The sequence below is a fragment of the Melospiza georgiana genome, chromosome 5 (assembly GCF_028018845.1).
Source record: "Melospiza georgiana isolate bMelGeo1 chromosome 5, bMelGeo1.pri, whole genome shotgun sequence".
Classification (NCBI taxonomy): Eukaryota; Metazoa; Chordata; class Aves; order Passeriformes; family Passerellidae; genus Melospiza; species Melospiza georgiana.
The window spans coordinates 30948971-31019566 of record NC_080434.1 but is presented as its reverse complement, the minus strand read 5'-3'; the positions used below and the strand labels follow the sequence as shown (position 1 = coordinate 31019566).

At 46.5% G+C, this 70596-nt stretch overlaps 2 protein-coding genes across 2 annotated transcripts; one reads left to right on the top strand and one right to left on the bottom strand.

The window, feature by feature from the left end:
• Window positions 1-9748: 9748 nt before the first annotated feature.
• Window positions 9749-12427, bottom strand: NKX6-1 (NK6 homeobox 1). Its single transcript, XM_058024794.1, has 3 exons — window positions 11818-12427; window positions 11006-11178; window positions 9749-10090 (listed from the first exon to the last, which is right to left on the bottom strand). The coding sequence occupies exons 1-3, from the start codon at window positions 12425-12427 to the stop codon at window positions 9839-9841; spliced, it is 1035 nt and encodes a 344-aa protein (XP_057880777.1). The 3' UTR covers window positions 9749-9838.
• A 15501-nt stretch (window positions 12428-27928) lies between these two features.
• CDS1 (CDP-diacylglycerol synthase 1) lies at window positions 27929-57017 on the top strand. Its single transcript, XM_058024986.1, has 13 exons — window positions 27929-28009; window positions 36040-36167; window positions 39155-39251; window positions 42424-42521; window positions 42803-42942; window positions 44491-44549; window positions 46845-46927; window positions 48384-48471; window positions 49441-49509; window positions 50432-50584; window positions 51112-51231; window positions 53011-53114; window positions 54260-57017. The coding sequence occupies exons 1-13, from the start codon at window positions 27929-27931 to the stop codon at window positions 54387-54389; spliced, it is 1350 nt and encodes a 449-aa protein (XP_057880969.1). The 3' UTR covers window positions 54390-57017.
• The last annotated feature ends 13579 nt before the right edge of the window (window positions 57018-70596 follow it).

Sequence of the window (70596 nt, the reverse complement as noted above, 5' to 3'; positions counted from 1 at the left end):
TTTTTTTCAATGGAAGATAATTCTACCAAAATAGAAAGGTATTGTTGGAGTATCTGGTCAGGAACTTGTCAGCTAGTCAGGAAAAAGACAATTGCCAAGGTCCTCAGGCCAGAGCAGGTGACCTGACTAAAAAAGGATAGTTTTTCCTAGCAGAGAATCAGATTCATGACTGCTTGGCCTATTTGTTTATTTATTGCACAGTTGTCCATTGCAAGTATAATTTTTTTTTCTTTTTTTTTAATTGTAGGAGGTAGATCTTGGAAAACTTTGTGAAAAAAAAAATGCCTAAACTCCAGAAAGAAACCAAGCAACAGTGTTCTTTAAATATTTCCTTGTCGAGAAGATGGATCATACAGCTCCTCTTCCAGTGGGATATTGACTGAGAGTACCATGTCACTTAAATAAGAAAGAAACAAACTCCCAAAAAACTGAAGTGAGCTTCTTTATAAGCTTATTGATAAGCTAAGATGACTGGAAAGTCAAAGTCCAGTGAAGGAGCAATCCATGGCTTGTGTCTGAATCACCTGCACTACAGGGAAAACAGAAGTGGGGCAAGTGCTCATTTGGATTAATGCTGATGGAAATATTGGGGAAGAATTTGGCTGACCCAGTCAGCAGCTAACTCTGGTCTGCAAAGGGTCTCAGGGCAAGATGAGAGCCTCAGGGTAGTTCTGGGGAGAGAGCATGAGGAAACAGTGACGTAGCATGCAGGGATAGTAGGACACCAGCAGCATGTACCAATCATACTACTTTAATAAAGCAATACATGTAACATAAAATGCTGTTTTAATAAAGCAATACAGTTAAAATACAGGGCAAACCCCAAATGCTGCAAGAGCAAGTCTCTCTCCTACTGATGTTTTATGCTGTAGTTGGAAGCTGTGAGTTGGAAACCACTGTATCAAGACAGAAAAATATATACATAAAATAGCTTGGAATTTGATGATTGTGTCGTAGCTTAAGTAACAGAACAACCAGATTTAGGAATTGAAGGCTCTCTGAAAAATATGTAGTGATACAGCCTTGCTGCCTCTCAAGTGAGCAGCCCAAGGGAATGAAACTCTTCCATATAAAACTGGTTGAATTATTCATTATAAATAAATTATCCAATAAATGTAGCCCTTTCAGTGATCATAAATAACTAACAACCCAGTCCTGATTTGGGTAGATGTTTTTGGCACCCATAGGTATGTGAAGAAGGGCTATTTCCAGGCAGTTTCTTTTGAGGGTACCTCACTAGGTATTGTGCCATTCACACTCTCTTCTTTTAGATGAAAATAACATTAGTGACCAGGTGCTGCAAACTGATAATTCGGGGTTTTCATTGTTTTGTCTGGCACATAAGCTCCCCAGCTTTCTCCTCTTCACTTCTTCCCCCGGGTGACTTGCCTGGTGCTCCAGCTGGCCTGTGTCACAGTATCTCCCAGCCCTCAGATGGCTTCCTTTCCTGGTGACCCCAGTCACACTTCCATGGAGAGTCAGACTGGGGGCTTTAGAGTATGTCCTAGTGGTCTTGGGCAATTGTTTTGGTGAAATGATCATATTGGAAGCATAAGCCACGCCATTATCCCTGGGCATCAGTGATTCATCCAATACCTGTAGTTTAATAATCAATACAGACCTTACTTCTGGCTTGATGTTCTGGATTGATTTTATGTGTTGAACTGATTAGGAATTTTCACTCCAGTGCAAGATTTTGCTGGAAAAAATATCTGCCAAGCCATATTTTTCTCCTAGGAACCATAATTTGGGTTAAGTTCTCCCATAGAAAGTGTCTATGAAGGAGATTGGAATTATGCATCCAGTTTGGGAAGACATGAGGGATAAGAATCTTGATCAGTTAGAGGCCCATCAGTGAGGGCATTTTGCTAAAAAGAGGATATCTAGCCTCTCTGCCCAGCTCTGGTGTAGTTGCTGACTCAAAGCTGAACAGCTCCATCCAGAGAGAAGTGCACACCAGAGTACCCTGCAGCCACGGCATTGCATGGGGGAAAGGAGACACAGGCAGAGGCCTTTGCTTTCCCTCACAAGGGATAATGAGGTTCAAACCAAGGTCTCCCATTTCCGTGGTCTCTTCTATCTGGATTTCTTTTGGGGAAAAAAAAAAAAAATCTGGATTTTTGAAGTGCAGGATACAAAGTATTATGAAAGCTCACAAACACTGCCAGATCAGAAGCTGCCTTTCCATTTGGCTCAGCACTCCCAAGCAAAGTATGGTGGAGTTTTCCAAATGAGGCTTGTTTTCTCTGTGAGCTGGCAATATCAGCCCAGGGAAAGTGCCTCACCATCCATGAGTCCTGCTGCCTTCAGTGATCACACATCCAGCACGCACATTTGGACATTGGGGCTGGTGTTCCTCAGGGCAGAGCAGTGCAACCCTGGGCTCCCTGTGAGGGGACAGAGGAAAGAGTAGCAGGAAACCCAGATGCCCCATCCTGCAAATAAAAAAAAGAGTTCAAACAAACCAAGACCTGTATTTATGCCTTGCCAGTGTAACTCCTGTAACTTGATTTGTGGAACTGACAGCAAGATTTCGTCTCTGATACATACCCTATATCCTTATCATAAAGGGAGCAGTTAAGAGGTGTGTAAAAAACCTGTCTGTCCTCATTAAAGTTGAATATAGTCTATTTTTGCTTTAATGCAGTGATCTAATTAACCTTTCGCCAGAATTAAAATGACCTTGAATTGGCCTTGTGACCTCCAATGCTTAATGTTGTTAACTTGAAACAAGCTTTTTGGGGTGGTCAGAAGCAGCATCTGTTAAAATGGCCAAAAGGTCGAATCCATTTACTTAAATACACCTCCTGCACACATTGCTGGTGGCTGTGCTGCCTGCATTTATAAAGGGCACAGAACACCTACCTTTGAGGGAAAAGGGTAGTTTATCTATGAGAAACCATGTGAGGAGGGTGAAAAACGGCTCTGAAGGTGTGTTTTCACCATCTCGTTTTATTTTCTTGAGCAGTAAGCTGCTTCGTGTTTCCCTTTAAAGTTCTGCTAGGTGCAGATGATTACAGTGTGGGAAATGCTGCAGCTCGGTGGGCTCTGCAGCTGAGATTTCTGTTTGCAGAGGAACGTGTGAGGCCGGTGGACACTCATCTGGGGCAGGTGCAGCAGCAGTGTGACGTTTTGGGCTGAGGTTTAGGTCCCACTGGAGTCCAAGAAATACGCGTTCATGTTTAAAAAGAAGGAGATGCTCAGTGTCTAAGAAGAAGTAGATGCCCAGCAGACTTCCTGGACCCCAAGGTCACTGGTGGGAATTACTTTAAAAAAAAAAAAAAAAAAACAGAACCAAGCCACACTGTCAGGGCGAGGAATTTCAAAGGCAGCAAGTAAGGGTTTAGATGAGAACAATCGGTTCAGGCGCCTCCTCTGGCGGATGCTGAGGCCCTGGGACGTTCTGTACAGGAGTTGTTTCAGCTCCTGGCAGTGCCACGGCCGGGCGGGGTCCGGGCTGGGGGTGATGCCCAGCGAGGCAGCGGGGTCATCCCTCCCGCCACCGCGACAGCGACACTGCTGAGGGTAACGCTGTCGGTGTCGCTGTCGCCGTCCCGATTCCCGGAGCGCTTCCCGAGGCTGTTCCCTCCTTCCCTGCCGGCTGCTCGCGGCGCATTACCATAGTACATTAACATTTGTAATGCGGCCATTATTTTACATAATCGATATCATCAAGTTCCTTTTCTTGGGAGCCCTCGTGTTTATTTACACTTATTCCACACACGTCAGTTCCCATCAGGAGCAAAACCGATTTTCTTGTCCTACATCTGCTCTCGGGATAGCCTTAACTCACCGTAAATCCATGGGCGCCCCCGTTGCCGTGAGCCCGGTGCGGTGCAAGGGCGTGGGAGCGCCCCGGCTCCTCCGGTCCGACCCTGGAACTGGGAACGGGGCGGCCGCGGTATTAGTTGTTGTTATTATTGTTTATTGTTATTTATTTTGCGGCAGTTTCTGTTTATGGCGTGATGCATTTGAGCCCAAACACATTAGGTGCATTATTCATTGGGTACATTTGTCAGAACATGCATGTGTATAAAGAACTAATGATCCATATTAAATTAATGACGCTATAAAAAAGAAAAATACCCCATACATGCAGTTTATGACGGCAACTCCCGACTTTGATAAACCATCGAAAAGACTTAATCAGATGAAGCATTGGACTGTTCCGTCTCCAAAATTACATTTCTCGAAATGTGCTTGTACACAATGTTGGTTTTATTAAAACAAATTAATTCAGTCATTAAGGAATCATACGGCAAGTGTCTCATAAGTCAGGACCTCCAGTGTAACAAATTGATTAAATGACTGTGTAATAGTCTCTTTAAACAAATCTAGTGTAACAAGTTAATAGATCTGCTCAATTACCATGCTGGGGTGATGAGGATGTGGGCAACTCTCTCATTAAATCCGGGATAGCCTTAGGGGGTGCGGAAGGGGCGGTGCGGAGCTGCGTGTCTGTGGGGCAGCGCTGCGCTCCCGCAGTCCCGGCCAGGAGGGACCGGGCAAGGAACCGGAGCCGGAGCAGGGCGGGGATGGCTGCGGGCTCCGGGCAGGGCCGCCCCACCGTCGAGCCGGGGGGCTCCTCCTGACACCCCAGAGCCGGGGGCGCGGGCGGAAAATCTATTACCCCGCTGCCATTTTGTTAAGTGTTTGCTCCCCGTTGTGACCCCGCCACTTTATCTGTTGATTTTTATTTTCTGAGTGCATGTTGCCCATATGTTACTCTAATAGTTGCTATAATTCTTGAGCAATAGGGCTCATATTTTACTGAGCTGAATTAAAAAGAATGCACTTTAATAAAAAACCCGAGCAATACACTAATGGCTTGACATTGATGTATTTGCATAAAGATGAATTATATGGGCTCGCTTGACACGACTTTTAATAAATGATCGAGGACGTTATTACAGGGATGCACTTGCGTGTGCGGAAGCGGGTTATTGCCGCGGGGCCGGTGCCAGGCGCTCCCCGCAGCCCCGCGGCCCCGGAGGGCAGCGCGGGCACTGACCGGCCCTGCCGAGCGCCTCCCGCCAGCCCCGGGCCTCCGGGCAAGGCCTGAACCCCCGGGGGATGCGGGGAGGCGCGGTGCTGCCTGCTCGGCCCTTGTATCGATAACTTTGTTCTTATCAACCGCGCTCGCTGGGGCGCGGAGCCGCTGCCGGGCTCGGTGCGGTGCGGGGTGCTCGGTGCGGGTGCCGTCCATCTCCCACCTAGGCTGAACAACAATCATTATCATCTACAACCCTAAACTCACCCTCCTGAACTTCTGCCTATACGCTGTAATAACTGCAACCGTTTTCCTCACCCTAAATCAAAGTCCTAAAGCTTTCTACCCTAATTCCTGCATGGACCAAAACTCCGTCTCTGAACGCAATACTACTCCTAACGCCACTCTCTCTCGCAGGACCCCTCCCCTGACAGGATTCCTGCCCAAATCCTGGATTTGGGGAAGCCAGGATTCCTGCGGGGTGCTCGGTGCGGGTGCAGTATGGGGTGCTCGGTGCGGTTTGGGGTGCTCGGTGCAGTGTGGGGTGCTCGGTGCGGGTACGGTGCGGGGTGCCCGCTGCTCCCCGCGGCAGCGCCGCCTCCTCCTGCCCGGCAGATGTTTGCATCCCTCACGGAGACTCGCAACCGCTGTTGGAGACAGCTGGCAAACGCCGCCAGAAACGCGTGTCTGGGAAATACCTATCGGTGCAGAAGGTAAAGGCGGAGCTGCAATTAGGAGGGAGCAGTTCATCTCACTTTTTAATTTGCGGCTGGCGACGCCGGCTCTGAGCGGCGGATCCTGCACAAGCGCCTCTCCCAGCGGTCCCTCTGCCCGCGGCCGCGATGCTGGAAAGGACTCGGGGTGTCCGGGCCGGGGTGAAAGCCCATCGCCCTCATTTTAGCGCCCGGGTTCTCTGGCCTGAGGGACGACTCATGTCCCGAGGCAAGGAGTGCCTAAAGCAAAGCTTCGGGACGGCTGGCAGGGAAACAACGAAACTCTTGCACGAAATAACATCACGGCAGCAAACGGAGGGAGAGCGGAGGGGAGACAGCGAGCGTGTTATATGGGAAGCGTTAAAAATTAACCGAGAGGTGATGGGAGATAACGGGATTTCAGGAGCTCATCACAGGGGACCACACGTGAGGGAAAGAGCGGGAGAAGCCATCACTCGCTGAAATGGTCTCTCTGTCCCGCGTGGCTGCCGGTTTGGGCATCCCCCTGGCAGGGTGTAGGCATTTCCCTCCTCGCTGCCTGCGCCGGGAGCTCTGGCTGGGAGTTGCTGTCGGGATGAGAGAGCCCGCAGGCCTCGGGGCTGTGACAGCGCTGCTGTAGGGCCTTGTCCGGGACCGGGTGACAGCGGCCTAAGTCCTGGGCTTTCCCCCAGCGCACACGCCCCGGGTAGAGCGACCCCTTCGTTACCCCGCGGAGAGTTCTTCCTTTTCCCCCTCCCTGCCAGCGGCCACTCCGGCCGTGGGCTTCCCCTTGGAACCTGTGTCCCCCTGTGGCACCGCGGTGCGGATCCTGCCCACGTCCATATGTCCACATCCATATGCATGCGTCCCGCGGGCAGCAGCTGCCGGCCGGCAGTGGGGTGCGGGCGGTGGGGTGGCCCCGGCCCCTCCTTTGCTTCCCGTACCTCCCTTGCCTTCCTTCTTCCCTCCCTCCCCGCAGTCTCGCGGTGCCCACGGCGACTGCAGGGCGCGGAGTGGGGCCGGCGCCTGGGGGGCTTCTACGGGGAAGGAAATTTTTTCCCCTGTCCGTGGTGACGCTCGCTTGGGCTGGAGACGGACCAGGCGTTGGAAAAGTAGGGAGGATGCTTCGGGCACTCTGGGATTGCACGGCCGGGAACTTCTCCCGCGATATCTTCTGCACCCCAGAGAAGGCACATGACAGGGACCGAGGCAGGGTAAACCCAGCCGCCTCTATTTCCCCCGAGCCGGGAAATCCCAGAAACAGCTGCTTTTATTTCCGCTGAGCCTGGAAGTCCCGCGTACGGAAGGGAGTGGGGTTTAGAACCAAGAGCCCTGTGACGGAAGGGAAGGAAAGCCAAAAGCTGTGTGCGAAGGGAGCTGTCGGGAGCGGCCCGCGGTGCTCGCTCACGGCTCGGGCAGGGCCCTCCCGCCCCGCTCCGCGCCCGCCTCTCCCCACGCGTGTGCGCAGCTGCTCTCTGCCCGCGGGGGTTCGGCCCGGGCCCGAGCGAGGGGCGGCTGCCGGGGAGAGGCTCCCATTCCCCATGGACGCGGCTCTGCAGCACTTTTAAAATGTCGTTTTCGCGGAGTTTTTACAGTTCCGTCACAAATTCCTGCCTGCACGAAGGACTGAGCCGAAAGTGCGGCGGATCTCGGCCAGGCCCCCGCGCACGGGGGGAACCTCCCGCCCCGTGAAGCCAGCTGACATTTGTCTTTTAATTGTTCACCGTGCTGTCCGTGGCAGCGATCCAGGGGTTAGCTATTGAATCTCTTCCTAAAAAGTCCTTTCCTGGAGGAGAAGGAGCCCAGCCGGCTTTGGCTTCCAAAACATGTCCCGAAAAGGGGGGGCCGCGAGCTCGTGTGAATCCCCTGCTCTTTCTTCCAGCGCCCCAGACAAAACCAGCCCAACCAAGCGGACAGCGCTGGGCTCTTTTCCCCGCGATTCCACTTTGACGGTGCCAACTGCAACTGGTGGCCAGCTGGGTCTCTGTGCAGGAGTAAATTAACTGGAAAGCCTCAGTCGGTGCTGCGGTGAACTGGAAAAGGGGCCGGGGGAGCGCAGGCGGCAGCCCGGGACGCACGGGAGGGCGCGGGCGGGGCCGGGCCGGGCTGCGGGGAGCGGGACCGGCCGGGGAACGGGAACGGGCCCGAGGGTGCGCGGGCAGAGAGCCCCGGCCGGGCCCCGCCCCGGCGATCCGGACCCCGCCGTGTTCTGAGTTCGCTCCCGCCGCCCCGCAAAACACGCGGGGATATCGCAACCGGGCCGAGGCAGCTCCCTGGCGAACGAGCGGCCCTTCCCTTCCTGCCTGCACAACCCGTCGGGAAGGATGGGCTGGGGGCAGTGGCGGTGGGCCATGGGCAGCCCCGGTACCCGGGCAGGGAGAGCCGGGGCAGCCGCAGAGCGCCGCGCTCGCTCCCGCCTCCCGGCCCCGGCATTGTGTGAGCCGAAAGATATAAATAAAACCCTGTTCTACCTTTTTTTTCTTCTTCTTTTTTATCCTGTTTAGAAAATTATCCCCAAATAGAATCATTCATTTATTTATTTATTTCCTCCAGAATAGCTGGCCCTTTTTCTCTCTCATATCTGATATGATATGAGACCGATATCTGATATGATATGAAACCGTTTCTGTTTGCTCTGCTGGTCCTTGGGAAGAAAAAAAAAAAGAAAAAAAAAGAAAAAAAAAAAAGAAAGCGATGTTTCTGGACTGTTTAGATATGGAAATGATCGCGTCCGATAATGAGTTTCAATTTAAATCAGTTCTGGTATTGGGTCTGTTTGTTCTAGACACTTAGCCGGGCTTTTATTTTATCCACTGTTTGCTTCTTGGAAAGCGGTTTATTTCCCATAATAATGGTAACACTCTGCCGTTAATAAAGCCCTGCATCGCCCGCCTCCGAGAAAGTTGAAACAGCCTAATTTAGGCTAAGTGGCCGGGTGGAAGCTACCTGCCCGCTCACGTCCCCAAACAACCACGGCTTATTTTATTTGTATCCGTCTTGAGTTCCCACAGCAAAATAGTCAACTTCCAATTAACAAAAAAAAAAAAAAAAATTTAAAAAAGCGCTCAAACAACAAAAGTCTTCAAACAAACCAAAAAACCAAACAACAACAAAAACCTTACTACTGAGAATCAACAAAAATTATCTCTTCTCTTCTTTTCCTCCCCTTTTCCGTGGTTTCATTATTTAATCTCTGATAAAATGAGATTATCTGTACCCTTTAGTGAAGGCAGCAGACGTCTTTAAACTGGTTTAATTGATTTATCGTTTTGTTGTTTTGTTTGTTTTTTTTTAAACAGAAAGTGCATTACATTTAACTGGTCTTGCAAAGGGCTTTTCTTCTCTTTACAAACCGAATTATTTTTAATATAAATTAATAAATGTTAAGATGCTATATCACGATATATCATCGTTATTAGCTTAAAAAAAAGAAAAAACAATTTACATTCTCTAGTATTCCGTATGATACAAAAGAAAACACACTTTAAATTCAAATACAGCAACTAAATGAATTTTATACTTTGACTGACAGTGGTTGTGACAATTCCCACCAGCTACTTTTTCAACGCGCGGTTGATTGGGAACGGTGTAAATGAAAGCAAACTCTGTCCCTCCGCCCTCTCCCCCCCCACCCCTCCCTCCCCTTGCACGACGACCGCAACAGAAAGTGTTTCAAAAATACTAATAAATAGCACGCGGGGCCGCCGCAGTTTCGGCCCGAGGGAGGCACCGGCGGCGCCCACGGCGGCGTTTCCTCGGCGGTGCCCCCGGTGCTGCCGGAGAGCGCGGGGCGGGCGGGACGCTGCGCCCTCGGCCCCCGCTGTACAAAAAACCACAACAAAAAAAAGAATGTATATTACATTTTAAATATTCACAGTAAGGAACGCCTACGGTCGCGGTGACTCACGGTTTATTTACAAAGAGCCGGCAAAGCCGCCCGGCCGGAGCGGGGCCGGGCTCGGGCCAGCCCCGCCGCTCCGCTCCGCCCGCCGCCCCACGGCAACAACGCGCGGCGCGGGGAGCGGGCGCGCCCGCCGGGCCCGCCGGGGCCCGCAGTCCTCTCTGCGCTCCCTCCGGCGTCTGCTCCTCCTCCGGGCGCGTAGAGTCTAGAAAAATAGATCTGTACATCTCCGAACGCGGCGGAGGGCGAAGCAGGCTAGACGGAGGCCTCCCCCTCCGAGGGATGCAGCAGCAGCCCGCCGCCCCCCGGCTTGTGTTTCTTCAGGAGCTGCGTGATCTTCTCATCGTCCGAATTGGGGTCCAGGGGCTTGTTGTAGTCATCATCCTCCTCCTCGTTCTCCGAGGCGCCCTTCAGCCGCTCCGTCTCCGAGTCCTGCTTCTTCTTTGCCGTCGCCATCTCCGCCGCGTGCTTCTTCCGCCACTTGGTCCGTCGGTTCTGGAACCAGACCTGCCCCGCCGCCACCGTCAGCATCAGGGCACGGCCACCCGCGGCGGCGGCACCGGGCCGCCCCCACCCCCGCCGCCCGGCCCGTGCCCATCTCCCCATCCCCGGCGTGCGCAGCGATGCCCGCTCCGCCGCCCTTGGGGCGATTTCCCCACAACGAAAGCGGCCGATCCCCGCCGCACCGCGCTCCCGGCCGCCGCCCACACCCGGCCCGAAGCGGGCCGACAGCCGCCCCCAGCTCCCCCGAGGCTCCCTGCCATCCTGCCTGGGCCGGGGATACCCACATTTGGGGCCGATGCCTTCCCCAGCCCCCCTGCCCCGCCAGATGTATTTGCTCTCCGGCAGGGCGCTGCCAGAGCAGAGGGGCATTTTCATTGTAGGAGCTGCAATAATTTATTCGCAGCCATCGGGACGTATTTGCCGCGACAAAGGAGGCACTGCAGATCAGACTGAAAGCGTGAGCACCGCCGAGGGGCCCCTGTGGCCCAGTCCACCAAGCAAACGCCTCTGCCTGTTCTCGGGGGGCTCAGCCCGCTCTCCCAACCCGTCACACCTCCGCTTTGCCCAAAACACAGAGTTTTAAACCAAAACGTAAGAGTGCAGGCGCGGCAGCGCGACGCCCTAACATCCCCCTTTCCCGGCTTTCCCAGAATGCTGGCCACCCCCACGGTGTTCAGAGCTCCTCAGTCTCGCTTGGGTTTGTTTGGTTCAATTTGATTGGTTTTTAAAATGCTTTAAAACTACTTTCTCGGCCCCGTAGTGAGGCGATAAGGGGAGAAATGCCGGTGGTTGCCGGGGAAGCCCTCGCCAGCCCGCAGCATCTCCGGCTGCTTCAGACGGGACCCCGTTTCCGCGGCGGGGCCCTTTTGTTCCCCGCTCCTCCAGCCCCGCACCGCTCGGTGCTCTCGGTGCTCTCACCTTTACTTGGCTCTCCGTCATCCCCAGGGAATACGCCAGCCGGGCTCGCTCCGGGCCCGCCAGGTATTTCGTCTGTTCAAAAGTCTTTTCCAGAGCGAAAATCTGCTGGCCAGAAAAAGTGGGTCTTGTATGTTTTCTCTTCCCGTCCTTATCCAGCAATATTGAGCCTTGATCTGGCGAAGGGAGGGGGGGGGGGGAGAGAAAGGGAAGGCAGGGACAGACAAGTTAATCTACGGATTTGGGAAAGCGTTTCACTCCCAAGCGGCCCCAGGGGACGGAGGGGTCTCTACGCGGGGGGTAAGAAAACTACTGCCTAAGCTAAACGACTGTTCTGGCCTCTCGGCTCGCCTTGGTTATTTTTCCTTTCAGATCAAAAATCTGAGCGGGCAAATGATTTGGTTTTTTTTAAAAAAAAAAAAAAGCCGCGGCCGGTGCGAGAGGGTAGTAGCGCAAAGTCCTGCTCGGGGAAAGTTTGTGCGCGCCCCTAAAGCCAACCCCGGCCCCGAGAGTGCCCAGCAGCGACGGTGGCAGTGCGGATAATTTCCCCTCGGAGGGTTTCGCTTTTCGCCGGCGATAATTGGCGATATATTACAGAGTTTTGCGCTGACCGAGGGGACGGAGAAAGAAAAATCAACTTAAGAAACGAAAACAAAAGAAATCGAGGCAAAGCCAGCCCGCTCGGCTGCGGCCGGGCCCTGGGCCCAAGGGTCTCAGAGCGATGCCAGGGCGCGGGGGCTCCCTGGCACGGGGAGCGGATCCCACCGGGGCTCCCGCGCCCTCTCCCCCCCTGCCCCGCCGCGCCGGGTACTCACGGGGGGCGCAGGCGAGGCGGGCGTCCCTCCACGGCGGGCTCTGCATCACCCCCGGCCAGAAGATGGGCGTCCGGCCGGGCAGCTCGGCCAGCGGCTTGGGGTAGCGCCCGGCGGCCACGGCGGCCGCGGCGGCGGCGGCGCCAGGGCTGAAGTAGAGGGCGGGCGGCGGCGGCGGCGGAGGGCTGAGGCTGCCGAAGCGGGGCAGCCCGGCCAGCAGCCCGGCGGGCGCCGCCGAGGAAGCGGAGGGCGAGGCGGAGGCGAGCGCGGCGCCCGGCAGGGGCATGGAGGGCCGGCTGAGGATGTCGTTGATGCCGTGCGGGGTGGCGGCCGAGAGCTGCGGCGGGGCCGTGCCCAGCGCCGAGAGCCCGCCCGCGGCGGCGGCGGAGGCGGCGGGCGCCTTGAGGCCCGGGGAGCCGAGCGGCGGCGAGGGCGAGGCGGAGGCGGGCGAGGCGGAGGCGGAGGAGGAGGAGGCGGGCCCGGCGGGCAGGGGGTACGCGGGGTACAGCGGTGCCTTCATCTCGGCCATGCTGTGCAGGGCGGCCAGCGGCGGGCTGCCCAGCAGGAAGGCGCCCTGCCGGGGCGCGCCGTCCATCTGCCCCAGCGCCAGCATCCCCGTGCCGCCGCCGCCGCCGGCCGGGGGCGGGGGGCCCGGACGGCCCCTAGAGCCGCGGGGCCCCGGCGGCCGGCCCGGGGGTGCCGCCCGCACCGGCGACGCGCATCCAGCCCGCGGGGGCCGCCGCCTCTAACGGGGAGCTACGCGCCCGAGCGGCGGCCCCGCCGTCCCGCCGGGCATCGGGGCTGCGCCTCGGCGGACGCTGCCTGCCGGGGCGGAACGCGGAGCGGCGGTGCTGTCGGACACGGCGGCTGTATACGCGTGTGTGTGCGCAGCGGCCGTGCCCGCTCCGATGGACCGCCGGCGGCTCACAGCGGCGCGGGGGCTGCGCTCGCCGGCCCTGCCTCCTCCGCGGCGCCCCGCATCGCTCCCGGCGCGGTTCCGGCGGCTCTGTCGGGGCTGCGGGCGCGGCTCGGGGCGCACTGCCGCGCCGCCCCGCTCCTGCCTCCTTTAGCGGGGGCACGGCCGGCAGCGGGCGCGGCGGCGGCGGCGGCGCGGGGCGGGGGCGGGGCGGCTGCCGGCCCTGCCCACCCGTGCCCGCCCGCCCTGAGCCAACTTCGGGCTCCCCGGCTCCCCTCGCCTCTTCTCCTGGCTTTTCTTTTATTTTCCTCTCTTCTCCCTTTCCCCTCTCTTTTTCCTTTCCATTTTTCTTTTCCCTCTTTCCTCTTCTTTATCTTTTCCCTTTTCCTCTCCTTTTCCTCTCTTTCCTTTCTCTTTTCCTTTCCTTGTACTTTTCCCTTTTGTTTACCCTTTTTCCTCTCCTGTTTCTTCTCCCTCTTTTTCTCCCTTTTGCTTTCCTTTTTTGCCTCTCATTTTTCTCTTCTTTTTTCCCTTTCTTTCTTGCTGTCCTTTTTCCTTTGTTTTTTCCTTTCTCTTTTACGATTTTTTTAATTGTAATTTTTCTGTATTTGATTTCTTTTTCCTTTACTTTCTCGTTTCCTTTCCTTTTTCATTTTCTCTCTCCTTCTCTTTTCCTTTGCTCTCTCTCATTTAATTTCTCTGTTTCCCCCGTCATTTTATCTATCTTTCTTTCTTTCTTTCTTTCTTTCTTTCTTTCTTTCTTTCTTTCTTTCTTTCTTTCTTTCTTTCTTTCTTTCTTTCTTTCTTTCTTTCTTTCTTTCTTTCTTTCTTTCTTTCTTTCTTTCTTCCTTTCTTCCTTTCTTCCTTTCTTTCCTTTCTTTCCTTTCTTTCCTTTCTTTCCTTTCTTTCCTTTCTTTCCTTTCTTTCCTTTCTTTTCTTTCTTTTCTTTCTTTTCTTTCTTTCTCTCTCTCTCTCTTTCTCTCTCTCTTTCTCTCTTTCTCTCTTTCTTTCTCTCTCTGTCTCGGGAGCGACTCCAGAGCGCAGAGCCGCCCGAGTCCCGGTGGGGCCGGGCCTGTCCCGGTGTTTCCTTGGGATGCGGGCGGTGTGAACAGCCTCGGCCCTTCCCGCACTCTCTGGCCCCTGTGGATGCTCTCTGTCCCCGCTGGGTCCGGGTGTTGGTGCCGCCGGGCCCGGGCCCTGCCCGGTGCTGTGCCCTCGCAGCCCTGGTACCAGCGAGCCCCTGGGCACCTGTGCCCGGCACCCCGGCTGCTCACGGCAATTCCCGTAGCCTAAGGGAAAAAAAAAAAAAAAACATTTGTCCTGTAAAGAGCATTCCACGGAAGAGTGATGCAAAATCACCCTGAGCAATTTTTACCCTGTGCTGACTGTGCCCGCGTGTTGTACCTGTGGGGAACTCTATTTTCCTCGAGCGTGGAAAAACGGGATGATGCGAAAATTAATTTTATTTTAATTACGAATCTTAGCTAAAGCGGAGGCACGTTAGTCCTCTACCTGCAACGATGTTTCCTTCTATTTCTAATTAATCCCTTGTTGCTCTGAATTGTTTTAGTTTGAATTATAAATCTGCTGCATACACTTGGAGAAAGGGCGCGTAGGGTCTTGCCTCGCCTTAACTTTGGCGCAGCCACACGAAGGGCACCGCCGGGAAGCTCGAGTTAAACCTCCGAGTCTGAATTTCTTTTTTTCTTTGTCCTCTTGTCACTTCGCAAATATTCTAAAAGAAACCCCAAAAGAAGTGTTTTCCTGCTGGTTGCGGAGGAGCCGGGGGCGCTCGGCCGCCTCAGCCCCGCACGGCCCCGCAGCCCCGGCTCAGCCCCGGCTCAGCTCCGGCAGCGGCAATGGAGAGGGGGAGCCGCCTCTCAAAGGGAACGATTTGCATCTGAATTCGGGGGGAGAGAAATGCTAAACCGCTTTTGTAAGTGCTGAGGCAGGCGCGGAACGGCCCCGCTGCGTGTCCAGCACCCAAGGGACCCTCTTTTCCTCCCTCCTGCCGAGGACACGGCGCAGGGGCAGGGGCTCTCCCCGGCCCGGACCCGCTGCCTCCCTCCCTGCTCCAGGGAGCTCTGCCAGCGCCGGGCAGCGGCGGCAGCTCCGGCCGCGGGTCCGCGCTGGGGCGGGGGCAGCGGGCCCTGAGCCCGCAGCGGGTCCTGCCGGGCCGGCCGAGCTGCGGCACCGCCCGGGGCTCTGCGGGCCGCGCCAGCCCCGTGCTCGGCCCGGCGGTACCGGCGGTACCGGCCCGCTCCCCTCGCTCCGCGCCCCTTTCCCGGGAGTTCGCCGCCCGGCACCTCCCGGCTTGTTTTCCAGCGGAAGCAAAACAAAACAACCCCTCCAGCACAAGAGCTTTTCCTCCTTTTCTACTGCAAGAAACTGATGGCGTATTGAAAAAAGAGTGTTTATTTGGGGGTCTCCTCGTGCAACTTCTTCCCTAAAGAGAGTATCGCAGGTGGGATGGTGCCCATGGGCTGCCCCTGCGTGAGAAATGGATTCAAAGGCAGACACAAGAATTACCTTCTCTCTGTCTTTAACGACCGAAATATTCGAAAATATTAATATTTGGTTCATTTTCCATGCTCAGCTTCTGTTTTCCCTAAGCTAGGGCAGTCAGCTGAAGTAGTGAGGCAAAGTAACTCGGGAGGCGGCCGGGGCTGAGCAGAGTGTGGGACACACCGTGAGCACCCAGGGAGCGGCGGGGCTGAAAACCACCCCAGCAACAAACTTCACTAAAGGGCGAGCAAGCCGCAGCCTGCAAACACCGCAGCCGAAGCGCTCCTTGAGCAATGGGGCTGCTGACCGGACCCGCTGCAGCCTTTGGGGCTGCTCACCAATGTCCGGCTGCGTTTCACCCCTTCCACGGGGTCTCATCGCAAGCGCTTCGCCGCCTCAAACAGAGCAACCACCAAGGAGAGCGGGGCCGAGCGGCGAGCCGGATGGTGCAAAGCGAGAGGAGAGCAGCTCCCTCAGAACCCCTCAGAATCCCATCGGGGCCCCGGGAAGCCCGCGGAGCCCGGGGACGGAGGGCGGCAGGGACAGAGGGGTCCCGGCTGCCAGGGGCGGGGGCTGCGGGCAGGGAGGGGCTGAGCTGCCATGGCCAGCCCGGCCTCCCCGGGAAGCAGTAAGGAAGACGTGAGAATGGATTCACAGGTACGCAGGAGAAGCGTTGTCAAGAAAAAGAGAAAAAAAAAAAAAAGGGAAAAAAAAAGAAAGAAAAAAAAAAGCTGGTTTGCTCGTTCGAGGCTGGAGCAGCTATGGCTCCAAAATTCACTCAAAATTCACTTCCACCAGAATGGTCCCAGTGTATCTGAAAGGGAAAGAATACCCCAACCAAACCATAAGGACACCTAAAATTAAAAGGTCGAACGTGCTTTGGCATTGCAGGGTCAGATGTTCCTCAAGCTGCCGAGACAGAGCCCGCACTGCAGCATCGTGAGGGGTGCTGCCCTCGAGGGAAGGGCTGCTCTGCCCCACAGAGCTCTTCCAGCCCCCAACAGCAGAGACAGCGAACCCCACCTTGCCCAGCTTGTTCCCTAATAAGTCATCGTGGCTGTGAGAGGAGCCTGTCTGAACTAAATGAAGCAGTCACTTTATTTAGCAAATAAAATATTTTGCCACTACCATATGTTCCTCATTGCAAGCAGGCAGCCCGTTACTTTCCCAAAGTGGTGGATGGGTACATAGACACCTTTTTGTTGTAGCAGCACTGTAAAGCCTTTGAATCATTTGTCGTCTGCCCTACATCGTGGGAAGGAGCTGAGCCAGGAAAGCATAATGTTCTTCTGGGCGCTAATTCGAACTCTTAATCAAGATCTGATTACCAAAAAGGAAGACAGAGCATAAAAACGCTATAAAGATTGAATTTTTTTTCTATCTTGGCCATAACTCACCCCACAAATGTGTCCATTATGACATTCGCTCTAGAGGAAAATTGTGATGTTGTTGCAAGATTCCCTACAGCAGAGCTGCTGCCAATGATGATGAATAATCTCGGTCCATATGCTAGCTCTATACATCTCTACAGCACCAGCCTGCTCTCATCCTCTTCCTGCTTCCTCAAAAACACGGAATATTTGAAGAACAGTAAAAGTTAATTAAAAATAGTTAATAGGTTAATCAGACTTGGTCTTATATTTATCTAATGCAGAGCACTGATTCTTTAGTGATGTAGCCTGAGGCATTACCACGAGCCAAGAAAATGAATCAGACATTTAATGGAGATGTGGAAACGGAAATTTCTTGTAAGACTACAAAATCGGACGCCAATAATACACTAAAATATAATAAATTTATAATTAAAATTCCACGCATGAAATGCCATCCTGTGTCCTCTTGCTAGGTGATAAACTGAGACAAAGCTGGCCAAAAGAATTTTCAGGAGACGGTCCTTTGGGTACATCTCACCTGCTTTTTGGCATTCTTGTTGCAGAGTGTCTGCCCGCAGACCTCTGGTGACAGCTTAGGTCAGAGGCGTCGTTTAGCGGGAGATGCCACCGCGGGCTCCCTGGGCTGCCTGCAGAGTGCCGAGGACCACGAAACGCTGCCAGCTCTCTCTGGGATGTGCTGGCCTCGCCCTAGGGCCGGCACCGCTCTGCGTTACTCACGTGTGCCCGCGCAGGAATGGTTTGTGCGGGCAGCGCTTTCCCTGTCGGGCGGTGGCGATGCTGCGGGCTCTGCCCTCCCGGCCTCCCGGTCCCTCCTGGGGACGCGCTCCCGTCACTTGGCCCCGCTGCGCTCCGAGCATTCTGCCCCAATTTCTCTTTGCATTTACACCGAAGCGTACCCAGAGTAACTGGGAGCGGAGGCTGAGTGTGAACGGGACACGGTCATTGCCTTTTAAAAACAGCTGCAAAGAGGAGGGTGTCGCAGGCTGCTGCCTGCACTCACCTCTGTTACCACTTCAATATTTCTTTTGCTGTTCTTAAGTGAAATGCTCAAGCATTTTCCGTATCCTCAGGAAGGCAAAATATTTTTCTCGTTTCTGGAACATTGAGAATATTTGCTGCTGAAACGGAGTAGTTACATTTACTTTTGATTTGTGATCGTTGGTTCAGCCTGACCCCTGCTGGGGGAATCTAGCAGGAGAGGATTACAAGCGCAGAGAGTCCATCCAGAACCCACAGGTTCACCCGAGACCATTCCTGTTCCGAGAGCCATTCCCAGCCCAGGCCCATGCCCTGCTCAGGCCCTGCCCACACTGCACTCTCCCCTCTGGGCAATACAAACTTTACCTGAAATTTGTCCAGCTTCCACCTCCAGGACCTGTCACAACCTCCACTCTTACACCACGTTGTAGGAACACCACACATTGATTTAATGTGGCCACGGGGGTCTCCTGCAGGTGCTCCCACCTCCCTGCTGGCATCCTGGCTCCAAAGCCCTGTGGCATTACTCTTTACTTGCCCTGCACAACAGATTTCTCAACATTCCCATATTTGTGTATTCCCGTGTGGTGCCCCTAAACACTGCAGCCAGCACAGATGTGCCCGTGATGTGACCTGGCACTCAGACAAGGCATTTCCCTCTCACTTGCTAAGGACCAAAGTGCTTATGGTAGGGATGGGCCCTCTCTCCACCTGGGAGCAGCAGCAATGGGACTGCTGCTGCCTCTGCACACCTCAGTCTGTTCTGTGGTGGCTGGTGAGGGGCCTCATTCATTTCCAGCTGGGAATTCTGTGGGGACTGGATGCATGCAGCCAATCAGCCCCAGGCAAAGAAACTATTTTGGAAGCCTGCTGCAAACAGTGACGCCAAAGTGTACCAGGTGTGCAACAGCAGGGGCAAGAAACACTGGGGCTCCATCCCCTTCATTCATCTTTGCCTAAGGGCTGTGAAGGTGCCACTCTTCCAAAGTTACCTTCCTTTTCCCTTCCATTGAACATTGCTGCACAGAAACGTCCCACTCTGCAGTGTGTGTGCATATGAGTTGTGGATAAAGACATCAGTTAAATCCAACAGAAGTTCACCCATCATCCCCCAGCCCTGGCTGACCAGTTGAACAGGACAGTGAGTGCCCCCACAACAGCTGGATATGGATCCAGATACTGCCCTGGCATCCAAGTGAGGGATTTCTTGATGTGGATAACCACATATACTCTATGGCTAAAACGAATGTCTGGCTTTGCTTCAGTTCCATATTAGCAGCAAAAATGTATGGAAATCTAATTGGCAAAGCTGGACCTTTTATGCAGTTTCTTTCACTCTGTGAGACAAATCTATGTACGCTTGGCCATGGCTGCTATTGATCTTTGAGCAGCCCCACCATGGAAATCAGCAGTGAGAGCTTTGCTTAGGAGCTGTTGGCACAGCGTGGTCCAGTGTCAGGGAACTGAAAATCATTAAACTGATGATCTAAATGGGGGTGGGAGGGGGAAAGCAGTGCGACGGCCATCACTATGTGCATAATTTTATGATTCTTAGAAAATCATATTTCAGCATTTTCCATCACATCAAAGGCTGACAGGGTCGCATTGATTAGCGGATTCAGCCCAAAGGATGGAGAAAACCACTGGTAGCGGTATACTCCGTTTCAGTTTCGGTGTCACAGAAACGAGCCGAGGAATTTGGGCGGTGTCGGGAGCTCGGGGAGCGGGGCTGGGACGCGGGGCTGGGATGCTGGGGCCGGATCCCGGCGCTCCGTGCTCGCTCCGGCAGCTCCACCTAGCGCTGGCCGGTGCTGGAAAGCGCAGCAAGGCACAAATCTGTTCGTGCAGTCAGGAGGGAGAGTGTGCGTCGGCCTGCCCCATGCCAGGAGTGGCTGTGGTGCGGCAATGGAAGGGGCAGGAGCATCTCCCTGGATGGGTCAGGGCTGGAGCTTCCACTGCTGCTTTTGGTGTGCAGAATTCCTGCCTTTGGAGCAGAGCAGCCTGGAGCAGAGCAGCCTGGCAGTGCACTGAGCAGCAGGAAAGAGTTACCTCATTCCCTCCCTCCCTCCCAGCCCTACAAACTCCAGCTCACTGGCCCCAGCAGCAGCCTGGGGGTTTGTTAGAGGTAATTAACATGTTGAGTTATGTTTGTTAGAGGCAATTAACAAGGTGAGTGCTGTGTGCTATAGACTGAGGGGATGTGGTGGCTTCTGTCGGGCTCCAGCCCATTCCCTGGCAGAGAAGATGAAGTGCTGCTCACGGCAGGGGCAGCAGGCTCACAGCTGGGGATGACCCGGTGCAGGGAAGCACAGGATGGCTGGACCTGCTCTCCAGAGGTGTGAAGGAGCTGCTGAGGAAGCAGGAAAACCGCTGGTCAGGTTTTTCTGTGAGAAGCTGGATCGATCCTCAGGGGAACTGTTCAGTGTTTTAGGGGTTTTATCCCCCCTTGTTTTTCCCTCTCTAGTGAAGGATCAGAAATGTAGACCACTAAAAAGCCTGCATTCAGAAGGGGCAATTTCCCACTGTGAGAGTTTGAATCCCAGTTCTTGCCTCGGTTTGCAGTGGTAATGTCAAGAACTCCTGGGATAAAGCACACTCCTGTTTCTTGCCCCACAGAGGAAACTGTCATTTTTCTACATGTTTCTCAGTCCTCTCTATGAGCTCCTGCTCTGATTACACTCACACTTTCCTTTTCATCTCTCACAACCAGTGATGTCAAGTCAAGTTGTGCAGCTTGCATCAACCTCTAGTGGCACTGGGGACAGGACAGCAGGGAATTCCTGGCTGTAATAAGACACCCAGGTAATTTCTTCCAGTACTATCTTTGGCTATGTGACATGAGGGTGTGAAGGATGCTGTTCAGAAAGCACCATGCTGGTACAGCAGCTGGCTAAAACTGAGTCTTCTTGGGCTGGCAAACAGGGAATTTCTTTAGTTTGCAATTACATGAAAAAACATACTACCTGGATCAGAGAGTGAGTGAGCCTGAAGATACTGTTCTGGACTTCTTTCTCTTGTTTTGGCTTCACACTGCAGACTTTGGGTAAGCAGACATTTGTCTGGCACAACAATAGAAGCAGCAGAAGGCCCCTTGCTATTGTTGCTTTCCATTCCCATTTTGGGTCCTGCTCTTCTGGCAGTAGCTCACTGCGGACCAGCCACTTTGGTCACAGCCCCCAAAAGAGCTAAAAATGCTAAAAGCTGGAACTGATTCTCTTTTGAGCAACCAGTACCCATTCCTCCTGGTGTTGCAGACCCCTCCTTCCTTGTGATCAAGGCAGACAGCCAGCAGGGGGCTTGGGGGACAGGCAACACAGATGGAGCCCAGGTGCCTTTGCCCATTTAGCACACATAGCAAGTCTCTAGAAGAAGCTTTCCAGGATCAAGTGCTTTCCCAATAAACCTGGCATTTTCAGATAAGAAAAAGAGGGATAAGAAGAACTTCCCGGGAGCTGCTTCTGCATGTGCTGGTGACTTAGGGAGAAGAAAAGTGATATCAGAAATGGGAGTGCTATGGCAAATATCCAAAAGTCACTGGTCAAGATTTATTGAGAGGCTTTCAACCACAAACCTGGAAACACAAAGAACAAAAGAGAATAGGCCACAAGTCTCCATCTTTTGAAGCTCACTTTGTCTTGCCTCTAACTACAGGGAAGATGCTTCTTTCAACAGGTATCCCCCTAGTAAAAACCTCAGGATCTCGTGTAACACAGTTCCAGTGCACAGGGTTTGGAAAAAGATGAAAAAGATGTATAACCAGCAGGTAATTTCTAGGGTATTTTTACAGCTATACCACTGGAAGGTAACTTTCAGAGAATGCTCCTAAGTGAATATGTAGGGACACCTTTGTAAGGTACAAGATGTACTTCAGTCTGAGGACTACCACAGCAAAGTGGCAGCAAACCAAGACTTTACAGGGCAACCTTTGCAGATTGTGACTGTAATACTTGGCTTAATTGCATCCTGTCGGCTGCTCACCACTTATAAAATACACTCTGAGTGGGCCATAATGCTCCTCCTGTCCCTTGAGATAAGATAGTTTGATGGTATTGCTGGCAAAACAGAGTGATATTTCATAAACTGCTAAAAATCAATGGTGATATGCCTGATCATACCTTAGATGAACTTTTCTCATGAACTGAAATGTAATAGAGTGGGTAATACAGGAGCTCAATTAAATGAAATTATATGGAACGTATAGAAAGCAACACAAAGAGGAGGGGAGCAAATCCAGTGGCAGAGAGCAGAGACAAGTGCAAGCTGTGCTCTGTGCACCACAAATCCAGTAAACAGTAAATACCTCCTGTGGAAGTTACTCTAACCTGAGGTTGGGAGATATGGCTGAAACTGTCAAAGAGCTTTTGCCTTGGCCTAAAATGGCAAAATTCCCACAGATGGGACCAGGGCTCAGCCTCATATCTGGCCTGTGGGGGAGCACGTGAGTGTTGCCAGATGATAAAATGGGGATTGCCCATAGAGTGGTAGGAAAGCACTTTCCCTGAGAGTCTGTCCATCAGAGAGCGTCGTGGTCTGCTCAGTTACACAGGAAAGGCCAGAGCGAGCTGGGATTGAGGAGGGCAGTGAAGCTGGGGCACAAACATTGCTGCCTTGACCTCATACAGAAGGGATTATCTCTTGCAGCTGGCTGTGAATTGCAGGCAGTTGTGGTGTTAAGGCTGGTGCCAGCCCTATATGTGTTAACATAAATGGGCTCCACCTCCAGGGAAACCGCTGGGAAGTGGCACTGGGCACAATTTGCTTGGCCAAGTTTCTCCTGACAAGGAGGTGTTGCCAGACAGAGTGATGGGAGCTGTGTAGGAGGCACCCATTCTCCTCCTCCTCCTGCCCTGCCTGCTGCAGGCTGTGTGTTGGGGCTCCTGACCGTGTCCTGTGAGGGATGGGGTGTCCCTGCACCCCCTGAGTCTCCCCCAGGCTGGTACCTGAAGGGCTGGGGAGCTGCTGTGCGTGGGGTCACCTGAAAGAGCTGTTGTGTATCCACTGAGGCCCTTCAAAAAGCACCTTATGCAACTTTTTGAACAATGGTTTGCTCTTCAGTCCTGCCCAAGGGCAAGCTAGTTTCTCCAAATACTTTAGACTGAATTTGTTGGGGAACAGCTGGTTCTGCCAGTGCCACATTTTGTGGGACTTGGCTAGAATGGAGCCAGCTCCTCTATTTTCTCTGGCAGCCACCTGTGTTTGACAGAGTGGTGCCATTTGTCCCTTTAAACAATCCAGTGGTTACCCCTTTAGCCTTTCCCAGCTGGAATTGTAAACATACAGTCATCCCCCCTGCCAAGTCTGTTTCCTCATCAGACTTTTCTCCACCTTTTTCCATGCCCACATCTCCTTGCAAAAAGAAGAGTTGCAAGTTATGGCATTCCAAAGGGAGGTTTGTATGACAAGAAAGAATCTGCATGGGTAATATAACGCACAGTGCACGTGTGATTGCACAAGGAGGGTGTGTTGCAATTTCATGGCATGTTCAGACAGCCTCAACAAGCTCAAGAATTAATTTCACGTCTAATGCAAACACAGCAGCAGCTTGCCAAGCAACCACCACAAATGCACAAATGAACCCTGGTTTGGTTTCTTTGGGTTTTTTTTTGGAAAGAGTATGACCATCCCTGGGATTATGATAGGAATAAAGGCAAAAGAATAACTCAGTAGCTGTGCAATACTCAGTCATTTGGACCAAACAGAAGGTGACAGCTGCCTAGGGCAAAGGTTCCTGCTGCCAGAACTCTCACAGTGGTCACTAGATTGTGTTCCTCAGACTCTGGTGCATAACTTGGAAATAATGAGGTCAGTTTGTTTTGTTGCTTTGTTTTTACTGGCATACAAGTGGCCTATTTTATAAAGTTCAAATGTACAACTAATAAGCAAATAGTCGACCACAAATGCCACAGACTATGAGGTTTTTATGCCAGACTAGCAAATGAAAACAGATTACACGACATATTAACTAAACACAAAAGAACAATTCAGTGCTGTCAGTAGATTTAAATTACTAAAATATAGATATGTATGCTCTCTTCAGGATGCCTTGGCAAAGTATCACTGGCTTTTGACCCCTGTTAAACCCAGTAAGACAGTATTACAGCTCATGCTCTATTCATTTAAAGGGGGGGGGGGGAAGCAACCTCATACAAGCCCATATTTCAGTGCAGTTTTCCCTTTTTTTAGCATCTGAGTCTAGAGCCTAGAGCTGGAGGAGGATTCATCCCAAAGTGTACATGTTGTGTAATAATGAGCTTTTGACCTGGATTTTCAGCTTTAAGCATATCCTGAGCACCTGGGCTCCCATGCACTGTCTCAAGGCAGCACCAGGCAGTGTTTTGCAGCTCTTGGTTTCGTCAGGGGAGCACAGGGTATTAATAGCTAGGCTTTTGTTTGGAGAGCAATCATACAGCCTGATTGAGGCTGTTGTATCGCTGTTTCCTCTGCTTCTTTCTGACTTGGGGTTATCCTCTTTCAAATGATTTAGGGATGCAAAAAAAAAAAATGATTGAAAGCAGTGCATTACAATATTGTTCATAATTGATATTATTTAAGAGGATACTGAACTGTTGCTGACAAGGCCTAACATTGCTATCTGTGCTGACCAGTAGGTATCAACATTTTCCACTTGTCTCACTTCTGTGCTTTAGTAGGAATCCATTAAAAAGAAACCTCAGACCCTGCAAACCACTTCTGTTTCTGAGACTGCTGGCAATAGGCATCCTCAGTGTTACAACTGCACACGTGCCTTTCTTTCCAACACATGTTTTGAAACAGATACTTTCTGTTCCCCGGGTTCTGAGCAGACAGGGAAGCAGTTCCCTCCATTTCCTTCTGCTGCTGCAGCCATGAAGCAGCTCCACTCTGCCTCTTGCCATGCAAGGGCCTTGCTGCTGCTCAGGGCAGTCAGCAGCAGCTCCGTGCCCACTGCCTTTCCAGGAGCCTGGATGCAGCTTGTGTAAGGGCTTATATAACTCCTTTAATGTCAGGGCTCTGGTTCTGCGTCTGCCTGCAGAAAACTCCTCCTTTTGTACGCAGGTCGGGGCTCAGAGCAGAGGCAGCTCCGGGCTCAGCCAGCAGCAGAGGAGGCAGATCTGCCTGCTGGATAACCAGGGTGCAGGGCAGGGGGCAGCACAGCGGGGCAGGTGATGTGTCCTAGCTTGGGGCAGAGGGGGAAGTGCAAGGATGTGCTTGTTAGAAGCTTCCCTGTGCTGCAGATAATGTTGAGTCGGTAGATGAGGTTTGGGTTGTTTACTGGCAGCTTTGAGCCACTAAATTCATGAGGGAACAGAGCAACACAGAGCAGCAGAAACCTCTGAGGCCTCACACCTCAAGACACTGAAATCCATCCAGGAGAGGTGATAGTATTTGAATATCAGGAGAGTCGTCAGCTGACATGCTAATCCCTCTGTCCTGGGAGCACATGGAAGTTTCTGCCACACATTGTGAAACCATGCCTAGTCACAACATTTGCAGAAGTGATGTTACATTCCAGCCAGTGTAGTTACTTGCCCCAAAGGAACCTGAGTAACAGGGTGTTGACTTGGAAAATTCCCATCCGACCAGTCTAACCAGGTACCAGGCTCCCATGGCTGCAAGGTGCTGCAGCTGAGAAGCAGGACAACCACACTCCCATGATCTGCTCCATCCATAAGCCCTCTGCCCCACAACTCTTCTGGGAGCCCCTTGCCTCTTTCCTCTGAGGTAGAGAGGCTTGAAATGCTTTGCTGTGATACAACTGGTTTTGCTGTCCCTTCTTGCACTTCTGAGCACTCTGTGGGTGAAAAGGTGGATGACAGGAGCAGGAACAGCCAGTTGGGAGAGAGGAGCGAAGCTGGGGCTGGATTCCTGCCTGATCCCACTGGGGCCTGGTCCTTGTTTTTAATTTTCTCTCTCCCAGTGGCCCTGCCCAGAGGACTTGACCCCTCATCCCACGGTCACCAGTTGTTCACTGCTTGCTGTACACTGACTTATCTTCTTGAATTTGCCTTGCCTCTGCTCATTAATATGCATTGACTACTTCACCTTTTCCTTCTTTGACATTATTGCTGCTTTTTTCCAACACACCATTTGCTAAACAAATATTTTTTCTCCTCTCAGCTTTTCTTAAAAAAATTATCTTTCCCTTTACTGTTTAGGTTAGGGATGGAGCACAGATGTAGAAGAAATGGAGGTCCTTACTCTTCTCCTAGATGGGATGTAAAGATCTGCCTAATGATCTTTATGCAGGTATTGAAGGATAGTCTCTGTCTCATTGACCACAGAAAGGTTTTTCCTGTGGCAAAAGAAATCTGGTCATTCTAGCCCTATATTTTTCACTTCAGGTTTACCAGGAAGGGCTGTAACAAGGCATGAACATGTGGGAGCTGCATGCTGGGGGACACAGCCTGGATGTCTGCTCCACGTGCTGCAGCAGCCATGGGAAGTGAAGGGGTGGGGACCAGAGAAACCACTCCTTATTCTCTCTGCACAGAGAAAATAAACGTCTATTCTTTCCCCCCTGACAGCTCCTCCCATCTGCAGGGCCAACAGGCTAAAGGCACATCTTGCACTTGGAGTAAGGGAAACTGGTTTCTTCTGAGAGCTTTGCTGGAGGAACACTCACAAGGGAAAAGTCAATAGGGGAAATATATTGAAAAAGGAGAGAGTGGAAAGGACGCCTCATTACTGATCGGGGTCCCCTCTGCTCACCTTGTATGGTTTGGGATTCTGACCTGCTGGGGATCTGTTTCTCACCCTCTCATATTCTGAGCAAGGAGAGCTGAAATTTTCCAACTCAATTTACCCCATTTCACTTATGGAGAAATACATCAAAATTATACTTAGGAAGAGTAAAGTGTTGGATTGGCCCGGCCATATGGCCGCATCACTGACCTGCAGTGGGCTGCTGCTTTCACCTTTCACATTATCTCACCAAGGGACATGATGCCAGAAACTGCCTCTGTGGCCTGTCTGGCCTAGCTGTGTGTCTCTTCTTTGCCTTGTGCTGGACCAGCCCTTCTCTTAGTAAATTTCTGCAGTTTTTTTGGGGATGCTGCATACATACTACCCTCTGAGACTGTCTGCAGTGCACAGGTAAAATCTTTCACATAAATGGCTGTTTGTCTGAAATACTGAGGTGTGCCCATTTCCTGGCAGAAAGACTGGAATTGTTTTACTAATGTCATAATCCGTGTCCACCCACAGCATCAGCTCTGAACCATGGTGTTTACCTTAAAAACATACCAAGCATACTTTTGGAGGGACATAATAATAATCTTGTTTATGTAATAAAGCTTAAAAAAATGAAACAAAACCAATTAAGGTTGGTTAAGCCAGTCACCATAAGGACAATATAAATGACAGCAGGAGTGGCTCAGCACTGCTTCACAGGAGGTGCTGGCCCTGTGTTTGCAGGCACAGTGAGCTGGTGTGTGGACATGGAAGTGACATCTGGACTGCACGTCTTTGTGGGAATGCTCCCTGGCAGCCAGCTGTTGGCATGGCCAGGCTGAGAGTGGCCATACAAAACCGGTGGAGTGGCACAAGCACCGATACAGGGTGCTGCGGGAATTCAGCACTGTAGCTGGCCTTGCAGAGCGCTTTTCTCCACTGTGAGCTCCTAGTCAGGTGCGTTTCGTTTCTGTGCACTCTGGTGGCACCACACTTGGCAGGGCACACGGCATGGTGGGGCAGGGACGAGCCAAGCACCTGTCCTCATAAAGGGACACAGAGCAGGTGGCCATGAGTATCCCAGAAGGAAACAAAGCACTCTACCGAAACCCGCGGGGCTGCAGCACGGGCGCTGATGCGAAGTTGCCACCGGGACTGCCTAGCGATGCCCGTCCCGGGCTCCCGGGGGATTCCCGGCGGGCTGCAGGCACGCAGCGTCCCGCGGCCATTCCGGCATCCAGGAGAGAACAGCCCGGAGCTCTCCGCCTGGGTCAGGCTCTTTGCGGCGCCCACCGCACGCAGCGGGCCGGGAGCCCCGCGGGCCGGGCGCTCATTGCCCGCCCCGGGGGCGGTGCCGGCGGCGGGGGCGGAGCGCCGGGCGCACCTGAGCGAGCGACGCCGCCCGCCCGCTCCGCCCCAGCCGCGGCCGCGGGGACGCGGGGCTTCTCCGCTCCCGGGGCGCCGGTCCGGCTGCGGCCCCGAGCTGCGGCGGCGTCCGCGGCTGGAGCGCCGCCTCCCCGCTGGTGGGCACAGCGCCGGGCTCCGAACGGGAGGCGGAGGAAGGAGAAGCGGCGGGCGGGCTCCGCGGCGCGGCCTCCGCGCCCTCCCCGTCCCGATCGCGGCCCCGGCTGCGCCCGCTCCCGCCGGGTGGGCGCTGCGCTCCCGCGGCGCGATGTCGGCGCGGCGGCGGCGGAGGGCGGCCACAGAGCCGGAGGAGGAAGAGGAGGAGGAGGAGGAGGCGGGTAGCGACAAGGTGAGAGCGCGCGGGGGCGGCGGCGGCGGCTTTTGGGGCAGGGGGGCAGCTCTGCCTCCGCCAGGGCCCGGACGCGCCGCCCGTGGGGCTCCGCTCTCCCGGCCCCGGCACCAGGGACCCTCCCGGTGCCTCCCGGGCTGTAACGCGGCCGCGCTCTCGGGCGGCGGGAGGAGAGAGAGGGCCAGGTGCCAGGTTAGGGGGTGTGTGCCCACGCGTGTTTTACCCATTGCCGTTCCCTGTGGCGAGACCGAAATGGGAGCGGCCCGGCTCTCTCCGGGCCCGCAGCGAAAGCCCAGCGCCGTGGCTGCGTGTCGTGTCTCACCTCTCGCCTAGGGAGCGGATGGCGGGGTGTGACCCCAGCGCTGCTGGGCACCCCCCGGCCGCTCCCTCGCACCCCTCATTCCCCCCGCCCGCTGGGATGGGGAGGAGAGCCGGGGAGAAAAGGTAAAACCAGTTGGTTGAGATAAGAACAGTTTAATAATTGAAATGAAATAGTGGCATTAATGAGAAAGGAGATGACAAAAAGGTGTATAAAACCCAAGGAAGTGCAAGTGGTGCAGAATACAATTGCTTCGCCACCTGCCCAACAAGGAGCAGCAATCAATCGTCCTTTCTCAGCCAGTACCCCCCAGGAGAGCCTTTGGCCAGGTCGGATCAGCTGTTCTGGCCCCTCCTGGCTCCTTGTGCGCTTCCTCACTGGCAGAGCATGCGAAACAGAAAAGTCCTTGACTTGGGCTGAGCAGTGCTCAGCGAAGCCTAGACATCAGTGTGTTATCAACGTTATTCCCCTGCTAAATCCAAAACATAGCACCGTAGCAGCTACTAGGAAGAAAATTAACTCTATCCCGGAGAAAACTGGGACACCGGCCCAGGCCAAGAGCACGCTTCAGTGTGGTTGGGCCAGTCCAGTAGCACTGCAACTAACTCAGAACAGTGATCTTCTCCATTTAAAGGCTGTGTCAGCATTTCCTCAGCAACTCTTTCTGCTTTATGGCCTGTTAAGTGATAGGCATTCACCTCTGGCCTGGAAAGGACTTACAGTATGACATTTCTGCTAAGGCAAGAGGTTTTTGAAATACTAAGTCTATGCATCAGGTTCATTACAGTGGCAAAACAGCCACAGTGCTGTTCTTTTGTTTGCTGTGGAGTTAAGGCTTATCTCTACAAAAGCTAGGCACATCACCACATTACAGTTGCTAATTGTCTGAATAAAATGAAAGAGAAGGTCTCATTTGGGTAACTGGAATTGAAGTTTAGAAAAAAGCTTTCTGATGGCTAAATTGAGGTAGCAATACTGCGTTTTTACTTGAATCAGTAAGTGCTTAAACTTGCATGGGTGTCGATGATGTTGCAGAGTGTGTAGTCTGCCTTAGGCATTGTGGCAAGGAACTGGAAAGTGAAACTCAAGACTTTTTATTCCATGCTTCGGTTGCTTTAATTCAAAGCCAATGAATTTTCAAATTTGTAGTGCTGTGCTGCGTTGAGAGCTGTGATCACATAAGATAGTGTTTAGACTATAGCTGTGCACATTATTTCTCTGTAGATGAGAATTAAATTTAAACATGATTTCTCATCACAGTGTGCTCCTAAAGCTGTTTTCCTGTGGAGATACTCTGGTTTGCTTTATTTTGCAGAGTAAGTTTATTTCTGAGGTGTGCAGTGAGTTGCCTTCAAAGAATTCTTGCCATTCAAAGCCTCTGCTACCCAGACCTCCAAAGGGTGCCTCTAATCTTGGTCTACCTGTGTGATTTTCAGAGAGGAAATGCTGTTCTTACTAACAGGCCTACTGTGGTTTTACTCCAGTCACTCAACAGCTTAGTGTTTCACCCCATTTCAGATGGTGTTGAGCAGGAGGCTGGTGCTGTGTGTGCAGCCAGGATGCTGGTTACAGGAGATAGATTTCAATGTGCATACATTTGTGTTCACATGAACAACAGATAGGGAAAGCCTTTTCCACTGCACAGGAGACTTTCTCATGGGTTATTTGTGGGACCCTCTGTGTTCCCACTGGAGTTGTTGGACCCATCTGCAATGTGCCCAGCACTGGTGACCCTTGTCGTGGCTCACAAGTGACAATAAGGATTGATTTTACATATAAAGTTGGCTTCATTGCCATCGGTAACTGCAGAGATAAACCAGTATTTTGTACTGAGTTCTCAATCAGTGGGTCACAGTTTGGGACTCTGTTTTGAATATGAGCACACACATAATGTCTGCTGTAGGTGATTTGATGAGTAGCACCTGGTCATCAGGATTCACAGGTGTCACATTATACAGCTTCCTAGATGGTTATCACTCTGCTCTGTCTCTTGCCTGGACTTTACAGCAAGTGGATATTTTTATTGTCCTCTGGCTATTTTGAGATGACCTTTTTCATGTGGTGGTCCTGTATTTGGACTCAAAACTGGTTCTTTGGCTGATAACTACTCAAGATAGCCATGATTCAGTGGGTTTGCACTGCTTTCTAGAATGCAACTCAGAAGCATCACCCCCTTCATCACTTGTAATGAAGGGGAAAACTTGTTTCTTTGGGTTTTATGTGCTTCATTCTGATTCTGATCTTGTTGGCCCAAACCAAGCCTTCCATATACATAAAGGCAACATGCATCTTCTTTTCTCTAAGTAGAGAAGTCCTCTGTGTTTATTGAAGAGCTCCAGAAACACTAAATACGTTTGAAGGTTTTTCTGAATTCTACTTTGAGCCCTATTTTCAGCATGCTCTCTGGTACTTTCCGTGTTACACTTACTATGTCCATAGATGCTCATTTCCTACTGAATTTAAGTGAAGCCGTTGGGGATTTTCTTCCTCATTTGCATGCCTTTTGTCACTAATTTGAAACAACTGGTAGCTATTTCTATATTGATGGAGTTTCAAAGGAAAGTTCAATTCCTTGGTTTTGTATGAAGGAATATGATATATCCTTTGTGAAAGCTTCTTGAAGTTCCCAAGCTCTGCAAGTCTTAGGGTCTCCACTTGCTCATTAGCTTATTGAGCTGGTGATATTTTGCAAAATTGCTGTGAACGTGCCTTTGCTGTGTAGGGCCCTGCAATTCACAAGTTTGTTGTTATCTTTGTACTGTCCTGTGGCATACAGGAGTGATTTTTTGGTTGTCGCTTTCTTACTTCCTGCTCCTTGCCCTGGCTGCTCTTTTCCCTAAGAACGTCTGGTCAAAGTGCCTTCATAAATACTGTGTGAGCATTGGGAGAAAGAGGAATGACTTGGCATTCAGATGCTGATCTTCATGTGTTCATGATTCTTTTAAAATTTCAATTGTTTGCTTTTTTTGCTAAAAAGCAAGGGACAGTGCTTTCAAATGCTTCCAAAAAATTAGCATATCCTGGAAGAAATCGTACAGTTATTCTTCTTTGTACTGTACAGAGTTGTCAGAGTAGGACAGGGAGGGGGAATTGTGATTGTATTGCATTGCTGGCTGTTAATCATTTATAACTACAAGAAGCTTGGAATCACTGAATGCTGTTTCTCTTGTGGCATTGAAAAAGCTGTTTCTGTTCCATGGGACAGCCCTTCCAAGGAATCAATTGCCAGATAAGTTGTTCAGACCTGTGAAGCTCAGTTTGTCACTTGTATCTTTAATGTCCAAAAGCTCAGAAACCTGCTGGGAGATAAACGAAGTTCCTGACTGCAGTATAGACTATTGTGGATCTGTCTGTCTGCCATGGATCACTTCGTTACTTCATTGGGATTACGTCTCTTGGAGTACCCCAAAAATGTATCAGTTTAATTTTCACAGAGAGGTCTAACCTCTATGCTTTCTGCTACATGCATGGTAATAATAATCAGGGCAGACTATTTCCAAGCATCTGTTTTCTTGGAAATGGTGGTGAATTAGTGCTAATGCAGAGAGTGAAGGGTCTGTAGTTTCCAGTTACTGATTCAGTATGTGCAGGCTCTCGCCTGAGTTTCTGCATATGCCAGGCTTTAATAGTTTGGAAAAACAGGTTTCATTATTCAGGATCTTCTGGTACTTTGATATCTTGGCTTCAGAGGAAGGTATCAAAGTGCAACTAATTAAACACTCTACAATGTGCTCTAACTGAACTATTGACTTTACTATGGAACTTTTGAGAGAGACTGCAGAAAGATCAAAGATGGAGAAGAAAACATACTTCAAGTAGTACTTAGACTTATAAAATGACCATAACTAAATACTTTTGCTCATAAATTGTTGGACAGTGGCTTAATTTTTTTAGTTGCTCTTCCTGGGGATGTTACATCCTCAAAGAAGAACATATTTGCTATCTAGTTAGGAGTTCCTTATGGTGTCCTGGGAAAATGCCATACAAGAGGAACATTGCAAGTGCCTTTGTAACCAGAATAATTCTGGTGCGTGGTTTGCTTGGCATGTATTAATTGCAGTGGAGGGCATGTGGTACAAAACAGCACTTCAAATGTGTGGCCTTTTAGATGATGAAAGATGGATTTCTCTCCATGACACACAGCTGTATTTCATGAGCTGTTGCAAAATAGTGGGCAAGCAGAAATCCACATGGACGCCTAATTTATGGCAAGATGTCACATGTTCTGAATTCCTGGTATGGAGGCTCAAGCTCTTGACTGGCTGGGTTTCCCCCTTTGTATGGCCCAGTATTTGTGTTCTTGTAGAGAAGATTTAGCACTAAGATGAAAGTCTTGTCTTTTGAGAATACTAAACTTAAACCATCTACTCCTTAGAGACACTTTGTGTGTGAATCAAGCAGGCAGGAGTGGCACACTCTCTGTATATAAATAGTCCTGTGACCAGCAGTTTGAAAACTCTAGAAAAAAAATCCAAACGCCTTGGATAAAGCACTTAATTTGGAGTGGGGTTGAAAGGTTTCCTAGGCACTTAGGACAGTACAACCTGTGCTGGTCTCAATTAACCTTTGTAAACCTCCTGAATACCTGCTCACAGTGTGAAACCCACAGCATTTCCCACGGACCTTCACAGGTCCTTGGTGTTACTGTGTACTGAGCTTGGCCACATCTCAAATCTGAAGGGCTGCTTGGGTTTGTGCTGAACTCCAGAACTGCTTCTACCAAGGTCAAGCTGCAGTAGTAAGGCTCTTGATTTTGTTTTTTTTTTTTTTTTTTTGGAGTGCTTTTATAGTTATTAACTTAGTGTTTCCTTCCATAATGATTGTTGTTATTTGTGGCTATAAACTGGAATGTTTGTAATCAATCACATAAAATAGTTTAGAAAATTATTAGCAAGGAAGTCTTGTCCCCCAGTGATGGAGTTCTAAGCACTTAAGGATGCAGAAGACAATTAACTAGATTTTAGTGAGCTATGTCCTCTTTGGCTCCTGAGTTTACAAATTAAATGCCTCATTCAGGAAATTGTTGTGGCTGTGATAGCTGTTAACTGGAAAATAAAGCTTTCATAGTAATTTTTGAGGTATGTTGCACAGGGAAGTCGAAGATAGTTGAGGTGTTGATTCCGCCCCCCCCTCCCCCCCCCCCGGTGACTTTAGTAACATAAGGCAAAAAAACTGCACCAAGTTCTAAGCAACTTTGGGTTGCACCAGCCAAACTCTCATGAGCTGCTGAACGTCACATCAGATAAACACAGGCCCCTTCTTCCAGCTGGTTTGATACGCTGAAAAAAGCTGTGCACTTGTGAATTCAGATGTTAGAAGTAGCAAATTATTGCTGATAATGAGGTGCTTATAAGTAATAATTGTGTGTTTAAAGATCAGAAGGACAAAACTAAGTATGTTTTTGTTTGTTTGTTTGTTTAAACACAGTTGTTTTCTGCAACACCAAAGTGGAATAACAAAGTTTGGGGATATTCTTAGTTCTGAGTGCTTAGAAGAGAGAACATCTCTGCCATCTGCAAGCAGGGATTAATATTAAAGACGCTAAGTCATGGTGTTAGGGCCAGGATTACTGCCCGTCATCTGCGCAGTGAGTGGTGTCTGTAGCACTGCACAGACAGCTTGCTGCACTCCAGAGCAGGTCACAGGAGTTGAAATATGGCTTTTGGAGAGAGCTGGGATCCCCTCAGTTGCATCTATAGGTGGTTTCCTAGGCTATGGTGCAAAACTGTGAGAAACATCTCTGAATAGCAGGGTTGTGAGTGTGGTAATGTTTTATTTATTTATGTGCTTTTTCAGGTGTTCTACAGACTTTCTGAAGTCCCGACCAGAGCTTATTTGCTCTTATTACTTGTATTAATTTTAGGCAGAGTCTGCCTAATTATTCAGCTGTTGGGTTTCACAGTCTGGGGAAGCACTGATCACCTTTTTGAAAGAAGTAAATGGTGTAAAATTGACGATTTCATCTAGGGCATGTATGTAGTACACCAAGTGAATGAGAAAAACCCAGGCCTGACTTTAAAAAAGAGAGGACATACCTACCCACTTGGCTTGTGCATGTGCGCAGTGCAAGCACACTGTCTCAGGTTCTGAAAGGTCAAAAGCACAGTCTTAATGGGAAGGGTGGTGATTTTCCTCTGATCAGTGTCCCCGGGGAGGGTCTGAGGTTGGAGCCTGCTGCAGCACCCTGGTCAGCTCCTGACCCCCGGCCCCTCCGCCGCTGCCTCTGCCCAACCCCGGGGTGCGGGCTGGGCCCTTGCCTTTGGGCAACCAGCTTTGTGAAACTTTATTTTCTGCCTCGTGCTGTTTGCAGGGGCCAGGCACTGGGACTGAGCTTACACCGAGGTGCAGCCGCAGGGAAAAGGCCATGGATTATAAACAGAGTAACCACGCTGGGCTTGGGTGGGGTGACTGGGGGTGTAAGCACCTGAATTCTGTGCTGTCTTGTAGTGGGGATGAAAGAGAGGGTGTACCTCTGATGGCTTAGAAAAAGTGACAAAAATACTCAGAACAAGGGAAAAAAGTAATATTGTTATGGAAGAGTAGGAAAGAGAAGCAGAAGTTTCTAATTAATGGAAATAGAGGAGAATGGAAATAAGGAGAATGGAGAACTGAGATGAGGAAGTTGGAAAGAGAGGGAGATGGAGAGATAGCATATAGCAGTAGAAAAGAAAGTTTTAAAGCACAGTTACTTAACAGTCCCCAGAATGGCTAAGAGCTGATGAACTTGAGGCACCAGGGCAGGCTGGAAGCTGTTTGAGATTGTAAGAAGGTGAGGAGAGTCAGGGAGGTCAGGAGGAAGTTCAGGTCTCTAAAGAGCCAGACACTGAGCTAGAGATTGCTCTCTGTGTTACTGCTGTGCCAGGGCTGAGTGCAGATTTCCAGCTCCCTGGAGCTGTGGTGTTTGCAACTTTACAATGACTGAAGTCACCCTTTGTGTTGGCTTTAACTGAGGGAAAATTAGTTCCGACATTGTGCTCTGAGAGTCGGTAACAGTTTGTGCATTGACACCAAAATATGTAGCACCTGTTTTGCATTTGGGTTAGACACGCAGTCTGTCTAGATGATGTCTTCTCTAGCAGTCCTCAGCAAGCACTGAAGAAAGAATTACAGTGTTCTAGTCATACACAAAATTATTTTGAGTAATACTCTGTCTGTGGAACACTCTGTCACTTCACAGTTTGGTTTTGGATTGTTCTTTTCAAGCCTGAGGTTTCAATGTACCATGTATAAAACTGCCAGCAGCCTCTTCTTTGTATAAAGGGACTGTTTTTTCACACATTACATTTTCTATTGTTTCTTCTTAATGTGACATTTAACCTTCCCCTTGTTCCATAGAAGGGTAGTTTGAGATGTAGATGAGGGAATGTGTTAAAGGCTCGGGGATTTCTGGTGAACTCCAGTATTCTGTCAGCTGAAGTATTTCTGGAAACAAATATCCATGAAAAAGTAATGCCTAGAATGGGAAGTTTCTTGACTACAGCAGGTAATGTCACAACATCAAAGTACAGGCCTTCCTATAAACATTTACTGGCATACATTTGTATCCTACATCTACAGTTTCACTAGCACACCACTGTTGTCTTTGAGAAGGTAATGCAGATATTATTGGTTCCTAATGTTTTACTCAGAATACTGTTTTCTGACAAAATATCTGATAATCTTTAATTTTATATTGAGTTTTCTGATAGTTTTATTTTTCTTTTTGTGATAGGAAGTGGATTTGGAAGAAAGACTTCATGAGTTGGACCTTAGAGGTGATTCAGATATTCCTGATGTTCCTCCACCAACAGACAGCACTCCAGAAATCCTCAAGAAGGCTTTGTCAGGCTTATCTGCCAGGTAAAGTGAAAGAAAGATATCTCAAATTTAACAGCTGGTGGCTAAAAGTCTTACAGATTATGTTGGAGTTTTAAGTCTTACAAATTGTACTGGAGTTTTAAGTTTCATATGGTAGATGTGAAAATTTCAAGGATAAATTGTTGCTGGATATTATTGATTTATTTATACTTTGATAGTTCCTTCAGTAGACTATTTTTTGCATACACCTGTGTTTACCCATTGCATGCTTTTCTAAATGAGCACAATTTATATAAATATCTACTGAGTCTAAGCAGTTGCAATAACATGGCCTAAAGAATTTAAATTACAGAATTATTATTTTTGGAGGTTGTAATAAACTGATATCCTACCTCCAAGATTGAGAGGTGGATTGGTTTATGAATGAAAAGATGTGTAAATTCTCAACATAAGGTTTGCTAGATTCTTGTGACATTTCCACTTCTAAATAATTTACTGTACAGTTAAATACATCACAACTGATATGTCCATACTTTTTAAAGCAATACTTTTTTTTTTCTTGCTGTTTCTTTTCAAACTTAAGTTTCTACCTCCCTCTTCCCAGGATCTTGATGGCCATCAAATGTGAGGGGATGTGTATATGTACAGATAGACAGATAGTCGTGTGGATGTGCATATTCATGAAGGCTGTTGGATAAAGTTCCTTGTATAATTTTTATGCAGTCCCTTTACAACACCTGATCAGTCAAATGCTTAAGGGGCAAGCAAGTTGCATTATGGTTTTTTCACCGACGCAACAAAAGAGCATTCACGTGATAGATATAAAAAAACTACCTACTAAAATGAATATGGGTGTCATATTTATGTTATGCTCAATATAACAAATTAAGCAATATACAGTGTATATTTCAGAAGCAACTTCGGTCTTGCAAGAGTCAGAGAAGGATCTCTAATCCAGACTATAATTAAAACCTTCCAAATCCTTGTAATAAAACTGGTCTCCAGCAGATATCTCCAATAGCATTGTGAAATGAATTTTTTGCCTTGCTCTTTTTCTAATCTGTTGTCCATTTCTGTTATGTCCATGAGCTATAAGCAGATGTAATGCTTCAGGTTTTAAAAAGCCTGTTTCTAAACTGCAGCAACTGTGAGCAGAATGTGATATTCTCTGTTACCATCACACTGCAAGGACTGTCTGTTTCAGAGTTCTGTCATTGTGTTAAATGTGGCAGTCTTAGGTCTCCAAATCAGACTTGTTCCAAAGGGCATGGTGATACCTCAAAGCCTGCAACTAAGAGGTGCAGCTGACATGTTTCCTGTTTCATGGCTTGAAATTCTTTGAGTGTTTGCACCAAAGTGTAGAAAGGGTGCTTTGACTGAAAAATCAAATTCTTGGTGCTTTATGAATGCTGAAGTTGAAATTACCTGCCAGTTCAGTAGCCAGCAATCCCAGCAGAGTCATTGTTCATCATGTGCAATGTGGGTGGATTGCGCTGTAATTTTCAGAAATGTGGATACTCCTTGTATTTGACCTTTGAAAATAATGGTGTCTATAACTTTCTAGCAGAGAGTTAGGATACAAGAAACTTGCCAGGTGGCTTCCTAAATTCTGGGGCTTCTTGTCTTACCGAAGTTGTCTTTCCAGTGCTGTGCTTGCCAACACCCCCAAGGTAACATGTGGTATTTTAACATTACTCATAAAGGAAGCTGAATTCTTCTGGAGGAGGCTTGCTCACTATGGATATGCCACCAGGGCCAAGCTGCTACTGTGTATCCCACATCGTAGAGCATCATAAAACATGTTGTGATAAAGCCTCTTCTGCCTCTATTCTGATACTTAAGGCAAATCCAATTAGTAGCTGTAGCACCATTAACCTGTCAATGAGTCACATTCTAGAAAATCAAATTATTCAAGTTTACATTGGAACTGGAGTCTGATTCAAAACTAACACTGAACCAGGTGTATCTCCTGGTGAAGCAGTGAAACACAAGACTGATGCAAAGCAAAGCATTAGGAAGAATGTCTTCAGGCTATAGTAGGGGGCTTTGTGTTTAGCAGTAGCTTGTGATTAGTTGCTTCAGCGGACTTTTAGAGGAAACAGCCTCAAATTGTGCCAAAGGACATTTAGGTTGGGTGTTACAAAAATTTAATTTAGGAAAGAGGTTTGGAGTTAGGAGAGGTTTAATTTAGGAAAAAGGTCAAGCATTGGAACAAGCTGCCTGGGGATCTGGTGCAATCACCATCCCTGGAGGTATTTAAAAGATGTGTAGATGTGGCAGTCAGGGACATGATTTAGAAGTGGACTTGGCAGTGCTAGGCTAACAGTTGGACTCGATGATCTTAAATGTTTTTCCGGCTCAAATGATTCTATGACTCTGTAGTAACATAAATTTTTCTTCTGTTTTCCTTAGGTAGCCACTAGCAGCTGCCCAGATCTACAAGGTCAAAGAGTACAGCTAGTTTGACCCATCAACCCAAACTGCCACATATTCTCCTGTCCTGGTTCCAGTGCTCACAAGAGCATAGGGCTGCTTCCAATATATAACCCTCTACCTGGCAAAAGAGCTGCTTTGTTGTAGAAAGGAGGTTTTGTTCTGAGGTTCTGTTCTGTGTCTGTTACTCCTCAAAGAGTCATTTGCTTTTTGACTGGCAGCCTTTCTTTCATATGCCAGCCTTTGCATGGCTGGGCCCTCATCAGTCTTGCAGCTGATGTGATGCTTTTTGAGGGTCCTGATGTGTTTTCACAGCAGCTTCAATGTGGGGTTGTACCAATTCATTGCAAATGACATTTGGCAGGGTTGAGGCAGCACGCAGGAACAAGAAAGGTGTCCAGCTTTAATTTCTGTTACTGTGCATCCTGTTCAGTAGGATAGTTGTTTGATCCTGTGTTTCTTGCTATGCATTGATTAACACAAAAACTTCTGCTTTTCCCACTGTTTCTAATACAGTTTAATCTCTAGTTAGCAGAGGAAGTGGAATTCATTTTCATTTATAACTGCTTGCTGCTTTTTTTTTAATTTTTAAATAGGTGGAAAAATTGGTGGATTCGTGGAATTCTCTCCCTAGCTATGATTTCTGGATTTTTTCTGATTATATATCTGGGATCATTTATGCTGATGCTTCTGGTAAGTTTATTTAAATACATTCTTCTGTGCAAGAGTTATTTGATCTCTTCATCCATCGTGCCTGAGCTGAAAGGAAACTGCATGGACAATTCAGAGCAATTGTCTTTTATTTCTGTAAATGTAAATACTTCTGAAAAACACTTGAGGGATTAAAAACTGGACCTTACAGATTAGGGACTTCTTGGATGCTGTAATTTTTTTTCTTTAGGAATTAGAGTAGCTCCAAGAAGTTGAATTACTGTTGCCTTGCTTAACTACTATCATCCCTTTCATTAACTAGTTTGTATCACCTACTGTTGCATGTTGAAATTTGTTTGAAAAAGCAAACAAATAAAAATCAGACCAAAACCAATTCAGGGAAAACTCCAGATCAGCTAACAACAGAAAAAATCTAAAACCAAAAAATTAAGAGTCAGGTGCAATTTTGAGGCTAAGGAAAGCAGGCAGCCCTGGCCTCCTGTCTGCAACTGGCATGAAAGGCTTTCCTCAGCCATGCTTGTTTAATTCCATATTTCTCTATGAGGCTTCATTGTGGCCTTGCATTTATCTGTAAGTTGGAGTGAGATCCCTTTCTGAGGTACAGACAAAGTGCATTTTTAGGTCATGAAGTGAAATACTGATGAGGATAACAATAAAAAAAAAGTTATAATAATCTTCATACATGCTATATAGCAGGTCAGACTTTACTGCTTCTGTGCACCATTTTAATTGCTGGTATTTTTATGGAATGATGGTTTAACTATCTTTCCCAGTCTTAGAAAGGTACAGACAGGAATTTAGCTTTTAATATGCTGAAATTGATTTTTCTAGGTTACTGCTTAGATTTTTGACTCTAAGTTTCTTCAGTTATCAAAATTTTTAAACTTTTTTCTTGCCTCCTATGAGGCAATTTTAGTATTGTATTCCTAAATACAATTCCTAAAGGTTGGAAAATACCTTTAAAATAATTGAGTTGAACTGTTAACCCAGCATTGCCAAGTCCACCACCAAAACGTGTCTCCAAGTCCCCCATCTACACATCCTTTAAATATCTGCAGGGATGGCGACTCAACCACTGCCCTGGGCAGCATCTTGCCAGGCTTGACAGCCTTTGGGTGAAGAAATTTTTGTTGATATCCAATCTAAACCTCCGCTCCCATCTAAACTGAGGCCATTTTCTTTCACTTGTTACCTAGGAGAAGAGACCAAGCCCTGTCTCCCAGCTCAGGGGACGGGGTAACCAGCTCAACAGCTGGTCTTACCACTAAAGAGGCCAAGAACCTCAGCTTGTCCCTTGCTCTTTGTCACTGTGTTTCCTCCTGCAGCCAACAAAGGATGGAGCTTCTCCTTAGCCCTACTTTTGCTTCTGATGTCTAGAGATAGTTTTTATTGTCTTTTATGGCAGTAAGCAGATCAAGTTCTCATTGGGCTTTGGCCCTTCTATTTTTCTTCCTGCATAACCTCACAACATCCTTGTAGCCATTCTGAGTCACCTGCCCCTTCTTCCAAAGGTCATAAAATCCAGTGTCTTGAGGGACTGGAATGCTGCTTCATCAGCATTATGGTCTGCGTTACAGTTTCTACACCTGAATTAGTCTGGTTAATATTTCCTGTTTTCAGATGAATGACATAACAAACTACTAATTCATTGTCTCATTCATGGAAGATTTTCTTTTTAGTGTGTGAAGAAGCAACAAAAAAGGCCCTTTTAAAGTGCAGGTTGCTGTAAAAAGATTTTTTTCTCCCCACAATCTATCCTTTAATAGTCAGTTACATTTGAGAATTATAATTATGAACAAAAGGGGACTAATTAATTTGCAGGGTGATTTTGTGTATTCATGGTATACTGTGAGATTGCAATCATGGGTAAGCAGTTAAGACATGAACCAAAAAGTAATCACAGTTAGTAGAGAATTGTAATAGACCTCTTCTTTTGTGCCATAAAGCAAAAAGTCTGTCTTCTATTATAATGAGCTGGTAATTTAGTTGATATTTGAGACTACATAAAGAGGACAATAGAAGGAAAACCCAGTGTTGTTCATGAATTATTTAATTTGACTGGAATAAAATAGCTTGTATTTAAATAACAGTTGGTTTTAACATGACAACTGTTATTTAAATAACAAATCTCAGTACTGGGACTGAAAATGCCTGGAGACTTGTAGGAGGATTAATCCAGTGAGGTTTGGAGGACAAGACCTGAGCCTGCTCTACAGAGCTGGAATGTATGCTCTGCATTTGCTGCCTCCTTGGGTAACAGGCTCCCGTAGCTCGGACCCTGGTGCCCTGTTCCACCGTAAAGTGCAATCCTGTAATGTTGCTCTTGCCTGTAGCATTTCAGTTTTGTAAGGTTGGCCAGGCAGAAGAAAGAGCACAAGACAGGGGAGCTTCACCATGGACTTGCTGGGGCGGTGCAAGCTTTGAGTCCGCGCTCAGGCATTGAGCAAGGTGGAACGCGCTGAGGAGCGCCGGCGGTGAGGCCTGCTCGGAGCCCTGCGTGCCGGCACCTGCGGCATCACCCGGGCACTGAGTTTGGCAATTCCTTATGTCTGGTGATCCACTCGGAGTCTGAGGATTGGTCAGGCGTGGCAGAGTCCTTTGAGGCCCAAAGGCATGACAGGCCACACTGCCCGGCAATGCAGGCAAGCAGTGAGGTCAGCAAAACAAATGAAGGCCTGGGAGGGTGTGGCATTCAGACCTGGGTTAGATGAGCTTTGCCTCTAATCATAAAGGCTAATTACCCTTAATGAGATGCTTGCAAGTGAAAGACCAAGGTGTCCTGTGTTGCACAGCTAGTTTTTTCCATTGGGTAGAGAAAATATTTCTAGAATTAAATGTAAAGATAAAACTTAGCCAAAAGAAATAGGAGAGTTTTCTTTACAGGAAACACTTCTGACCTGCTGCTATCAAACTGCTTTAATGCAGAAAGGTCAGGAGCCTTCTCTTGTTTCACAAGTATATTCTTGAAGCTAGCCCAATGTGAGGGTTTTTTTTCCTTCATGTACAGTGTTTTGGAGATTTTTTTAAAGCTTTAAATGGAGCTTAGTTTTTCCTTGGATTTGATTTGAAGCTGTTTTCTGACTGGAATTTGACTTCAGAGTAATGTCTTCCTTAATGCAGGCTGCAGTGCTCCTTACTGCCTGTAAGAAACAACTGCGACATATTTAAAAAGTTTTTATTTCTCTTATTTTAGGTCTTAAGCATTCAAGTGAAGTGTTATCATGAAATCATTACTATCGGTTACAGAGTCTACCACTCGTATGATTTACCATGGTTTAGATCCCTCAGCTGGTGAGTAGCAAGCCAGAACATCAATGAGCCAGGATGTGATACTTAAATCATCTTCTTCCTCACCTGTTGTGGTGGAATGACAGCTTTGTGGGTCATGTGCAGACATAAAACTTGACATCTGTCTCTAATACAGAGTTTTGTAGTTGTGTTCCCCCTGTGAACTTGGACAAATCAGTTGGCATTTTATTATTTTTTTAACTTGTTTGTTTGTTTTGTTTTTAAGAATTGAATTTAATATAGATTATCTTATTAAAATAACTGTTAGATGTTGCATATTGCAGGTACTTTTTGCTCTGTGTGAACTACTTCTTCTATGGAGAGACTGTAGCTGATTACTTTGCTACATTTGTGCAAAGAAGAGAGCAGCTGCAATTCCTCATTCGTTACCACAGATTTATATCTTTTGCCCTCTATTTAACAGGTAAGTGCAGGAAATCACAAAAATGAAAGAACTTTGTGCTGCTTTTGCTCATTTAATTTTAAAATATTAATTATTCCCCATATTAATTAAAAATATTAATTATTCCCCATCATTATCCACTTCCAGTTTCTTTTTCCTCTTAATGCTTGAGGAAATGAGGTGTTTGCAGTTATATTTTTTCCTGTGAAAAGATGAGTACAAATTTTGCATTCACTGAAAAGAAGAAAACCTAAACAAGGGGATGATCTTGAGACAGTTGAGATAATAGTGCTCAAAATAGGTTGGCAAGCATTAATTTTGATTGCAGAAGACCTGATGCTATTTTGGCAGGCTGTAGAGATGACTTCTGTGTGTAATTGCTGTCCTGGGTTGATTCTTTACTGTGCGAGTGTTCTCCTAGGTCTCCAGTAATAGGATTTACTAATATATTTTTAAACTGATTAGTCAAAATGCCAGAGTCTTAATTTTGTCTGCAACATATTCAGATACTTTCCTCATGGAAAAATTTCCTCCCTGTCCAAAAAATCTTTTAAAAAGCCTTTTTTCTAGGAAGAAGAGACAGAAATTGGTATTTTTTTGGGTATTGCTTTGTGAACACGTAAATACATTTTTTCAGCAATGCAGTTTAGCATAAAATTAAATCAGCTGAAGACTCAGATTGGTTTAAGGGACAGGGGCTTGTTATGCTACAAGTATTTCCAAAGTGTACTGAGAAATCTGATCTTTGTGATGATCTATCAGTTTTTCTATTGTTTTTTTTTTTTCTTAAATCAAATAAAAATTCTGCTCAGTGCTTAGATCACAAACTTGAAACCAGCTTTGCAGGACTTGACCCTTTTCAGCTGGCCTTGGCTTGGGGAAACTAACTTAAATAATGCCTTGTGAGCTGGTGAGGGGAGACATGAGACAAGCTGAGCATGAGCAAAGAGAGGAGGCAGGGCATAGCAGAACCCCGTGGTGTTGGGATTGTGGGGTCACTTGGGGCAGTCCCCGGGGTTCAGGGTCTTTTGAGGGCCTGTGGTCCCCTGTTGGTGCAGGAGGTTACCATAGGAGAGGAGGAGCGCTCAATTAGCCACCCAGAAAATTCTCTTTGGTCAGCTGAATTCTCCAACACCTGTGCTTCACACCTGCATCGCCTGCTGTCATATGCCTGTTTGGGGGAAAGGGGCAAGCTGGTCTTTTCCTTTCATTTACTTTTGTTAAGTATTCAAAACTAGTTTGTTGACCTGGCTTTTGAGTGGTTTTTAAAAGTGATGATCTCCTTTGCTAAAAATTGATGTCCACAATAGGACCTGGTATGTGCCTAGAGGGTTGTTCTTTACTGATGGTTTACTATGGATGTTCTTTACTGATGTTAGCTAAATCTGTGTCAACTAAATCATAGTCTTGTATGAGAATAACTCTATATGTACTTTTGACTGAATATAAGCCAACACTTCTAGCAGCAGAGGGATTAAAAACTACTTCAAAGGAAGAGGATTACTGGTATATCACAGTTCAGTGTCATTAAATATAAGATGTACAAACTGCACTTGCTTTGTTTTACAGGATTCTGCATGTTTGTTTTGAGTTTAGTGAAGAAACATTATCGTCTGCAGTTTTACATGGTGTGTATTACCCACTTTGCTGTGCTCATTCACATTCCAAACGCCACTGGAAACAGTCATGTCTGTATGCTCATAAAATAGTTCAGAAGAGTGGCATGGAAAATGTGCTTAAATTGAGAGTTACATGAAATCAAGTCATGCTGTACTGTATCTGTTCACCTTCCAAATGATGATGATTATTATTATATCCCAGGATGTGGCCTCTCAGTCAGTACAAGCTGTCCTTGGTGAGGCCTTGTGCAAGTCAAACATGATATGTTTCCCTTTGTGATAGGCTGATATGAAAGAGCTTCCTGGAGAAGGGAGGTGCATCTCCCTGCCAGGTCTGAAGCCAAACAGTTCAGCATTGTGTGGAAAGTGATTATTGGGATTCAAGTTTGCTTTTTAGAGGCCCCACTGAAGTACCATGAAGGGTCTTGATCTTAATGCCTGTGTGAAATATTTATTCCATGACATTTCACAGCTGTTCTGGTCTTTTGCTCTGCAGTGTCTCAATAGATCATTGATGAATTAAAAGAAACCAGCATTCTCATCTCTCATATTTGTCCACCTAATAATCAGCATAGTAGCCAAGCAACAACATGAACCTTTTTCTTATATGTATCTTATACGCTGAAAATTAATTCTGTAACATTACAGGTTAAAACCAAAGCAAACACCCAAAACACCCCACTGACAACACCCCAACTCCCACATCTATGTAGGAATGATTAGAAATCACAGTGAAACAGCAGTGCAGTACAGCTCCTGTCTTGAAAGAACTTGAGCAATCGGGGCATTGCACAATTTAAAGATTTCCTAAAGCTCTGGTAATGCAGTTAACCCTTCTGTTTCTGCACTGCTTTAGGTAGCACTTTACCACTGAGGATTCCCACTTCTAGACCAGGGCTTAACTGAGCCTTTTAATAACATGTAAAAAGATCTTTTACTCAAAATAATAGATCCTGTTTGTAAGAGAGTTTACCTGACAGTGAGATGCAGCTTTTCTAGTCTTTCTCTTCTAATCTGCAAAAAAAACCAACCAAAAGGCCTCCTCATTTTCAGATTGGCACAACCTAAATATATTCACTGGCCATTATTTTTTTCCTTTTTCATCTGCTGGAAAGAAGGTGAAAATGTGTAATGTCAGTCATGTGACTTGGTGTCTACCCAGAAAACATTAAAATGTGCCTACCCAGGAATTGCAACAAAACAAAGTGAAGCCATATATCTACTGTGTGGCAACAGAGTTTTTAGGAAGAAAAGGAGAATCCATCCCATCCCTGGAAGTGTCCAAAGCCAGGTTGGATAGGGCCTTGAGTAACCTGGTGTTGTGGAAGGTGTCCCTGCCTGTAGTGAGGGGGTTGGACCTATGTGATCCAAACTGCTCCATGATTCTAGTAGAGCCAGCATTTGGGTTTAGGTGGTGTTCCAATGTCACTGTACAAATGCTAAAAACTCTGCTGCAGAGCAGTGTTAATTAACCAGCTGGTAATCCTTTCAGAAACCTTTTGTCATTTCTTGTACCCTCCCCACTCCGCCCTCTAAGGCCTCTTGAGTTGTCTTACCTGGAAGCAGAGCCTGGCTGCCGTAGGTAAACACATGATAAGAGAATTAAAGAAGTAGGACATTTTGAGTGTAAACAGCCCAGACATTTAGAGTGCCTAAGTTTGGTGTATCATGAGAAAACTGCCAGTTCTTGATTTAAAAGCATTTGGAAAATAAAATCTGTTGCAGAATCTTTACTGGTAACCTGTTTGGAAACCACTTTATTGTACACGGGCTCTACAGATTAAACACCAAGTGCATACAGTAGTACTGAACTAAATGATTGTTTAAATGACCATGCCCTTAAAAACAAACACTTCATTTTTGCTAATCCTGAGAATTTTCATGTTTCATAAGTTATGAGACATCCACATCTGTGTAACAGTACTCTTTCATGAGTAGTTCATTGCCATTTTATTGTTACAGTTCTAACATGCTTGTTATATGTATATACAGAATATCACATTGCTTAAACTTCTTTGCTGCTTTCATGCTGGAGGTGTATGTCTTATTAAATCAGGTGTTAAAACAGCATGTTGAAAAATTCTGGGTGGAGGTAAGTGATGAAGAGACCTGCTGAAGTTTTAGAACTTGCCTAAGAAAGCCAGCTCACTTGTGATATACTGTATGCACTCATCTCTTGCATTATCACTAGGACTGGTCTTCCCACGGAGCTCCTCAGTAGCTCCTGTAGCTGATGTGCCAGGGTTTATGGAGGTCTATGGGTCGGTGTTCTCACTAACTGTTGTGTTGTTGCATTGTTAACAGTTCGCATGGACTCATGTCACTTTGCTGATCACTGTAACTCAATCTCATCTTGTCATCCAAAATCTCTTTGAAGGCATGATCTGGTAAGGGGACAGTAACAAACTGATTTGTACCTCTATTGCATTGGAAGGTTGGTTCTTTTGCATAGATCTGGTTAGGGAATAATTGTGGGAACAGTTAAGCAGGATGAATTATAGGAGCATTAACGTCTAATTGGAAGGGGAATCTGAGAATTGGGAGTGGAGTAAAGCATACAGGAGAGGAAGCAGAAACCTCTTTATCTAGATTGACAGACACAAGTCTGATAGTTTTGAACAATCACTTCATTTACTTGCAGGGAATAGGATTGATTGCATGCTAGGTCAAATAGTTTCCACAGCATTTTGCTGAACAAATGAATATCCAGCAATTCTTTTGCAATTACTTTGGAGCTTCAAGTTGCTCAGAGCTATTGAAGTTGGACCATTTAATTTGAAATCTCTCATCTGGCTGTGTTCCCTGCAGCCTGTCCTGTTCAAATAAATTCCGAGTACTTAAAATACTTTAAGAGTTTTAATCTTGGTTATGATTGGGCAACATTTGTGCCTCATTTTCAGTAATACATTAAATTTTGGCAATGCAGTTAAACTTGATTATGTAAAGCCACTCCTCAGAGAGCGGGTGTGTTTTCCTCCCCCTCTCTTCTTCAGGGACAGGGTAAATTTCAAGTTGAGAAAGAAAGAAGAAGCAGGAAGATGGTTTGTGTTCTTCCAAGGACATAATGCTGTACGTTCTCCTCTTCCTGATATATGTACATCTGGGGAGATTATTTTAGACAAGACATATTTACAGTTAGAAAGAAAGCCCAAAGCCTTTGACAAAGTTTCTATATACAAATACTTTTCATAGTGATTATGTTCATGTGTCAAAAACTGAACCTAGTTCCTTTGCTAGCCAAATATTTCTTATTGCCACTCTTGCTGGACAATTCAGCAGGAGATGAAAAAATCTGACTTTTAGCTTATTAATACATCCCTGCTTTGAAAAGGGGAAAAGAAAAGAGAGCTTTATAGGCTTGAATAACAACTTCAGATGCAGTCTGCATGCAAAGAACATTTTAAAAGCTGCTCCAAACTTACAAAGGGAAAAAATAAAGGGTAACTATATATTTTTTAAATTTAGCTGCCATTTAAACTTTTTGAGTAATTTGCTTGTTTTGATGTTACAAAAACATTAACATGTTGATTTCTTCTTACCTGTGGTACCAGTCTTTAAGCCTGACAGGAAAAAGCCAGCCTGTTCATGTTTTAAGCTCATGCATCAAAATAACACTTTAACTTGAACTAACATGAATCTGTTATAATGTAGTTTGGCTGAAGACTAAAACCAGTATAGCTGAGTGTGGTGCTCATGGGGAGCAAGGCAAACACATTATGAAACATAATTCCTTCTAAATACCACATAAAAATTTCTCAGAAAGAAATTTGGCTCTTTCCATTTTTGTCCAGTGTTTAGGTTCAGGCAGTTTTTCTCTGTGAAACTTTTAATGTCTTTCTCTAGGTTTCTGGTTCCAATTTCAAGCGTTATCTGTAATGACATTACTGCTTATATTTTTGGATTCTTCTTTGGCAGAACTCCATTAATTAAGGTAGGTGCTTAGGCATTTCCTTGCTAACAAGCTTTTACAATTTATAGCAATTTTGTTACTTGTTCAAAAACATGTTAATGGAAAAAAATAGTTTACACTGTACTACATGATTCACAGCTTTGCTAAAAAAGCTCAAACTGACTATCCTGTTCCTGAAAGTTTGAATATGGGAAACTGGGATTAATGTGAATATGATATTGGTGTTACAGGATAATGCATTTTGAGCCTATTGCATCATCATTTATAATTGCATTCTTTTTGGATTTCAGATGCATGTTTGGCTGCATACCTACTGCACAGTAACTTTTTTAAAATAAGCCACTAAGTTATATATACCTGCTCCTCTTGTTGACTGAGAAGGGCTCAAGCATTAATCTTCGTATTCTGGTAGAATATGCAAGACCCCACAGAAAGCCATGAATTATTTTCATGAGGTTGCCATGCTAACTTTTGGCGATTTAGTTGGTTCTGATACTAAAATGCTCTTAAATTGAAAATGTGATAGAATTTGGTAACAGCTTGTCACACTGGTCTCTCTGGTTATTTGCTGTACTGGTTGTCCAGTCTCTGTGCAGAGAGCTGGTGTCTCCTGAGGAGCATCCCCAGCACTGGGTCTCCAACAGAGCTGAGGTGTGCTCCTGCAGGTCTCCCAGTCTTCTGCATAAAGGGGGTTCAGCTGCTTAACCTGGGTCAGCAGCAGCCACAGATGGGGTGGGATGGGAGCTCTCCCTTCCCTCAAATTGGCCACTGGCACCAGACAAAGTTGGTTGGTTGGCTTTTCCACACCTTGCCTGGAATGGGTCATGACCGTACTCTTCTCAGTAGCTGCAGCTGCTGACATTCAGTATTTCACAGAAACCTTTGAAAAACAAAGCAGGAAGTTAATTTTCACAAACAACATCAAGAAATACAGTAAAAAAAGGTGCAATGATTTAACTGATGGACTAACACTATCTCTTTTGTGCCTAGCTGTCTCCCAAGAAGACCTGGGAGGGGTTCATTGGAGGCTTCTTTTCCACTGTTGTATTTGGATTTATTGTGAGTAAGCACTCTTAGAACCAAAGAATGGTCATGTTTGGAAGGGACCTTTAAGATCATCTCTTTACAATCCCCCTGTCAAGGACAGGAACACCTTCCACTACCCTAGATTGCTCAGAGCCCATATAAACTGGTCTTGAACATTTCCAGGCACATGGGAATTTCTTTGTATAGAATCAGACTTCATATTTTTACTTGAAATATCCAAATTTATAACTAATTTTATCTCAAACTCCTGAAAGCCTCAGGGTTAGGATGTTTTTTTGCCTAGAGAATTCTGCCAATTCATTACTAGCTGCAAAGGATAGGCAAGGTTTTAACCTCTACTGAAGAGATCATATGGACCAATTTCTGGCATTTCTGTTACAGTATCTGGAATAATTTTATCTATTAGTTGCATCCCCATTTTGAAATTGAAGTTTACCAGTAGCATTATTTATGCTTTGTGAAGTAGTCCCTCTGTGTTACATGCTTTATAATGCTATTTCTCCTGGAAAGCAATTTACTCTAATGACATGCACAGATGGTAATACCATCAGAAATAACTGTTGTGATAAGTAATTTGTCACCAAGGTCAGCAGAACTCATAATAGCCAAACTTAGTAGAGGAAATATTCAAGTTTCAATGGACAAGTGAACTGCAAAAAAATTATGAGTGGATGACATTTTTGGATTTTTTAATACAGAAGATAGAAATCTGAGAGATAGAAAAAGGAAAATAATTTGGGAAATCATCACTAAGCTCATGGAACATCTGCCTTGTTGAGGCACTCTAGTTAAGTCAGGCTGATTTTTCTCCATTCGGTGTCTCTTATTAGAAAGATTTTTATTACCCTGAGCTTGTGCTGATAAAGCCATTTACTGTGGGGTTTTTGAGTGTAATAACAAATGCCTAATTCAGGTGTTCTTGTTTGCTTTTCAGTTTTCCTATTTTTTGGCTCAACATCAGTACTTTGTCTGCCCTGTGGAATACAACAGTGAAACCAACAGATTTGTGACAGAGTGTGAACCTTCAGAGCTCTTCCAAATGAAGAAGTACTCTGTGCCGCCATTGCTTCAGGCTGTGTTGGGATGGGTAAGGGAAAAAACAGGCTTTGGTTAAAATTGAAATCCTGCTTAAATGGGTTTCCAAATAATTTTAGAAGGATATCTGAATGCTGGGAAAGCTTAACCTTAAGAACTGGGTCGATACCATGAGCCCCTCCCTTGCTCCTACAGGGGATGTGGTCACCTGAGGGAACCTGCCCGTGCTCCTGAGGCCTGTGCTCTCTTTGTGCTGCACAGGGATGCCACTGAGGCATTTTGCAAACTTATTTTTGAAGAGCAACCTTCGAATTTTCTGTGGGAAGTGGACAAGGGCTTGTTATGGCTGGAAATAGTGGCAAGCTGAAGTAAGCCTGTAGTGTGTAGCTGCTGTTAGGATTGGAGTTTTACTCTCTTCCCCACACAGAATCCTGGATGTTAGTTCCATTACTTCCGTGCTGTGTGAAAAAGCACTACCAGCATTGGTTATATGTAATGTACTCTCTGACCCTTTAAATATGTAAGCTAAAGAGGCCTACAATCAAACATATTGAAACATGTTAATTATTTTTCTTGTAGGAAACGGTGAATATGTACCCATTTCAGTTGCACAGCTTTGCACTGTCAACATTTGCCTCATTAATTGGGCCATTTGGAGGATTCTTTGCCAGTGGATTTAAAAGAGCTTTTAAAATCAAGGTATGTAATGAATCCTATAAGCCTCTAAATTGTCTTTTGTTTTTCTCTTTGGATTAGATAAATTGGTGGGTTAGGGATTTTTTTAAATCCTTCATTACAATTGTATTTCTACTGAGTTGCAACAATGTTTTGGCTGGTTTTTAGTATCAGAAGCAGGACTTAGTTTTATCAGGTGTGTGTGTGTGATATTCTTCAAACTTTGCATAGTCAGCATGTGACTTCAATGCTGGAAATCTAAGAATAATTTGGTTACATAATTTGGACAATAATTATTCTTCCAAATCATGTTGCAGAAGTGGTTTAGAGAAGCAAGATGTGAGATATTTTACTTGACATGAAGGGCAATCTGTAGACACCTCAAAAGTGCTGACAGTGGTTTACCCTTCAGATTTTGGCTGGCTGGTTTTTACAGGTGGCATTGGTGTCACAGGCAGATGCTGGTGTGTCAGGCTCACCAGACCATGAGATGTTTGGCTGCCTTTGCCAAACATCTGCCTTGTAACAGGAGCGTGTACTGGCAAATTGTGTGACCTGCTACCCTCTGTTTATTGCAAGGTGTGCGCTGTCGCTTGTGGCAATGCTGTCCTTGGCTGGTATTAAATGGCAGCAGGAGTATGGCAAGAGGGCAGCCCCAAATTTCTCCCGACCTTCTTTATGTCTTGGTAGGACTGCTGTAATTCTTACCCTGTTGCTTGTTGTTCATGTTGTTGTTCCGTATGTCCACCAAGCTGGTGTGTGCTTTGCACAGAATTGTGTAAACCTCTCTGTTTGTGCTGAACTCCTGTACATATGCTTGTACTTACCCCTCTTTCTCATGCTGGTCCCAGCAGCTTGCCCAGCACTTTGCTGGCCACAGCACTCTCATTCCTGTACAGCCACATAGCAAAAGACTTTGTGTGAAGAAGGAATTCGGGGTGAAAAAAATGCTGCTGAAAAGCAGCACTTATTCTTAAAGTTATAAGTTAAAAAGTAGATTCCTTTTAATACTTCTGGGCCCCAAAGTGATGACTTGAGGACTGACAGAAGTCAGGGATGTTGTGGAATTGCTGCTGAAGGCAGTGCCCTCAATGCCTGCTCTTCATTGGGCAGAACTAGTTTAACTTGCTGGCAGTCATCCCACATGACTAAGGTCAAGGTTTTCACTCAGAGAGGACACGAGTGAATGTGGCTGACAGAAAGGATGTCTGAAGGTATTTTTATTGATAAACCTGTTCTATAGATGAGCTAGGTAACACAAAGGTAGTGTATCAAGCTTTGTTTGCATCAGAAATTTTTTTTTCAGTAGTGATAATTTTTTCACAGTGTGTTTTTTGATTCTGTTAGATGAATTTATATTGTTTGCACATATTATGGTTTTTAACTATGGTAGATGATAAAGCAAAAAAGGTCTTAAAGAAGAGAATTAGATTCTGCAGAGGCAAGAAACAACAGCCAGCAGCTTAAGAGGTTTGCTACAAAACAAAGTGTATATAGGCACACAATTGTTCTCAGTACTGGCATACCTGCACCTGACCTACTACTGTCCTCTTGTGCAAAACTGTGGACAAATTGCTGCTTCTCTCCTTTTTCTCCTCACCCCTTGGCTTGCCTTTGCAGTTAAAAACTCCTTTAGCAAAGGAGCCTCTTGCTAACTTTTGGCTCCAGGCAGTGAAACCATGGCTTACTTGCAGCCCTAATGTGCTGCTGCCAAGAGATAACATCATTGGTGTGTTTCATGGGAACCACTGACCATCTTTTTTTTTTTTTTTCTTTCCCCTTCTTGTCCTTCACACCCAAAAGGATTTTGCAGACACAATCCCTGGGCACGGTGGGATAATGGATCGCTTTGATTGTCAGTACTTGATGGCCACTTTTGTTCATGTCTACATCACCAGTTTCATAAGGTATGGACTTTTTACAATATTAATTACTGAAACATGCACAGGAGCTGTGCCATAATGAATGCATAGGAGTTATGTTAGCATAGCAGAGATTGCAGGTTGCTAAATAGGATTTATCCAGTCACTTCAAATACAGGACTCTTAAGAAAACAGTGTCCCTACCTAGGGACATTCTGTCAGGTTCAAACTATGCCTGAATATTTCTGTGACTTCTATTGAAGGTAATAATGTGTACCTGAAATACAAGAAAGTTTTGTGTAGCAGCCTAGCAGAAGTTTTACTAGAATTTACTGATTACAGAAAGGTGTAGGATGGGATTTCAGGCAGGAGGGTTGTGCAGCATCTGCTTTCCCTGTGTGGTTCCTAAAGAGCTTGTAGATTGAGAGACTGCAGTTCTTCCCATGAGTTTCAGTATTTCTCAGTTGCTTGGCTTTGGATTTTCTGTTTCAGATGAAAATGCTATAGTTAAAGAAAGGAGACAACTTCCTAAAATATTGCTCATCTTTCCTGAACCACACCAGTTTTCAAGATGAAATCACGGGAATCACAATTCTCTTATAACAGACATTTTAGTTTCTGAGGCAGAGGTGGTTCAAGGGGCCAAATCAAGACATGCTCTTAGTTTTGTAAATGCATATGGCTAAATAATTACTAGATACCTAATCAGCAACAGATTCTTTGCCTTATATTTGGTTCATCTTAGAAGTAGATTGTAAATGGCTAGCTAAAAATGTGGCTGATATTTAGAAAAGCTTGGTTTAATTTGCAGTTTTCTTTACTGACTTGGCCAATTTCCCATTTATTTCAGTAGTACATAGCTTATCTGGCAGACAACAGAAACTAAATAAGGATGTGCTAATAAAAAAATTTATTACAGTGATAAAAGACGAATCAAGGAATCTTATTTGTCATAAGACTTCTTAATATCCCCATTGGACAGCAAATAGAAATGCTTTTAGTTTCTGTTTATATTTAGCTAAGAGTATGCTTTGCCAGTAATGCTGGCCCATGCATCCTGAGGAGACAGATTGGGAGAAATTTGTAACTTGGTGCCCTCAATACAGGGAAGGCATTGGTTGGGCAGCAAGAGGAAATCTAAAAGGCTCATTAGAGCTGTGGTCACAAAACAAATTTTTTTTCATTGACAGGGGTCCAAATCCCAGCAAATTACTGAAACAGCTGTTGATACTTCAGCCTGAACAACAATTAAGTGTGTATAAAACCCTGAAATCTCACCTCGTTGAAAAAGGGATCTTGCAGCCATCTCTAAGAGGGTAGTTTGTCAAAACAGGACTAGAAGAAAACTCCATCTACCAGAAGCCTGTGGAAAAACACTGCAAAAGTGCACATAAATAATGGCTAAAGGAAGAGTAGTATGTAGTCTGGAAAAGGTGAATGTTTCCTGAAATGAATGTGAATGCTATGACTTCCTACTAGGACACTAAAGATTTCTTCTTCCTAAAATAATTCAAATGCTTACAGAGTAATGGTACACATGCTGTGCATTTTAGTTCCTGAGATGGATGGCGGCAGTCGTTCTTCAGCACCCAGCCTACTAGTCTTTGTATTTAAGAAAAAAAAATATGAAATTCACTGTAAGTTTTTAATTAATTATTTAAAGCTGTATATCTTAGCAATACCTTTTTGGTCTCCAATGTTTAATGAAGTGTAAACATGTCAGGAAGGCAGTAACTTCTGTATAGGCTGATGCTGAAATTACTATTGGCCAGAAAACACTTGTTAGCCTGGTCAAAGAAGTAGTTCAAGCCTGCTCTATCAGACTACCTGTATTTACTTAGTTGTTATGAAGATTAAACTTAGCTCTGTTTTTAATTTAACAGCTTTCTTATGAAACCATTTCATGCTTTCAAGAGAAAAATACATTTATGGAAATACAGCTGGGCATTGAAATACAGTTGGGTAGTTCGGGCTGTGAAGCTGCTTTTTTTGTTGTTGTTGCTAACATTACACATCATAAACAAGTGTGTACCTCCAGGAGTAGAGATTACCTGAGAAAACAGAATTCTCCAGCCCAATAAACAGATCAGGGAGAATCTGAAGCTGAAGTCCCTAGTTTCCATGGCCAGGTCGGTGTCTGAAGACAGAAATTCAAGCCTTATTCCTTGTGCCTCCTAACTGCTTTGTAGAACCGGGGTATTTCCTTCTTTTTAAAAGCACTTTGAGGTCCTGACTAACAAGTGAGGTTTAAGTGGTGTGTATCAGTGTGTTACTCAGTGAGGGCAGAAACTTTTATCTCATGAATGTGCACAGTGCAAGACAGGATGCGTGGTTCTTCTGCTGTGTATCTTTATTTATTAAGAAGATCCTCAAGCAAGCTTGGGTAACTACAAAGGGGTTTGAATGGAGAATTTTTATAAAAAGCAACTATTCTGTAGACTTAGTGGGATGTATGAGGAGAATTAATGCTCCATTATTATAAATCGTAGTAGTTTTACAACTTTTTTCATCATGTAACATGTCTTGATGCAAATAAAAATATGAACTTTTTTTGAAATCACAAAAATTACTGCTGTACAAACAGAAAGCACAAATGCCAATTTTGTCTTCATATACTGTAAATTGATACAATTTCATTTTTCCAACTAACTGTAAATAAGTTTCTCCACATACCAATGCCATATCTATGTGTGTGTATATAAATTATTAAAAGATGTATGTATATATACTAAAGATTAAAATTTAAATGGTTGGTGCTACTTGAGGATATGATTGTGGAGAAAATTTGGGTGTATCAGTAAAATTCAAACTGCTTTTTATTGAACACCACGTAGCTGAGACCACCGTGCACTCTGTTTTGCACTTGAGCTTGTACAGCTTGTGTATGGAAAGGCAGCCCCTTGTAGATTCAACAAAATCCAGGTCTGAAGTAACTCCTGTTCATGTCAAGTATTGACAGACTCAAATTATGTCTGACTTGGAGATTGCAGTACTGTATTGAAGGAACACTCCAGGAGATGAAAAACATCACCTGCTGCTTGTCCATCAGTGGCTCTGTGACTTGGCTTATTAGTTGGAGGGGACTGAAGTTCAGCCCACACTCCAGGTAGAGCACAACCTGAGGTTAAAAGGTAGCACAGCTACCTTTGGAAAGATGATTTAAAAAGAAGGGAAGAAAAAAATGTGAAGGAAACCAAAGTAGAATGTCTTCAAAACTAGCTTTTAGATGAGGCTTTGGTTATGTATGGGACTCTGGTATATGTTATGATAAAATGCAGCCATACTGGAACTAGTATATCTTTATCCTGGGTATTAAAAAAAATCTAAATATTTTAAAAATATAGAGAGAATATATATGTAAAAGGGTAATTGTTACTTCAGAAACTTGAAATTTTTAGTGTAATTTTATAGCATGTACAATAAGGAAGTTAAAATATATTTTAGTATTTAATACAACAGAGCATATGAAATTAATTGCTGTCAATGTGCACAATAGAAAATTCAACACTGCAATTCTGCTTTTCAATGTTAAAATGAAGATGGGATCACCTGTGAACTCACTCATCAATTTTCTAGGTAGAGTAATAGCTTCCTTCTGGTTTAGGCTTGGTATGACTGAGCAGGATCTGTCTCTGTGAAGTGACTTCCATGCTTGGTTACTATAAAGAGAATTTACCACACTGGCTACTTCTGTTAGTTCAAGCATTGCAACATGATCAACAGGGAAGTTAACTTTGTACATCAGTGATTCCTTTCACTTGCACTTTTGTCCCAAGTGGCTATAATTACCTGCTGAGCAAAAAAGAAAAATGTATATTCTGTAAATATTGTAAATGGTATGAGCATTTAATGTCTGTTTTAGTTTGACTGTTTCAATCTTTCATTGAAGCAGGTCTGTAAAAAAAAATAAAATTGGGACAGAAGTCCTCCTGTCTTTTATTTCCTCTAGCATGTATAGTGGGTGGAGTTTTCTTAACAAGAATTTATATTCCTTTGATTCCTTACATTTATGTTCTTAATAGAAAGTCTGCTTTTAATTTCCAACCTTTTGCCCCTCTGGGCTTCAGACTATCCATGTCTGTTGCTGAAAATTGTACAATGTGCCTCGTGTCCAAAGATATGCAAGCTTGTCATCTTTTCCTGAAGGTGCTCACTCCAACAATACTGATATAGGCCTATCACAATTCACCATTTGTGGTGCTGAAGGGGTGGCAGCTGGCAGCTACCTCTCCCTGCTTTCCTGTTCTTTCCTTTTTAAGTCTTGGATTTGAGGCCCTTCACCTCCTGCAGCCTCAAACAAGCCAGGTAAAAAATGCATCTTTATTTCTGAATTACACAGAGTGTAACATCTGTTAAACACTGACTCTCAGCCAATTGGGTGTGTGGTGTGCACCTCCTTGGATTTTAGGAAACTTGTGGAGAAGCACAGAGCTTTCCTGTGGTCCACATCTGCTTCCTAATGGTCTTCTGAGGGAAGGAAGGGGAAAATTAGCAGTGAGTTTTCTCCTGCTAAACAGGTAACATTTGGGACTCACACAGAGTCCTTTTGTCCAGCTGGTACTACTACCTAAGTTGCAATTTCCCTTTCTCTTGCAAGTAGTTTCCCAATTATAAAATGGATATTCAGTTCCTTGTTCAGCAATTTCAAATTGCATGAACTTAAGCATGAGTCCTGTATATGACAGGATGCCAGAAACAGGTGGGAATGTGTCGCCCATAAACACATACCCAGTTTAGGTCAGAAAATACCCTCAACATGATTGAGTCTAGCCATTAGCCCAGCACTCCAAGTCCTCCATGAATGTACAGCTGAGTACTACAGACACTGGGATTTATTCATTGCATACATACTGCACCCTGCCCTCTCAATTCTGATGCTTGCTCTTTGGTGAATACAGGGACATATTTTGATCCCTCAAGGAACAGGTGATGACAAAGACTGCTTATTATAAGGATTTTGTTAGCATGCACATATCCTTTGCAAGTGATTGTGTAAATATTTTCACAGGAAAGTCAAGGTTTGGTCCCCTTTAATTGCCACCAGGTGACTTGCACTTGTCTGTGTTGAGGTGCAATAGAAGCAATTTGCTTCCTCAAGTGGTTGCTGCTCCCATATGAAGTGACTGGGCCAGTTGTCCCCAGCTCAGCAGGAACTCGAGTTTTGAGCTAGTCCCGCGCAGTTTTCAGAGCAAGAGGCTGATTTTCACTTCTGCTGTTGGGACCCTGCTCTTTGATTGCAGGAAGGGAAATACTCATGCTATCTGGCAGATATCATGCACACCTCTAAAGAAAACATACCGAGAGCTCTTATTGCCCAATAGTGGCTTATATTGCCTACCTGACTGAGGCTTATCATTGGGGGTTGTATGTACTTGGAGGGTGTGTGTAGCTCTGCATACTTTGACCTTGTTTTTGATGTGACAAACTGTGATACAAGCATGGGCTGTTCCGGGACAGAGAGAAAAGCAAGCTCTGCCAGACTCCATGCTGTGTCATGTCCAGCTGCTAAAAACAAGCTTCTGACTTCAGATGGAAGCAAACCTATAAAAGCACGTCTGTTGGCCCAGCTGGTCCCATGGACACCAAGGATGAGCCAGCCACATGCCTGAGTCCAGTGTTGTCCAAGCGAGGGCAAGCCAGGCCCAGCCATGACAGAGAGCAGCACTGGCCAGGCTAGCTCAGCACCCTCACACCCACCAGCACTGGCCATGCACCATCCCCTCCTTCCTGGGAAGATCCCCCAGTGCCTGGAGAGCAGGCGGGAGCTTGTCTGATGTCCACACAGTTCCCATGACAGATCTCCTCCCCTGTCCCTGACATGATGGCAGCAACAGTCCCTGTTCAGGAGGGCACTCAGGCCTGTGTGCAGGGCTTCCTTGGCAATGACCTGTCAGTGCCCTGCTCCCAGTGCCAGGCAGGTGCCTGGAGACAGCTGCTCCGAGCCTCAGCAGTGTCCTCTGAGAGAGTGACACAGGGAAACACAGCAGGGATGGATGCAGGGACAGTGCCCCAAGCATCTGGCTATCCCCAGGCCATCCTGCTACCAGACTGTTCTCGGCCATGTCTTCATGACACCAGTCTGTGACTCCCCTTCAGACATTATGATTAGATCTAGTTAATTTTTATCACACACATTTTGCAAACAGACTATGTTTTATATGTGTTTGCATATAATATAATTTTTCTTCAATAAAACTCAGTTTAGCCCAATTACCTAAATTGTATGCATAAAAAAAATTGATTCAAAACCAAAAATAATGTTTTTATATGGTCTCTTATATCTTCCATGGAACACATGCACTGGAAATGGAATCAGGTACCAGGGCTTTGTGATGAGGGGCTGCATCGTGCCCAGAGACCACTGTGACACTTCAGGGCCCTGCTCTGGCTGTGGGGGATTGAAGGAGTGCAGAGCCCTGTGGTGCCCACTCTCAGGAAAGCCCTTCCCACAGGAGGTGCATCTCCCCTGGAGCCCCAGCAGCAGAGAGTGTCAGAGACAGACATGGAGAGCCATGTGAAGAATGCCAAGTGCCAGATACAGAAGGGGCTGCTGGGCCTGGTCTGGATGTGCCAGGTGAGGGACAGGTCGGCTGTGGGATGGGGCTGCACGGAGCTGCCTGGGGGCTGGGCTTGCTTGGCACTGTGAGGGACACTGTGCCAAGGCAGCTGCCTCCATCCCACTCCTCTTCCTTCCTGCAGGGGGGACAAAGGCAGCCAGAGGCAGTGCCTCCAGACACCCAGCCCCAGGCCTCAGACCTCAATGGAGACAGGCTGCCACTGCTCCCACGGAGCTCTCGGGATGGCGGGAAGCACCCCAGCACTGTGCCAAGCAAGAAGGGCCTTCCTCAGCTGCTGCAGTGGAACAGCCGGGCCCGTCCCAAGCACAGGGCTCCGAGAAGAAATGCCACCCTGCCATGGCAGCAGGAGACACTGAAAGAGAACTCCCACAGCAGGAGGAGCAGCTTCCAACTCTGACATGTATGCAGGTCTTGATGGATCGATGACAGCCTGGCCATCCTGCTGTCAGACTACTATTGGCCGTGGCTTTATGAGACCAGCCAATGATTCCCCTTCAGACAGACTGTGATTAGATATGTTCCATAAGTTTACTACAAATGCTTCACAAATAAAATTTATTGCACATATCTATATAGTAACTGTTCGATTTTCTTACCTAAACTGTCAATTTACCCAATTTATTTGAGTTGTGTGCATACAAAAAATTGGTTCAAGTCCAAAAACCTGAAATAAAGTACAGTTTTAAATTTCACAGGGTATTCTTATTACCCCTAAGCAGGTGACAGCTCCTGCAGGCATCAGAACTATCTGTCTTATAGTTCTTATATCTGCTTAAGGTATAAGGACTGAGGGATAAATTTTTTTGTATAATTTCTTCTGTCTGCCATGGAAGATGTGCACAGGCAGTGGGGCCTGGGTTCAGCTGCCAGGGCTTTGTGATGAGGGGCTGCATCGTGCCCAGAGACCACTGTGACACTGCGAGGCCTGGCCTTGGCCTTGGGGGATCGAAGGAGTGCAGAGCCCTGGGGTGCCCACTCCCAGGAGAGCCCTTCTCCCAGGAGGTGCTGGAGCCCCAGCAGCAGAGAGTGTCAGACAGACATAGAGAGCCATGTGAAGAATGCCAAGTCGCAGATGCACAGGAAGCTGCTGAGCCTGGACGTGATGCACCACGTGAGGGACGGGGCAGCAGGGACAGGCCGGCTGTGGGCCAGGGCTGCACGGAGCTGCCTGGGGGCTGGGGCTGGGTTTGCTGGCACTGTGGGGGACACTGCCAAGGCAGTGCCTCCATCCCACTCTTCCTCCTCCTGGTCTTGCTCCCAAGGGTCCGTCACAGGCCGCCAGAGGCAGCGCCTCTGGAGAGCCAGGCCCAGGCCTTGTCCCTCCATGGGGGCAGGCTCAGACCGCTCCTCCACCCACAGAGCTCATGGGATGGAGGGCTCCCCAGCCATCATGTGAAGTAAGTGGAAGCCCTTGCAAGGGCTAAAGAAAGCTGGCCAGGCCCATCCCATGTGCAGGGCTTCACTGAGGAGGGCCAGGAGGCAAGGAGAACTTGCCTTCCTGACTTGGTCTTGGTGGCTCCATGGCAGAGCCAGGGAGGTGACTGCATGGCAGAGCCAGGCAGGTGACTGCCATGGACAGGACAGGATGGGACAGGGGGATGAGCCTCCCTCTGACCAGGCCCAGCTACTGCACTGCACCTCTGCAGCCCCATCCCCCTCCCACAGCACTGTTCCAGCAGCTGCTGCTGCTAGGTCTCCAGCAGGTATTTCCTGGAGGAAGACAGGTGACCTTTACAAATAACAGAATCACTGAATCACATAGAATCACAGATATTAGGATTAGTAGGGATCTCAGGAGATAGTCCAGTCCCACACCCTGCCAAAGCACGATCAACTTGAGCAGGTTACACGCAGAAAAGTTCAGGTGACTTTGGAATGTCTCCAGAGGGGGAGACTCCATAAACCTCCCTGGATAACCTATTCCAGGGCTCTGCCATCTCAATGTAAAGAAGTTCTTACTCAAGCTGGGGAAGAACTCCTCAAGAAATACCCCTCTCTCCTTTCTCACCTCCCAGGGGAGCTCATCTCTCAACCTTGGGCAGCCATTGCCAACAGGTCTGGAGAGGTTGGAGGCCATTTCGAGCAGGCAGAAGGTGCTGCAGTGGCTTGAATTCTATGTTCCCAATGATCCACAGACCTTGGCCAATGAGGAAGAGAATGGTGAAAACAAGCTTGACAAGAAGCAGTCACGTGAGACACTGGAAGAGGATGTCACATCTCCAGTGCCCTCAGACGTGTGGGAAGAATGCAGCAAATGCCAGGAGTCCCAAGGCACATCTGAAGTGCACAGTGACCAAGAGCTGTTTCAAGGGGAAGAGGATAAGGGCACAGCAGGAACAGGAGAGGCTATCAGCAAACTGCAGAGCACATCTGATTCCATGGACACCGAGGATGAGCCAGCCATGTTCCCAACTCGAGCACCACAGCAGCGAGGGGAGGCCAGTGGCACCAGACCCACAAGAACTGGCCTTTCTTCCTGGAAAGTGCCCTTCGTGCCAGGAGGGCAGGCAGGAGCTTGCCTGTTGCACTCACAGCCCCCTGGAGACAGCTCTCCTTCCCTCACAACCCGTCACGCCACAGTGCAGCAGCAGGGACAGTCCCTGTTCAGGAGGGCATTCAGGGCTGTGCGCAGGGCCTTCCATGGCACCCACCAGCCACGGGAGCAGGAGCAGCAGTGTCCTGCTCCCAGTGCCAGGCAGGTGCCTGGAGACCGCTGCTCCGAGCCTCAGCAGCGTCCTCTGAGAGAGTGACACAGGGAAACACAGCAGGGATGGATGCAGGGACAGTGCCCCAAGCACCTGGCTGTCCCCAGGCCATCCTGCTGCCAGACTGTTCTTGGCCATGTCTTCATGACACCAGTCTGTGACTCCCCTTCAGACATTATGATTAGATCTAGTTCATTTTTATCACACACATTTTGCAAACAGACTGTGTTTTATATGTATTTGTATATAATATGTTATAATTTTTCTTCAATAAAACTGTCAGTTTAGCCCAATTACCTGAGTTGTGTGTGTACAAAAAAATTGGTTCAACACAAAAAGCTGAGAAAAAGTACAGTTTTAAATTTTAAAAACAGGCAATGGCTCCTGCAGGCATCAGAACTATCTGACTTGTAGTTCTTATATCTGCTTAAGAAACATCTCCTGTAGTAGGAGGGCAAGGAGCAGCTCTTGCCTCCCTGACATGGTCTTGGTGGCTCCATAGCAGACCCAGACTGGTGAGTGCCATGGGCAGGATGGGATGGGAGGGATGGGATGGGATGGGATGGGATGGGATGGGATGGGATGGGATGGGATGGGATGGGATGGGATGGGATGGGATGGGATGGGATGGGCCTCCCGCTGCCCAGGGCCAGCCACTGTGCCACAGCACTGCAGCCCCATGAGTATAAGGCATGTCTGCACCACACTGAGACATCCTAAATGGACAACAACAGTACGTGGCCTAGCATGAGCTGAAAATTATGAAGTCAAAAGAGTATTTGGAGTGTCCCTAAGGAAGGCTCTGGCCTTATGCTTTTGGTGTCAACTGCTTAATATCAGTGTTGGACACAGGTCATTAGGATGAGGCTTGATTGGATTGAGTACATCCTGTTTTTGAATGCACCCTCCTCCTCTCTAACAGTTAATCTCCCTCCTGAAGCTTGATTTGTAAGACTTAAAGAGTGTTAGGCTAAATAAATGTGTGCATCACTTGCAAACAGCCACGCTTTGTGGACCCGGTTTTGTGACAATTAGTCACACTGAACTTGTTTTTTCCCTCTTTTGAACAGAGAGGTCCAAAAATACTGACTTTCCTTTTCCCATAAGCATTTCACCAGGTACCTGCGTGGGGCAGCAGGACCCAAAACCTCTCCCGGCCGGGCCTCGGTGCCACTAGGTGTCCCCGCCGCCCGCGCATCCCGCCGCGCTCCTCCTCATCCCGCCTCATCCCTCCCTCATCCGGGAGCCGCTGCGGGAGAACGCGCCTGGCGGCCGAGCTGCGCGATCGGGACACAAGGGACACCTTATCCTGAGAAAAGGGTGTAGTGAGGTGGGGGAGTCTCTTCTTCCAAGTAGCAAGCAACAGGATGAGCTACACTAGGGGAGATACAGCTTGGGTATTAGGAGACTTTCTTCACCGAAAGAATGGCAAGGGACAGCCAGCCGTGGTAGAGGTCACAGGAATAAAGGACAGCTTCTACTGAGCAAAGCTGTGTCTCAGCAGACTTCCAGTGGCACCAGGGATACACTGTTCTGAGGCTAGAAATCTGGATGTCCTGATGTGTTTTGTCCTGATGTGATTTCAGGATAACCTTGGTAACAGGCATTTTTAAAAATGTTGGTAAGAATTGGGTGTTTCAGAATGAGGAGTTGGCAGAGTCAGCTGCAGACAACTTCCTGTACATCCTAGACCCCTTAAATTTCTGGTCAGAATTCAGTGTCTTTTGGTACTGTGATTTATAGTGAGGTACCTCCTGCTGCTGAAAAGAGAGAACAAATTCTTCTCTCTTGAGAGAGAGAAGCAAGGACCATCATTCCCTCCACAACCAGCAGCAGGGCAGGAATGCAGCCATCACCCCTCCTTGTCTACTCCAGTGTACAATAGTGGCCAGCTCAGGTTCCAGTCTCCTCCTTGTCTCTAGAGAGCACCTCTGTACTATGTCAGGAATGAAATCCTGTCTCCCACAGTGGCTGTTTGTAGCAGAATTCCGTGATGTGGAGGTTGTCTGAGAAGGAAACTCAATGCTTAGTTATCCTAAAGGGACAGGCATTTACCTCCAAAGCTGCAGGTCCCAATTCCCAGTGCTCTCTCTGTCTTGGGAAGCAATCATGTCTTTCTGGTCTCTTCTGGAAAAAGCTGTCATTGGCAGACACTGCATGCCAAGCACCTTAGAGGGGAGGATGTGGCAAGCTGTGATCTGGGTTTGGTATGTTCAGGATAAGCATAGATATGCAGGCTAATTCTCAGGCTGAAAGAGACATGTTTTGAGTAGTCTCAGAAGCAGAAGTTGGTGAACCTGGGGAGCTTTAATTTGAAAGCTTGTAGGCATTTGTGTTGTCAAAGAACTTCAGGATCAGTTAGCAGGAATCCTGCAGAACACATATGTGGATTTGGGTATTTAAATACACCCTAACCTTTCTGTTTGTCTGAGCAAAAGTGACTTCAAATGTATTTTGAGATTATGGCTTCCCAAATATGCAGCAAAGGTTAAATTAAACTCTAGATTTTGCATTAACTGGAACAGGCTTAATAGAAAAATACTGTGTTGATCTGAAAGATTTTTTTTTATCTTGATGGATTTTCTTCTAGAGGCTTTTATACCCAGGCACTTAAGCAAAGTGGCCAAATTGCTCCTACCCCATGCAGTCAGTACTACTTCAAGGCTAAGCATAGTTAGCAAATAGAAGGGAAAAACTTAGATTTTCAACTTGGGCTCAAAGCTATCTGACACCTTGTTACTAAACAGTTTTTCCCACACTTGAATGGCCCTCCTCTCTTCAGCAAAAACAAATTTCCAAACCAGTCCCAAACTAGCTAATTTCAGCTTCAAAGAAAAACTAGGGAGACTACTTGGCAAAGTGAATGGATGTGAGGGGAAGCTTTTTTCTCCAGCTTGCAGCGTCCTTGGCTCTTCTAATGACAGATGTACTTTCAAACACAGCATGTAAATTTGACCTTAACCTGCTCTGCTGTAAACTGACAAATTATAGTTATTATGCAACTAAAGTAATTTCACGTTGCAAATATACATGCTTACAAACACTTCTGATTCAAAGGGAAAAAGAAGGCTTAGCTAGAAAATAAGTTGTTTAAAATCTTAGTGGGTGACGTGGACAGGGGGATTGCATGCAGCCACAGCAAGTTTGCCAATGACACCAAGCAGTGTGGTGTGGTGGACATGCTGGAGGGATGAATGCCATCCAAAAGGACCTGGGAGAGTTGAGAGGTGGGCCCATGTGAACCTTATGAAGTTCAACAAGGTGCAAGATCCTGCACCTGGGTCAGGGCAATCCCAAGTACAAGTACAGGCTGGGCAGTGATTGAGAGCAGCCCAGAGGAGAATTGGGGTTGTTGGTGAATGAGAAGCTTGACATGACCCAGCAATGTGCAGGTAAAAGGAGATGATTCTGTCCCTCTACTCTGTTCTCCTAAGACCCCCACCCTGAGTACTGTGTCCCCAACATGAGCAGGACATGGAACTGTTGGAGGGAGTCTAGAGGACATCACAAAGATCATCAGAGGGCTGGAACACCTCCCCTGTGAAAGTTGAGGCTGAGTTTGGGTTGTTCAGCCTGGAGAAGAGAAGGCCCTGAAGAGGCCTTCTAGCAGCCCTCCAGTATTGAAAAGGGCTACGAGAGAGATGAAGGGGGACTTTTTATAAGGGCAGGTAGTGATAGAGAAAGGAAGAATGGCTTTAAACTTCCCATGCCTGGAAGCATTCAAGGCCAGATTGGATGGGACTTTGAGCTCCCTGCTAGGGTGGCATTGAAAAGAGTGCTAGTCTGTAGGCATTGGTGTATTTGACCTAATTTTTAAACCAAGGACAAAGTCCTCTGAAGCTTTGGCTAGAAGACAACATAGTATTTGCCTTCTGCCTTCTCTTAAACAATTTGTCAGCATTGAGGTTATCATGTTTATTCATCTGATATGCAGCAAATGTAATGCCACCCTTTTTGAACAGAGGCTGTAAGAAAAAACAGCTTGTAGATTTCTGCTGCTTTTAAGCTTTTTTTTCTGTGAAAACCCCTGTACAGCAGGAAAAAAGAATGGTCTGTCTTCTTCAGATGGCATCATCCCTACCCATCAGATCACAAAGTGTGTATAGGAGAAAGCCTTAAGTAATTTTTTATTTATTTACAGTGGAGAAATTCACCACTGTAGGTCAGAAGGAAGCATTTGCCAGAATCAGAAAAGGTCCCTTTGTGTACTTCATGGTTTTTAATTTGTGCAGACATTCGGCATGTCTTCAGCACAAGAATTCTGATAACACTAACTACAAACAAATTCTTCTGGTTCATTGTTTTTTGGTTTGATTTTATGACCAGAGCATCTGTATACTCACAATATATGAAAAAGATCCCAATTTTCTGATAATTTGAATGTTCCTTAGCTAAAAACTTTGAAAACTTGTAAAACAGATTCGAGGCAATTTCATCCAGTTTCTTTCATTCCTGTCCCTTGTCTGTTTGAAGGGCTCATTTTAAAACAATCAAAAAGGGAATGCTGCCCCAGAAACATTGGTTTTTTTCTCAACTGTCTCACCTGGAAGTTTTGTGTAATTAGCTGTGCTGTAAGACAGAAACAGCTTCCAATTTACACATTCCCATGCTTAAAAACTTCCACAGGGGAGCATTTATGCTCAGTGATTTTTGTTTCCATGCCAATGCCAGACAAAGATATTTGGATGATAAGAATTTTGAAAACCTCCCTGGAAGAATCTTAAGAGATAAGAAGCCAAGCAATGTAACTGAGCAATGATTTCTACATGATGTAGCCCTTCAGTGTTAAAATTCAAGGCAGGCAAACCACCACGAGGGTGCAGTGGTAAGGCAGCCTTTGCTGGCAGTGCAGAAAGCTTTAATTTGCTGCTCCTGTTCTGAGGGGTCAGATGATGATCTTTACAGCAGCACACTAAAGGAAATAATTTAAACATAATTAACTTGAGCTAACACTGAAACTCTTGGGAATGTGATGGTGTTCAATGCAAGGGGAGGTTTAACTTGCTCTTTATCAGGGATGTGATATTACTGTTTGAATTAAGACAAGTCTTAATTAAACTTGACCTAAGTGAGAACACAGGTGGGTGAATAATATTACATTTGCTCAGACTGTAGTTTACTTCTAGAGTGGAGAAGGACTAAACTATTGTTTTACTGAGGATTATTATAGCAGGTTTTTTATTATTTTTAAATGATGTGCAATTTTTCCATTGCTTAAGCCTGGTTCTCGTATTCTTCTTTCAGCAATTGTTTTTTGGGAAAATGCATTATAAATCAACCTTCTCACCATTCAGCTTCGTTCTTCATCTAGCCATCAGTAAACAGGTTATTTTATGTTTGTCTTTTTAGATGTAAAGATGAACTTTTGTTGGAGGGGGTTAATTATTTTTATTTTAAAAAACACACACATAACCCTAAAGCAGAAATCTCTAAAGCAAGACTTATGAGGGGAAACCTGGAAATCCAGTGCATTCTCATAGGAAGAGATTGGCAGCTGAATGCAGTATTTTGAAAAACAGTACTTGTGTCCTGGACTAAAAAACTAGAATATATTTTGGTAGTTCAAACGAAACCTGTCTCCTTTAGACAAAAGGACCAAGGTAGCTGCTTTACCTGCTTCCAATGTCTTTAGAGAACAGCCCTTGTTTCCACAAAACCAGACTAGTATTTTTGAACACTGTCTGATTTGACAAGTACAGTGAGAGAGAAGAGGAGGAAGTTTGCTTGTGTGCCTGTCCCTAGAAGAAGCTGCTTGCAGCTTCACAGGAGATACTGATTCCCTCCCCCTTGCACTGTCTGCAACCCACAGCCCTCCTGCAGCATCCACCGAAACACAGATTGCACCAGGCATCTCCTCTGTAAGGTATTGTAAAAAACCCTTCAACACAGAGCCAGAAGCTTGAGAATGGGTGTTTTTCAGGTGCTGGGGGTGACATTCTCATGTTCCAGCCACCCTGAATGCAAACCTGCAGCCCTTGGCACTGAGGATGGTCTTGCAGAGTGCACCTATCTGGTCGTCCCAAAGAGCCACAAATACCTGATCCAACACCCACCCAGCCATGAGAATGCAGTATAATGCCTAAATTAGCTGTATTCACAGACCAAACTCCCCAAACCTGAGGGAAAGGTGACACTTTGCCAGAACTAGCTATTTAAAACACTAAGTGAGTTTCTACCTTATGACTTCGTCTAGGTGCAACAACTTGAAAATCAAGTAACAACTAAGGTGCCACATCTTTTTCACAAGAGCATGCAAATGCTTCCTGCAATTTTGGGACAAGCAATCTTTCTGAATTGGCCACTTATGCTTCTTACCTGCTCATTGAGCAAAAAAACCCAAAAAACAAACCAAAATCTAAAAGAAGGCTTTTCTGTATTTTGGAAAGACAATGATAGAGGAAGCAGATGAAGTTTTTTCTGAATGGACTGAAATGACCCGAAATGAAAGCAGTTGTGCAAAATAGCCAACTCTGAGATCAGTCTCCATGATCAGGAAGGAGCACACAACATTTCCTAACTGAAGGTGGCCATACTGGTTGGACGTGCTCAAGCACACAAATCATATTCTTCAGGCCATCTTCATTAGAAAACACTCCCATCCTCCAAAAGCTCTGTCCCCTTCCTGGCACCTGTCTCTTGCAAGCAGCTCTCGCCCTCTGCAATCCACCTTCAAAAACTCCTCTCTGCAGCCTGCTGGACACAATTCCTCTTGCTCTGAATCACTTTGTGCAAATAAGACAAGGTCTGGCCTGAGTTTAGCCTTCTGGCTAGTGGTGGGATGCTGTGTAGCCAGAGATGGTGTTTTGGTGAGCTTTGGCTACATGTGTGGCCATGCTGCATTGCCCTGGAAACGGTGAGAAAGCCCTGCTCTGGAGGCTGCCGCACAAACGGCTGCTGGTGGCAATAGGACATCTGGAAACCACGTGGAAGCTGCAGATGGTGGAAATGTGGTACGTGGGAAGCATGTGAATTGCTCAGTAAGCCTCTAGGAACAGTGATGGAAACTCCTACATGGTAGAGACCTTCCCTGGGTGTCTCAGGAAGGATTTTATCATCACACTGCAAGCTGGAGCTTATACCCCTGCAAAAAAATATCAACGTTATTTCTGGATAGGGAGATTGAGTCACCTTTCAATTTTAGGAATTCTGCTGGGCAGTTTGTGCAACAGAGAAATAGGAATAGAATGGTAATCATAGGTCATGTAATACAATCCCCTGTGGCAGGTACAACTATATCATCAAGTCCTGATGACTAAGCAATCTCACCTTTCATTTAGAAGCTTTTTTACTGCTGGAAAACTGTCACAGAAATGTGATTATCTGAGTATTAGGAGTCAGTCATGTGAGCCAATATAATTTGAGTTTTTTGTTTTTTCTTGCCTTCATATAGTCTTTAGACAGTCATGAAGGAAAAGACAGATTGTGTAACTTAACATAATATTGATTCTTTTCCCCAATTAATATTTCTCGTTTAATATTGCATACAAAGGTTTAAATCTCTTAAATTAATCCAATACTGCAAGTCTATATCACAAATTCTGATCTTAGGATGAACTGTGCTGTGAACACAGGATGTTGTTCTCCACTTTAGTCGCAGTATTTGTTTAAATTTTCTTCATTTCTCCCTTTCAGTCACTGTGCTAGTAGAATCCGAACTGAAGACCACTTCCATAGGAGCCTTATCCTATTGCAAACTGGCAATAGATGGGTTTATGAACCAGCTGTGATTCCCAGGTGAGGAGAATGAGAAGGCTCTGTATCTGAGGGTGATTCCCCAGTGAGGGGAAATGAGAGGAATCTGATGAGTCTATATCACAGAGGTTGAAGGGCAGCAGCTTTTCTCTTACAGTCCTTATCTCTGACCAAATGTGAATCATTTTCATAATAATTCAACATTGTGTCACAAATCACAGAATAAACTAGATCAACTACTTCCTTATGAGAGATAACTGAGGTTTTGGTGGCCAAAAGATTGGCACCTCTCGAAGATGCTGGAGAATGGAATTACTGCAAAAATTGTTTCAGCAAACTTTACCTTCTACCTCTTTGGCTTTAGTAAGAGCAGATAAGCAGGGCACTCTTCTGCTCCTAAAAATGTGGTTTGTAGTTTTCCTTCAAAATGGAAATAAAAATCTCCTTGCATGATTTCTTATTAGGTCATAGGGAGAAGGAACAGCTGAAGTATTTTCTGCACAGGTCCTTCTTTGTAATAATTAGAATCAATTGAGTTGACATTCATTATTT

Coding starts and splice junctions, on each gene's coding strand:
- NKX6-1 (XM_058024794.1), bottom strand. CDS start 12,427: ATGCTGGCGCTGGGGCAGATGGACGGCGCGCCCCGGCAGGGCGCCTTC. Junction 11,179..11,817: donor CCGCCTCGCCTGCGCCCCCC/GTGAGTACCCGG, acceptor TCCCTTCGCCAG/ATCAAGGCTCAATATTGCTG. Junction 10,091..11,005: donor TGACGGAGAGCCAAGTAAAG/GTGAGAGCACCG, acceptor GCGGCGGGGCAG/GTCTGGTTCCAGAACCGACG.
- CDS1 (XM_058024986.1), top strand. CDS start 27,929: ATGTCGGCGCGGCGGCGGCGGAGGGCGGCCACAGAGCCGGAGGAGGAA. Junction 36,168..39,154: donor TTGTCAGGCTTATCTGCCAG/GTAAAGTGAAAG, acceptor ATTTTTAAATAG/GTGGAAAAATTGGTGGATTC. Junction 42,943..44,490: donor TTTTGCCCTCTATTTAACAG/GTAAGTGCAGGA, acceptor TTTGTTTTACAG/GATTCTGCATGTTTGTTTTG.